At 34.0% G+C, this 72,089-nt stretch overlaps 1 pseudogene; it reads right to left on the bottom strand.

The window, feature by feature from the left end:
- Positions 1-15,870: 15,870 nt before the first annotated feature.
- LOC133676043 (protein TIC 214-like) lies at positions 15,871-36,845 on the bottom strand (annotated as a pseudogene).
- Positions 36,846-72,089: the final 35,244 nt, after the last annotated feature.

The raw sequence follows: 72,089 nt of genomic DNA, 5'->3' as shown, positions 1-72,089 counted from the left end.
TAAAAATGCTCAAAATTAGGACACTACAGGCGCTTATAAGGAACCAGGTAAAACCCAACCTCATATAATCTAGTGGAGGAATGTACAACCTTAGGGAATATTATGACCTCTAGGCTAAATTTGCATCTTTAGCTAGAAAAGTCGAGGCATTTGAATTTAAAAAGAGTGGTAAATTAAAATCTGTTCAAAACATTGTGTGTCAAATCTGTGAAATTAACACACATTCAATCAATGATTGTCCAACTTTGTCTTTTTTTAATGAATGTTTCCATGAACAGGCCAATGCTTTAAATAGTTTCCAAAGGCTAAATCATAACCCATACTTGCAAACGTACAACCCTAGTTGAAGAAATCATCCAAATTTTAGTTGGAAGAGTGGTAACAATAATGCACAAACTTCACAACCACCATTTCAAGCACACCATAATTTTCAAAATTCTCATGGATAAGCACCTCCTTATGCTAAATTCTCAAGGATCAATATACCTTTGTTGGATGCTATTAAACAGGTACCTTCATATGCTAATTTTTTTAAAGATCTGTGCATTGTGAAGAGAAAACTGAATGTGAAAAAAAAAGTCTTTTTAGCCGAACAAGTAAGTGTCATTCTTTAGAACAATAATGCTTTGAAATATAAAGACCTTGGTTGTCCTACAATTTCTTGCTTTATTGGAGAACATAAAATTGAAAGAGCTTTACTTGATCTTGGAGCTAGTGTGAATTTACTTCCATATTTAGTCTTTCAGAGTCTCAATCTAGATGAGTTAAAACCAACTTCTGTAACTCTTTTACGTGCCGATAGATCTGTAAAAGTGCCTAGAGGAAGAGTTGAAGATGTGTTAGTTCAAGTTGACAAATTCATTTATCTTGTGGATTTTGTTGTCTTGGATACACAACCTGTTAAAGCATGTAATTCAATTCCTGTTATTTTAGGACGTCCGTTTCTTGCAACTTCTAATGCATTGATTAATTGTAGGAATGGACTGATGAAGTTATCATTTGGAAACATGACATTGGAGATGAATGTTTTTAACATTTGCAAGCAACCTATAGATGATAATGATTTACAGGAAGTATACTTTATTGAGAAATTAGTTTATGATCAATTTCAAACTACTTCTAGTGAAATTGAGTTTAATGAATCTGAAGATTTGCAAATGTTTTATTTTCAGGAAGAATCAAAGGCAAGTAGTTGGAAACCAAAATTTGAGGAATTGCCACCACGATCAATTTAGTCTATACCTTCAAGTGTTCAACCACCAAAACCTGATTTGAAGTCATTACCATTCAATCTCAAATACTCATTTTTGGGAGAAAATAAAACTTTTCCGGTAATAATCTCTACCAAACTTAATGCACATCAAGAAGGTAAGTTATTACAAACTATGAAAATGCACAAAAATGCACTAGGATGGACCATAGCTGACATAAAAGGAATTAGTCCTTTGATTTGCACACACAAGATTTATTTGGAGGAAAATGCTAAACCCTCTAGAGAAATGCAACGAAGGCTTAATCCTAATATGAAAGAAGTACTGAGGAATGAAGTCATTAAGCTTCTAGATAATGGAATCATTTATCCTATTTATGCGAGCAAATGGGTAAGTCCTACCCAAGTTGTACCCAAGAAGTCTAGAGTCACAGTGATAACAAATGAGAAAATTAAGTTAATTCCAACTAGGACTATTACTGGTTGGCGCATGTGCATTGACTATAGGAAACTTAATTCAATGACTAGAAAAGATCATTTTCCTTTACCTTTCATGGATCAAATCCTAGAAAGAGTTGCGGGTCATGAATTTTATTATTTCCTAGATGGCTATTCAGGTTATAACCAAATTGAAATTGCATTTGAAGATCAAGAGAAAACTACTTTCACATGTCCATTTGTTACTTTCGCATATCGAAGGATGCCTTTTAGATTATGTAATGCACTTGCCACGTTTCAAAAATGCATGCTTAGCATATTTAGTGATATAGTTGAACGTTTTCTTGAGATTTTCATGGATGATTTTTCTGTTTTTTGGCGATTCATTTGATGATTGTTTAACTAACTTGGAAAAGGTTTTGAACATGTGTGAATCTTGTGTTGAATTGGGAAAAATGTCAATTTATGGTAAAAAATGTTATTGTACTTGGTCACATTGTTTCATCGAAAGGAATTAAGGTTGACAAATCTAAAATTGAGTTAATTGCCAACTTGTCATCACCAAAATCTGTTAAAGATGTTAGATCATTCTTAGAACATGCTGGTTTTTATAGAAGGTTCATCAAAGATTTTAGTGTCATATCTAAACCATTGTGTAACCTTCTAACAAAGGAAAAAGCCTTTGTTAAACTTAAATGCTTGCTTACTTTCTCCAGTCATTCAACCTCCTGATTGGTCATTAGCTTTTGAAATAATGTGTGATGCTAGTGATTATGTTGTAGGTGTTGACTTAGGACAAAGAAAAGATAAGAAACCCTATATGATTTACTACGCAAGAAAAATTTTAAATAGTGCTCAAATGAATTACACTACCACTGAAAAGGAATTACTTGCAGTAGTATTTGCATGTGAAAAGTTCAAATCTTATCTTGTTGGCTCACCTGTTGTTTTTAGTGATCATGCAGCTTTGAAATATCTTCTTTAAAAAAGGATTCTAGGTTAGATTGGTACAGTGGATTTTGTTACTTCAAGAATTTGATATCACAATCAAAAACAAGAAAGGCACCGAAAATGTTATCGTGGATCATTTGTCAAGATTGACAATAGATTCCACATCTAACATCACACAAATCAACGATTACTTTCCTGATGAATATTTACTTTCTATTGCTACAATGCCTTGGTTTGCTAATATTGTTAATTTTCTTGTTTCAGGACATTTGCCAACTCATTAGAGCACCCAAGACAAAAGAAAGTTCTTGAACGAAGTGAAGAACTTTTATTGGGATGAACCTTATTTATTCAAATATTGTCCTGATCAAATATTTCAAAGATGCATTCCTGACAATGAGGTAAGTAGTGTCATTAAATTTTGTCATTCTGAGGCATGTGGGGGTCATTTCTCATCAAGAAAGACAAATGCAAAAATCTTAAGTGGATTTTACTGGCCCACCATGTTCAAGGACACGCATGCATTCTGCAAGATTTGTGAAAATTATCAAAAGTTAGGATCTATTTCAAAACGTCACATGATACCTTTAAATCCTATTCTTGTTATTGAGATCTTTGACTATTGGGGTATAGCTTTCATGGGTGCATTTCCTCTATCATTTGGTTTCTTGTACATATTAGTCATAGTAGATTATGTTTTAAAATGGATAGAGGCAATTCCAAGTCGAAACAATAAACACAAAACAGTGATAAAGTTTTTGAAAGAAAATATCTTGAGTCGATTTGGAATTCCTCGAGCCATGATAAGTGATGGTGGAACACATTTCTGCAACAAGTCATTTGAGTCTTTAAAGAAGAAATATGAAATCACACACAAAGTTGCCACCCCTTATCACCCTCAGACAAGTGGACAAATGGAACTTGAAAATAGGGAGATCAAACGGATCTTGGAGAAAACAGTGAACCCTAATAGGAAAGACTGGTCTTTAAGACTTAATAATACACTTTGGATTTGTCGAACTGCTTATAAAACATCATTCGATATGTCAACTTATAGACTAGTCTATGGAAAACCTTGTCACTTGCCTGTAAAACTTGAACATAAAGCTTATTGGGCTATTAAAGCTTTCAATTCAAATCTTGATGATGCTAATCAACTGCGAAAATTACAAATAAATATGAGCTTGAGGAAATAAGAAATGATGCATATGAAAATTCAAGAATTTATAAAACAAGAATAAAAGAGTTTCATGACAAGAAAATATTGAGAAAAACATTCAATATTGGTCAAAAAGTCTTGCTTTATAATTCTCGACTTCATTTATGTCCTGGAAAACTAAGATCAAGATGGAGCGATCCTTTAATTGTGAAACATGTGTATCCATATGGGGCCTGTGATATCAAGAATCCAAAGATTGGTAATGTTTTCAAGGTAAATGGACATCGTTTGAAAGTTTACTTTGACATTTTTTCAGTTGAAAATGACTCTATTGAATTGGGTGATCCTGTATATAAAGATTGATTCTTTTTCTCACATTGTTTTTGTGTTTTTTTTGTATAACCTTTGTTTTGCTAGTTTCTCTCACCCCGGTCAAATGGCGGATAACGGTACTCCGTGACTCTTAAAGTCAATTCTTTCAGTTTCCCATGATAACTGATATTTGTGTATATATCTGTGCAATTCTTTATTCTTTCTCCCTTCTTTGCATCTCTTCTCATTTGAAAATGGACACCACTCTTGAAAAATTGAAAAAGTATTTTCCTACTCTGCCTCAGAATGCGATTACAAAAATTTACTGTGCTAGATGTGCAAGATTGTGATTGTTAATAAACCATGAAATTCCTGAAGATATTCGCTAGCTAATTGAAGCAAAGGTCTAATTATTAGGTGAGATCAATTCTTTCATTTCATACATGCCTGGAACAGGTAAAAGCACTTTTGCAAAGAAACATCGTGCAAAACAACTGAAAGTCTGTCACAGATGTGTCAGATGAACTTGTAATGCAAAATGTCATTCTTTAGGAATGGTATCTGTAAACCGTGAAGATAAAATACAGTTCATTAAGGATGGCCTGAGTAAGGAGTATTTGGATAATCTTCTATTGACTCTTGAGACGCACCCTAGTGGAGATGTGCATCGTGCAATTCATGGTTTATGGCCACAATTCCATAAAGAACATGCTTGATATAGTCTTAGGAATCTGACTAAAAAAGACTTTGTTTGCCAGTTTTTAAGAAAACTGGATGGGAAGCCCATCCTCAGTGTGTAGAAATGGCAGGTTCCTCAAGTCATCAAATAGGAAATATTTATGTTTTTGGTGGATCCAGTCCTAGAAAAGAAAACGAGTTTTTAAAATCAGCAAATTATCTTGGTCAGGTATTAGCTGAGAGAAAGATTCATTTAGTGTATGGAGGAGGCTGCCTTGGGTTGATGGGGAGTGTGTCAACAGCTGCATTCTTAGGAGGCAGTCAAGTTTTGGGTATCGTTCCAAAAGCTTTAGCCAAAGGGGACATCATTGAAAACACAGTTGGAGAGGAACTACAGGTCTCCACAATGTCTAATCGACTGAATACAATGTTTAAACATGTTAATGCCTTCATTGCCTTACCAGGTGGTCTGGGCACATTGGAAGAGATCTTTCATATTGCCTCTTGGGCCTAACTTCACATTCACCATAAACCTTTAGGTTTGTTAAATGTTAATGGTTTTTATGATAAATTGTTGTCTTTTCTTGATCAAGCTGTGGAACAGGAATTTCTAACATCCTCGGCATGACAAATCATAATCTATGCTGCTACTGCTGAACAATTGATTGACCAACTATAATCTTTCATCCCTGTAATTGATCCCTCCATGAGTCGCATAAATTGGTCAACTAAGGAAAGCCGTAAAAAGCTTAGATTGGATTTGAGCCTTCTTTTGTGAAACCTTGTGTCTTTTTGTTTTATTATTTTGTTTTGTTATTTCTTATACTTGTTTAAGTGTGTTTCAGGTTTATCAGTGTTCGTTGTTTCAGGTGATGGCTTGTATACTCTATCTTTCTACCTTAGGACATTAAGGACAATGTCTCGTTTTGGTTGGGGGGAATGGGTAGTTGATACCTAAAAAAAAAATTAACTAACTGCGTTTTCTATTTGCAAAACCGTTGTTACTAAGATGGCAGAGTCAAGGAGTTCTTTTGTTAAAGTAACTCTTGAGACACATCTTAGTAAACATTGTTAAAGGTCTATTAGAATACTTCTTGAAATATTCATGTTTACAAACACTCTCATTATTATCAATTGCTACTGCTCATATACTCATTTAACAAGTATTCTTAAACCTTCATTTTCACACACACACTTTAACATATGATTGTAGGTTGCATATTGGATTATTACATTATTTATGTTCTTTTGTTAAAGGTAACAACTAAAGGAAAGGGATAGTATATAATTTGCAAAAAAAATGATAATAAATGTAATTAAATAAATAAATAAAAACATAGATAAGTTTGGTTTCGTAGCCTCCCTAACCTAAGCAATTAAGCACGAAAGGGTGTTTTAACACCTAATACCCTAAAGTCAACTGACTTGGGAGCTATTGACCCAACTCTTGTTACATGGGTTGAGGAGAAACGTTTAAGGGAATCAAACATTGCACTATCTACGTATCAGTATCTGCAACCCAAGTTATTAAGCTCGAAGGGGTGTCTCAACACCTAATGCCCTAAGACCAACTGGTCTGGGAGTCGAAAGCTCATTACATGGGTTAAAGATGTATTGTGTTTTAAGCTATATGTATATAAAAAAAAAGAAAAAGAAAAATAAAATAAAAATAAAAAGAAAAAGAAAAAGAAAATGATAATAATCTCAACCCAAGGAAGTTAACCTTAAACATTAGAACAGAATATTGTTTTCTTCTAATAAAAACCCCATCAACTATGTTTATCAACTATGTTTTCATACATTGAACAAATAAAAAAGAAGGTTTATTAATATCTTGTTTCAATAGTATGAAGCAGATATATATAAATTTAATGAGAGTTTGTTTACTTGGATAGATTAATGAAAGTTGAATGATGAATGCCTTGCTTTGTGGAACTTGCAAATTGTTTTTCTATTTTAACGCTTTGATTACTAGGGACTAGTAATAAGCTGGTTGGGGGGTGTGATTAGTATTTAAAAGTGCATTTTTATTAAGGTTTTATATCATCATTTTGCACTTGAAGTATCAATAACTCCTTAACTAGAGTATGTTTTATAATAACAGGTCTGATAATATAAGATAACTTTAATTTATGGTAAATACTCATTTTAAATGCAGGCATATCTCACAATTCAAAGGCATTGATGTGATTAACTTTTGAAAGTGAAAGGACAAAGAAAAGGCTAAGCTTAGAAAGGAGATGCCGATTCAATTCAAATTTGAAAACTGTTTAGTCATTGGGTCATATCTAGAGCTATAGATCTTGGATTTCAATTTAGTTTATATGGATGGAAAGATAAGAAATGGGCCTACAATGTTCATGAATAGTGTAGGACCCAAATATGCTGTTTTCAAATTCAAAGTTTGGCCACAAAAGAGAAGTCAGAATCTGTCCTGCAATCCAGCCCAAACACTGCTCAGAATTTTATTCATATCTGGAGTTTTAGAAGGCACAATGATGTGAATTTTGGTGGGTGGAAGGAAAAGACAATTTCCAACAACGTTCATGCGGAAGACCTGCTCAAATTCTGATGGTAATAATGACATTTCATCCAAACAAGAGCTTAAGGGATATCCACCACGTCCACCAGTAGCACTACTCAGTATTTTAGACATATCTCGAGCTTTAATGCTCTGAAATGTGGTGCGTGGAAGGAAAAGACAATTGCCAACAACTTTTATGAAGAATAATTTTGATTGCATCAATGTCATTTCATCCAGCCAAAAGCCTTGAGTGCTGCTGTCCACCTAGTCCACTAAATCAATAGTTGGCCACTACATCAATAATCAATTATCAAATTAATAGTTCTGAAATTTAGCCTATAAAAGGAGGCATTTGCAATTCATTTAGGAATCTTGGTTTTTCAGATCAAGATCATGTTCTTGCTCTCTCTCTCTTTGTATTTTTGTAATGCTTAAGTTTTGCTTTTATTAATCTCTTGTTCATGCTTTTCATTTCCTTTACTATACTTAGTTAACTTATATCATGTTTATGTTCTTATATTCTTTATTGATATTTTTCTTTTTCATAATGTCTAGCTAAGTTAATTATGTCAAGGTGAAAAGGTTTCACTAATGGTGTTAGGATAAGTATAATATAAACTCAATATAGACTTTAATACTTATATCCTAAACAACTTACTATTAACATGTCTTATCATTTTTATCTTATTAATTCTTAATATCTTGCTTGTTAAATAGTTAATCTAGATTTGTGTTGTATAACACTTGGTACATCAAATACTTGATCCTTCATAGTCTTCGACCGATATCGTTGTTATAAGAGGAATTTGATTTATTGTTAACATAAATTAGCATCATGAATACCTGATAAAATTTATAAGTATGGTGTTATGTAAATAAGATGATTAATATGACCATGTTGATAATTTATAAAGAGTTTATACGTTACTTATCTCTAATACTATTAGTGGATCCTCTAACCTTAACATTTGTTTTTATCATTGTTTAATCTTCACATTTATCTTACATCTCAAAGTCCTCTTTAACTCACCATCACCATCACCATCACCATCATCATCATTGTTGTTGTTGTTCTTATTATTATTATTATTATTATTATTATTATTATTTATAATTTATAAGTTCACCTCCCTGTGGTTCAACCCCGGTCTTGCCGGGTTATTTATTACTTTGACACTCCTGCACTTGGGATAAGACATCAACTCTTTGATCGTGTCAACAGGTGTCGGTTATACCATACGATTTGGGCTATGAAAGTGCCAAGTATTTGTTGTACCAAGGGTTATACAACATAAATCTAGATTAACCATTTAACAAGCAAAATATTAAAAGTGAACAAGATAACAAATAGAAAACATGTTAGTATTAAACATTAAAGTGCATGTTGAGTTTATACTATACTTATTCTTACACCATTAGTGTAACCGTTTTACCTTGACATAATAAACTTAGCTAAACATAATGAAGAACAGAAACATAAATGAACAAGATAAGAACATTAATAAGATATAAGTTAACTAAGTAAAGGAAAGGAAATGAAAAGCATAACAAGAGATTAATATAAACAAAACTTAAGCATTACAAAAATATAAAGAGAGAGAGCAAGAACATGATCTTGATCTGAAAACCAAGATGCCTAAATGCATGGCAAATGCCTCCTTTTATAGGTCAAAATTTGGAACTATTAATTTGATGACTAATTGTTGAATGGGTGGCCACATCTTGACTTGGTGACAATCCTTATCTTCTTGTCTAAACAAAACGTCATTGATAGCGTCAGAATTTGAACAGACTTAAATCATGAAAGTTCTAAGAAATTGTCTTAGCTTTCCAAAAAAAAAAGAATCAGTGCATGTGGATTTCTAGAACTCGAGATATGGGTTGAACACTGAACAGTGTCTCGGCTGCAGGACAGATTCAGACTTCTCCGTTGTTGCTACAATTTGGACTTGAAAACAACCTTTTTAAATCTTGGACTCCACATGAAAGTTTTAGGCCTATGTCTTAGCTTTCGATCCATATATGGCAGACCTAAATCCAAGATCTACAACTTTAGATATGACCCAATGATCGAATAGTATTCCAATTTGGACTAAACTAGCATCTTTTTTCTAAGTTTGGCCCTCTCTTTGTCCTTTCAATTTCCGTACTTAAACTCATCAATCAATCATTTCATTTATGTGATAGGCCTGCATTTAAGATGAACATTTACCAAAAATTAAAAGTATCTTATGGTATCAGACTTGTTATTATAAAACATGCTTTAGTTAAGGAGTTATTGATACTTTAAGTGCAAAATGGTGATATAAAACCTTGATAAAAATATACTTTTAAGTACTAATCAAGAACCATGATGAGAACCTTGCATAATGAACACTCTTAGGGAGTTAAGATATAGAATGGAAATGAGACTCTTGCATAATGAAGAATTCCTATTATAATATGTTTGATAAGTTGGAATAAGACAATTATGAACGATGGAGAGAATAGTTGTTGGCAACATTAGATTCGGCCATGGACCACTAGGAGGGAGAATCCTTAGGAAAAATGTACATGTTGAATTAATCTTGCAATGTTTGACAACCTTATGATAAACTTGATGAATTATGGATAGTGTGTATTTCATACTCTTGCTCATGTTAGGATATCTTCAATAATATGGTTTACTACAAACTATCATCATGAAATAGGGACACCCCTTATCGACTTTACTTTGTAAAGTCGAGTATGATTTGGTTGTGGTCTATTTTTGAACTAGCTTGAAGTGGCAGAAGTGACTTAGTTTTCGCTAACGATTTCTGCGTCAGCGGTAACTTAATTTTCATTGACGATTTATGTGTAGCAATGACTTAGTTTTAGTTGATGATTTTCTGTGTCAAAAGTGACTTAGTTTACGCTAATGATTTTCTATGTCAGTTGTGACTTAGTTTTCAATGATGAATTTCATACCAGAAATTATCTAGTTCTTATTGACGATCCTAATGTGGGTTTGGCCTAACCCTATTACGAGACTTTAGAATTAAATCATAGAATTTTCATGGGTAACCTATATTTAGAATTGAGAAGGATGTTTGGATATGATGACTTTCATTATATGATTATATGATATAAGGAACGCTTGAATGTGAGCATGTGCATTCCTGGATTATGTGTGTGGTATTGGCCTATGAGATTTCTGAATGCAAATGTATTGATTTATGATCATTTGGTGTATTAGGAGGTGTGACCAGGATCGAACCTTCAACCGAACGAGGACATCTTACAAGAGAATTAGATAGGTAGTCTCTACCCCTTTTCTGTAATTATGTTAGATCTTCATAATGAATTGTATATAAATTGTTGCTACTCAATTATGATTATTGGAATTTGTTCATGAAATAGCTGACTGAATAATGTGATTAGCTTTGGCTAATAGTATCTATAATGGTTGACTAGGATTAAGTAAGGTGATTAACTTTAGCTGATGGTATCCGTGATGGATGATCGAGATTGAATAATATGATTGGCTTCGGTTAATGGTATCTGTCATGAATGACCGAAATTGAATAATATGATTGGCTTCGGCTAATGACATTCGTAATAGATGACCGGGATTGAATAACGAGATTAGCTTCGACTAATGGTATCTGTAATGGATGACCGAGATGAATAGAGTAATTAATCTTGACTAATGATGTTCTTTTGTGTTATTCTCATTGGATAACCATGGTTGAATGGAAGGAATCAACCTCGACTAATAGTATATTTATTGGATAATCAAGATCAAATGACAAAAAAATAAAATATACATTTGGGTGATGACACTCAAGTTTATGGAGAGATCGAGGAATCAACCTTTTCTCTAAAACTCAAGTGAAAGCAACACAGACATCAACAAGTTTATGGACCAAGGGAGATCGAGTGAATAGGACATGCAGATAAGATTAACATCACTCAGTGAAAGCAAAAATGATCGTTTTATATGAAGTTATTGAAAAGAAATTATTTACCTAAGTTAATAATGAATTTGAAAATCATGTTCTTCCGCTCATTATTATCATATTAAAGATTGTTCTTTATTCTTATATTACATTTGAATTGTAACAAGGACCTCATATAGCCACGATACGTAGGAATTATGTTCCGCATGTTTTGATATAAACCATGTAATCGCATGTCTAGGGTGATATGCATTTTATGTAACAATGTAATATTGCGAAATTATCAATCGACACTTTTGTAAGGAATTGTAATGATGACTTTTCTGGAAATAGGGATGTAAACTTATAAGCATAATGATATGAATGTATTGTTTATATACATTCTATGGCAAAGATGTTGGATTATGTGATCATATGAGTATTACACTATATTAATTAATGATGTCTGTGTATATGTTCTACAATCATCAACAACAAAAAAATATCACTCATTTTTTGTGTCGTTTACCTTTTCACCGTATCATGAATTGATGAAAATTCTTGAGACATTACAACTCATATTGCTCAATTCAACTTTCTAACTCTGTTTGGGCCCTTGAAGACATATCAACCCTTTCTTGGTGACACGATCAAAGAGTTGATGTCTTATCCCAAATGCAGGAGTGTCAAAGTAATAAACAACATCAACAACAATGATGGTGATGATGGTGATGGTGGTGATGAGGACTTTGAGATGTAAGATAAATGTGAAGATTAAACAATGATAAAAACAAATGTCAAGGTTAGAGGATCCACTAATAGTATTAGAGATAAGTAAAGTATAAACTCTTTATAAATTATCAACATGATCATATTAATCATCTTATTTACGTAACACCATACTTATAAATTTTATCAGGTATTCATGATGCTAACTTATGTTGACAACAAATCAAGTTCCTCTCATAATAACGATGTCGGCCGAAGACTATGAAGGATCAAGTATTTGATGTACCAAGTGTTATACAACACAAATCTAGATTAAATATTTAACAAGCAAGGTATTAAGAATTAATAAGATAAAAATGATAAGACATGTTAATAGCAAACTTTCTTGGATATAAACATTAAAGTCCATGTTGAGTTTATATTATACTTATCCTAACACCATTAATGAAACCTTTTCACCTTGACATAATTAACTTAGCTAGACATTATGAAGAAGAAAAACATAAATAAACAATATAAGAACATAAACAGGATATAAGTTAACTAAGTATACTAAAGGAAATGAAAAGCATGAACAAGAGATTAATGAAAGCAAAACTTAAGTATTATAAAAATATAAAGAGAGAGCAAGAACATGATCTTGAAATGAAGAACCAAGATTCCCAAATGAATGGCAAATGTCTCCTTTTATAGGCTAAAATTCAGAACTATTCATTTGGTAATTGATTATTGATGTAGTGGTCAACTATTGATTTAGTGGACTTGGTGGACAGCAGCACTCAAGCATTTTGGCTGGATAAATTGACATTGATGCAATCAGCATTTGGCAAAGTGTTCCGCATGAAAGTTGTTGGAAATCATCTTATATTTTCACCCATAAAATTACAGAGCATTTGGATCACTAGAGCTCGAGATATGGCTAAAATACTGAGTAGTGCTGCTGGTGGACGTGGTGGATAGCGCTCAAGCTCTTGTCTGGATGAAATGTCATTGTTACCATCAGAATATGAGTAGTTCTTCTTCATGAAAGTTGTTGGAAATTGGCTTTTCCTTCCACCCACCAAATTTCATATTGTTTTGACGTCTCGAACTTCAGATATGGGTAAAATTCTGATCAGTGTTTGGGATGGATTGTAGGACAGATTCTGACTTCTCTTTTGTGGCCAAACTTTGGATTTGAAAAAGGCAGATTTGGGTCTTCCACTATTCATGAACATTGTAGGCCTATTTCTTATCTTTCTATCCATATAAATTAAACTGAAATCCAAGATCTACAGCTCCAGAAATGACCCAATAACTGAACAGTGTTCCAATTTGAATTGAATCGGTATCTCCTTTCTAAGCTTCACCTTTTCTTTGTCCTTTCACTTTCAATAGTTAATCACATCAATCAATTCTTTGAATTGTGAGATATGCTTGCATTTAAAATAAGCATTTATCATAAATTAAAGCTATCTTATATTATCAGACTTGTTATTATAAAACATGCTCTAGTTAAGGAGTTTTTGATACTTCAAGTGCAAAATGATGATATAAAACCTTGATAAAAATGCACTTTTAAGTACTAATCACTTGGCAATCATTGAAATTGGCTTTCAATGTCTCAAATTCGGTATTGATTTGCATCCAAACTACTCCAAATTCTTCTCACTCCTTCTCAGCTTGGTTTCTGGCCACTTTTTCCTCTTTTAGCTACTTCTCTAAAAACACGACTTTCTTGTTTTTCTTCATTAACTGTTGCTCCACAAACTTCCTTAATTTTTCTTCAGTGAGGAGTTTTTCTTCGAGAGAGATCTTGAACACTTTACGGGTGCCCAATTCTCCCTAGACCTTTTCCAATTGTTCTCTTACTTCTTCCTCGTTAATCCTCTTTCTCTTATTTAGTTCAGTGACTTGTGAAGTCTCAGTTTCAAATTCAGGATTCATGGGGGAAATGATCAATAATAGATTTCTCCATTTCGGGTACTTTTCGGAAATAACTGCGATCCCTTAAACCATATGATTCCTTCTTTTATATATATATATATATATATATATATATATATATATATATATATATATATATATATATATATATATATATATCAATTCTAGTAGCTTTTAGTATTATTTGATGCTTTCAATGACTTCTAAAGCGGACTGGTCTTTAAATAACCAGGAGAATCATGATAGTTTGGTCATCCTCCACACATGTTGTACGCCCCCAAGCTATCTGGCAACCAAGGCAAGCATATACCTGACATATCCAATCATCCCAACCAAAGGCACTTAGTGTCTTTGCCCACAACTCATCAAACAATTTGTTGCTCTCATCCACTGAGCTTTCTATTTAACTTCTCCTTATGGAATTCTCTAGAGTTTTTGCCTTCCACTTTTCTTCACTCAGATCATTCCACTCTTATTCTTTAACTATTTCCGATGGGTTTTTACTAAACCACAAGAAATTGTTAAATACTGGCTTCTTGGTTTCTATATGCCTAATCAACCATATGATAACAATTGTTCATAGTATCTTATTAACCCTTTATCAATCTTCCTATATAATTTAGCGTCAAGATCGTTTTTGCTAGTATTGTCACAATGGGATTTATCTGACTATTTTCATACTCAATGAAAGTTGTGACCATCTCTAAACTGATTACTTTGGTCAAGTTCGGAAACAACATCAACCCGAAGATTCCCCATGCAAGTATCCTGCTCTTTTCTTCAGCAAATCTAGAGTTATTCTTTCACCCTTCAAACACTTATTCTATCATCTTCCATTTTAAACCACTGGTACTTCTCTTTAACATCTTGTACAAATCTGGAATTTTGGTCAACTTGGCTAAGTTAGTTATCATGTTGTCGTGTTTTTGGTAGAAGTAAACCTTGTATAGATCTTTGGAGAACTCATTGAGTAAACCATATTCCTTTGGAAGGGCACATATCTATGTCCCCAAAGGTGAAGCAACGGTACTCGGGGTTTCAAAAATGGATTAGAGCTTTAATGGCTGAATTCTGAATAGGCACCCTCGTGATTTCCACTAATCTCCCATATTTCTTTTAAAAAAACTCATCTTTGCTAATGCTTTTCATATGTGAGAGGAGCTTTTTCTAGTTGTTTCCTGAACTATGGGTGGCATTTTATTGTCATCTGCTCTCAAGCAATCCCCTTCTAACAGTTGTAGGGATTCAGATTCCAGCCTGTATTTAACAGAAATCGTTTCTTTAATGATGGCCATGCTATCAATTTGAAATCCTGCAATGCGAGATGCTCAAGGTTAAGTATGTCTTAATGCAACAATGTTTATTCAAAGGACATACATCATGTTGCTACCTAATATTTTGATCTAATTTTTGATAATTTTTTTAAAAAAACAAAAGTAGCAAAAAAAACAAAAAACAAAAAAGCCAAAAAATATATTTTTGACATCTTTACATCACTTGTAGCGTTTGTTTCCCATGTGTTTAGTTGTCAACACTCTTTTTAAGTTAACATTGAAGTTACTCTTTTTCAAAAAAATCAAAATACAAAAAAATAAGAAAACTCAAAATTTGCAAGGGACCAAATATGAAAAGAAAGAAGTTAAGGGATCAATTTGTTTTTTGGGTTGCTTGGTCATCAAGTTTACTTGGGGACCAAGCAATTAAAAATAACAAAAATTTTTTTACCTATAAATAGGTGGTGGTTACACACACTTAAAATGGGGAGAAATTGGAAAGCAAAAAAAAGAAAAAACCTAACTCTTTTTCAGCCTAGCTGCCTACCCCTCTCATTTGTTTTCTTTCTTCTCCCTCTCGAGTCAACCCTATAGACCTCTCATGCCCCTCCATCTTCTCGACTATTTCCAGAAAACAACCTTTTTTTCACCAAACTGAACCATTATGCCTCTGGACCCAACAACAACCTGCAATTTCCTCCCATCTTTCAACCTTCGACCTTCAGCCCCTCTATCTCCCTCATGTCCACCTAACAAACCTGAACTCCCCATTACAATCTGCCACTGCCTCCAGCAGCCCCTATAGACCTCTCACTTTCCTCTTTATCGCTAAGATCCACAGCCTTCTTCCTCTGACTCACTACTACCCTCACTTCAAGAATCCCTATAGAAAACCCCTAACCAAACCTAACAGCGCCTCTAGGACAGGCATTATCTCCTTTCCACCAGCTCCTCATTTCCAAACGATGTTAAAGGGCTAGCAACACTCAACGACAACCCTGCTTCTTTTTACTAACGGTGATAAACCCTACCTCCTTCACCACAAATGACAGCAACGAAGCTAGCCTCACAATGACATCCACAAACCTCACCAATTCCAACCCTTTTTTCTCCTTAAAACCATCATATATATGGATCACACTAACGAGCATCCAAAACTTCTATGGAGAGGCAGATTTTTAGGGAAGAAGAAGAAATATAATTTTTTTGTCTTGTGTTGATTTCCTTTTTTGCAAGTGGTAGTAACTCGCACCGCTGGCACATGAAGAAAGAGGAGGGAATGCGCTCCAGATCCACCCATTTTTTAGGGTTTTACCTACGGTGGCAGCACGTAAAGCAAACACACCGCCATTGTTCTTGCAACCCAGAATTTTCTAGTACTATTCTTGAGTCCAAGGAACTTTTTTCCAGATTATGTTTTACCTTTAAAAGGTCCATTTTGCAATTATTAGATGTTCATGTGTATATTTAAATTATGGTTAGATTTTTATTATGTTTAAAACATGTAAATTATAGGGGCGTGAGCAAAAATAGTAAAAAAAAAATTGTGTTTGTTTGTATTTTCTTATATATTTATTGAATGTTTAAAACCAAAAACATAAAAAAGAATAGTTTTAATCGCATGCTGCAAAATGTCTCAAAAATACAAAGAAAATCATATTGCATAGTATTTCCGTATGAAAATTCAAAATATGTATTCACATGTATTTTAGGATTTAATAACTAATTTATTAAATTCATGAGAATTTGACCAATATTTCAATAAACCATTATTTTTTTCAAATTCATGAGAATTAATGGTTAAAAATCCTCGTATCTAACGTTGGACCTACAAGTAAGGCTGATATTTGAAATATCGGAGTTGACCAGAAAATTCTCAAAGTTATTTCAAATATTTATCAATTTTAATTGGGAGTATTTTTCACTATAATACACAAATTACGAAGAATGTTTTCTAAATAATTTATTTAGGTACACGAGTCCATAATAAATTATTAAACATCAGATTTATTTATGAGTAAATCTCAATTCTAAATGTAATAGTCCTGCCCAACCTGTTGTATATTGTTCGCTTTGGTCTTTAGTGCCTTCACAATTTTGTTCCTAGTGACGTAGCCCTCTTCTGAGCCTGACGCCCCAAAACACGTACAATAGGTCAATGACCAGCACTACTCATAAAGCCCTAGCTCTAGACGCTCATTTTTTATTTGGGATATCACAATCCCTCACCTTAAGACGAGTTGTCCTCGGCTCTAATACCAAATGTAATAGCCCAACCCAATCTGCTGTATATTGTCCACTTTTGGCCTTACCGCCCTCAAGGGTTTTGTTCCTGGTGACGTGAGTCCACTTCTTAGCCTAACGCCCTAAAACGCATACAACATGTCAGCAACTAGCACTACTCGTAAAGCCTTGGCTCTGGACGCTCGCTTCCGATGTGGGATATCACACTAAACTACAGATAGACCACCAACCAGAAAACCATCAAAACCTGTAAACCACATCAAACCACAAATCAGCTTACCTCAAGTAGGATGTAAATTCCTTTCCTGGCCATAATCAGTCTCTTACCCTCAAATCTCTGACAAAACCAGGACACTCGGGTTTTCTAGCGACCCTGAACCAAACAACTAGGTGGTGACTCTAAACGACCCCCCGATGTCGTGCGTCCATGTGCAATAGAATGGCAACTCCACTGGGGAACGTATTGTTGTTTTACAGTATTGGACTAAGCTTTGTGTATTTGATGGGGTTTATCTATTTTGATATTTTTAAATCTTTGTATTTTGGCTTATTTTATTTTATTTATGCTTTAGCCCATGTGTATATTTTTTCATGCATCATTGGTTTATTTTTTATATATTGTTTTGGGATGATCACATGAAAACTCAGATTAGGTCGAGAAGTACCGACTTAGCCTATGACTTTCAGTCAAGGTTTAACTTCGTGAAACCATCCATCTCTTTGCTGAGTGCTTAGACTAGTAGTAATTGGTATTCAAACCATCCCACTACCTGCCGAGCCTCTATATTACCTTCAGGAGGGTGATCACTAGGACAACGAGAGACCCATTTTAGAGACCAACTAGTAAACTTACCCCATATCTCATGTAAAAGGATTATAACTAGCCTTTAGAATGTATGCTCCCAACATATTATTTTGTATTAAGGCAAACCCTTCTTGAAGCATCTTGAATTTAGGACTTATGGGTGACACAATGGTCATCACTTAAGAAATTTTCATGCTAGAGTTGGGGCAAGAATCAAAATTATTGTTCAGCATGCAATCTTTACGACCATGTGTCGCCCCTTGAAGGTCGAGTTCATCATATAAAAACATGCTCATACATTTGACATGCATGTATCCTTACATGCATATATCCTTAGAAGATTGAAATGTAGGACCTCCACCTATGGTCTACAACACCTAACTGAGAGAAAAGATGGAAAACAAAAAAAGGGCTCAGAGATAGGCTCATTATCGAAAGGAAATTGAGATCATTAAAGATGAAGTAGCTAGACTCACAAATCTACTTAAACAAGTGCTGGGTTTCAGTAATGGAAAGGGAACGTCTGCACAGCCTCCCGTGGAAGCACCATCAGCCCACGTCCCTCACACATCTCAGAACTTAGGGGTGTGCTTAGTAAATATGCAATATCTTTTCCATTTTGCCCATCCAACCAACTCAAGGTCAGGTCATTATGGATTTAATAGCAGAAGGACTTTTTGATGATAGGTCTATAAGTGTTATAGACCATGATAAATGGGTTGTTATAGCAAAAAGATGAAGAGCAATTGAAAGGAATCATCTGATTAACCTTGTTTTAGCAATTGAAGTTTGTTTGGTTCCAGTAAATCATGACACTGAAAGAGTTCAGAGTGTTGGACTTCATTAAGTACACCGAGCTAGAACACCCGAACACCCATCTTCGGTCCACTATAACAAGATGGATAAAGTGATCCATAATGATAAAATGCTAATTTATTTCTGACAAGATAGTCTCATAAGGTCTGTATTGAGCTAGTATATGAGACTGGATAGTACCAAGATAGAAACAAAAATGGTGATGTTTTTCACCAACACCATCCAATCCCCTTATTATGAGCATTTGATAGGAAGCTCAGCTTAACATTTCTATAAAGTAGTGAGGATTGTCAAAAGAAATGAACAAGCTATAAAAATAGAGGTTCTACCATGGATTCCAGAATAATAACGAGAGATGAATTCGAAGATGACTCTCAAGTGGGAAACCTTAGTTGTGTGGTCCAGCCAGGTCTCACTATAGCATCAGCTACTCAAATGTCTTTATTATAAATTGACATACCTCTGCCACTCGAGTTTGTCTACAAGCATTTGTTAGATTTTGGACCTATTGCCTTGACTCCATGAAATCTCATACAACCATCATTTCCTAGATGGTATGATCCAGACGAGAGATATGAATATCATGGTAAGGTCTTGGGCTATTTGATTAAAAATTGGGAAAAAAAAATCAAGTATCAAGTTTAGAAGATGGTGAGCAATAGGTAGATTGAGTTTGTGAAGGATGGTGTCATCTACCATATTATTACTGGATCATCACGAGCATAACAAAGGTCGATAAATCATGACAAGACACCAAAGATTGTTGGAGAAGCTGATTAGGGTGTCACATTGCCAACAATTTTGTTATGGAATTTTTCTATTCAACACTTTTGTTTTGGGATCACACCTCATCTTTTTAAAGAAATGTGTATTTTCCTTACCTCTTTGTTGTTATGAAATCAAGAGATGTTTAGCATTTTATTTTGACAAAATATTTTGATCGAACTCCAACATGTGAAATTAAGGCTAGTTAATGTTGAAAGATTAAAAGTGTTTTGATTGCATAAATGACTCTATGCTTGTTAAAATAACATGATAAACGATATGGGGTGACCAAACAAATTTTGAGCTCATGCACAAAATTGAACCATACATCATAGAGCTAAATTTTAGTAATATGCATAATAACATGTAGTGGATTCAATAGTTATAGACGTGTGAATCATGACTCTTTACAAATCTAAATCAATACATTAGATAAGAGCAAACTTTATCGGTTTGAGGTGACCTTGCTTGAAATGAGAAATGTCATCTTTGTTTATTCCCTTTACTATTCTTAAAATATATATCCCTTGCAAATCCTAATTTGAGCCTAATAGAATCTTTCTTTCAAAAAGAAACCCTGAAATGGATCATACCCCACACTAGGGGCAAATAAGGATTTTTGGTTGAAAATACGAAGACAATGCTAGAATCAATGGTGGAAGAGAATGCTAAGAATAGAAGACCGATTATTGAGAAAGGGCCAAAAGTGAATAAAAGGCCCTAAACTAGGGGCGTCCATGAAAACATTTAGGAAAGTTGTGTGAAAGCCAGAAACTAGAAATCACCAGCACTTAAAAGGAAGTCAAGATTGGAAAATTCCTGTCGAGTTTGGGAAGGGCACAACAAATGATAGAATTCAATGTCGAGGGCAAGAGTTCAAAAAAAAAAGATATTGAACCATGAATGTCTTTTGGTATCTGTGATAAACCCTCTCGCGTCTTCAAATGTTTAGATTGGTTATCCATAAAAGGTTGGATTTGCTTTATGGCCTCTGTTAAGAGAAGTTTGATCTTTTAGATGAACATGGCATGTCACTTTCTTCTACAAGGACAATAAGAGAAAGAGAGTTAATGAATAGTTAATGATGATCCTAGGTCTTTGAAACCCTTGAACACTTTTGAGCCTATGGATTTCCTTTTCTTTCATAGTCGAACCATAGCCTGCATTACATGTTTTGAAAAGTCATTTTTAATCAAGTAAGTGATTTGAACCAATAAATGGCGCTCTCAAAACTTGAAGAGCTTTTTCATAAGGGTCGTGGCCTCACGAAACAAGTTACCAGTTATTATACATGCTGATAAAATGGATACTTAAAAGAGACAAATTTTCAATGTAACCCCGAGTCTTTGCTCAAACCTCCTGTTGTTGAAATCCACATAAGGTTACCTCATCATGTACCATCAAATGACATACCCAAAATTAGAGATTAAAAATGACATCAAGAACCATAGAAAAACTTTTTTTAATTTTACAATGGGTCAATTTATGTTTTTAAAATGCAAGATAATCAAATGTTTGCATATGTGTAAGTGGCGTGTGTTGGACCTTTGACCAAACTTTGACCAAAGAAGCTTGATTTTGAAAAATACTTTAAACACTAACATCTCTTTGATTTCATTTCAACAATTAGACTTTAATAGACATGATTTTTGAGAAGTGCTAGTTGATTCTTTAACAAGATAAATCACAAACAAAAAAATCATGGACCGACTTTGCAAAATCCTTGATGAAAATGACATCAACACTTTTTGACACTCCATGAACAGTTAAGCAGTTGCGGGAAATGTAGTGGACCCTAGAAGGGAATGTAAACAATATTTAGATCAGCTCGGGGGTAAAGAAACATAATAAAATGATGATCCAATGAAATCCATCAAAATTATGTTAAGTATCTAGCAATAACAAACGCTAATTTTTTATAGAGAGAAGAACGAACACATTCAGATCAATTGAGGACAATGTTGCTTAAAGACAGGCTATGATTGAGTGAACTCCAACAGCATTTAAGAGTAACGAAGCACTTAAAGGGCATATCATGTCTGAAAATCTTGATTTAGCCTTTGAAGTATGGTTATGACACCTGAAAGATGTTGATCGTATGGGTGCATTTGCATAACTACACGCCATCAAGACTGACTGTAGGACAATCTGCTTTAAAGCCTATTGATTTAAGTTGCATCTCATCACATAAATGTGGGTGATATAAGGGAATATCAGTAATGATGACAATGTATTTCTTTTCATGATCTAATTAGACGGATTGAGAGGAATTTATGGAGAAGAACATTGAGCATACAACGATGATCTTTTGTGCATGTCTGGATGACATAATAGTTTCATGAAGATTTATATGCTTGAAGAGTATGGTTCAATTAAAGGCAACATCATGGTTGATTGACAATCTAAAATGAGGTTAACACTAGAAAACCTTTTGATATTTGTTGGCAGGATGCACACAACTAATCAGAGAACAGTTCTTGAGAGAATCAAATAGGTAGAATGATTATTTCAAACTTCTTTATGATGAATCAAACAACACCACACTTGGGGTATGGTTAGACTTGATAAATAATGAGAGCATTAATCATCGCGGACAGCCTAGGATGGGCACTTGATATGGTTCAGGTTCAGCCTTGGATTCCTTATAGTAAGCATTCAAATATGTGTTTGAGATTGGTTGTTGATACGATTCATATATGGTTCAACCTTGGGTTTTTCATGATGGGTTTTTACCTAGGGATGCATTTGGTCAGATTTAGGTTCTTTTAGATGATTGGTTTGACTCAATTCTTTTGGTGGGTAATTCAGATCAGCCCCACTGATGTGAACCTTTTAATCATGTAGTCAAGCAACCCCCAATGAAGATGATACTTCCCCAAGAAAGTCAAGAATTAGGTTTGAGAAGTGTGACACAATGGAAACTTGTTTCAAGGCACTAACACTATTGGAGTTAAAATGAATGACACCATAAGGTCAATTATACCTTAATTAGTCATATTTGATCTTTGTCTTAACAAAGACAATGTGTTGCATTCAGCAAAACACAAGTTTATTTTATAAATTCATCATTCTTCTACTTTTCAGCATACCAAAAAACTTATATAATATTTCAATAACCCTAATGGATTCCATATGAGGGTTGATTTGAGTCCACATACAAAATTAACCCAAATAAGTAATAATAAACCAAAGACTAAGAAGGAAATAATAAAATTAATAAAAATCTAAAATTAATATCCTAGATATGCTAGAATCAAATTTGTCGCCCATAAAATGTTCCAAATAGACTAGGAAATCTAATTTAAATATGGAATTGATTCTGAAGTCTTCTTCTCTTGTTATGCTTAGTTTCCTTGTTTTACATGGTGTTTTACATGGACAATTAATGAAGAAAATCTCCCTCTTTGATACATGCCAATTTAGTTTCATTTCTAGACTAGGAGAATCATTAATTAATCCTTTCTACTTTAGGAAATTAAATTTGGCAGCCCCCTTAGCATCCTTTATTAACTAGGAACTTCCTCCTTTGTTGATAAATATTCTACTAAATAATAGGTAAAATAATGAACGAAATTTCCATGAATTTTAAGAGAATATTTTGTTGATTTAAGTCCTTGAAGAATTAGGAAATCAATCCCAAACAAATCTGATCTGAATATAACATCTCAATTAACCCAAGCCAACTTTGAATCTCATGTAGCCCAAACTCATATTCATTAATAGGGACCAAACCATACCTAAAATACACTTAAAATAATTTTTTTTTACTGTCCAAAAACATCTTATGCATAACCTATCCTGATCTGACCAAATTACTCACCAAAAGAATTGGGCTAAACCTATCATCCAAAAGAACCTCGATCTAACTAAATGCAACCCTAGGTAAAGACCCATCATAAAAAATCCAAGGTTGAACCATATATTGAACCGTATCTCCAATCAATCTCAAACACATAACTAAATGCTTACTATAAGGAATAAGGAATCCAAGGTTGAACCTAAACCATATCACGTCTTTTTCCTACGCGTTCAGCTGTCAACATGATTTTTAAGTCGACGTTGAAGTTACTCTTTTTCAAAAAATTCAAAATACAAAAAAATAAGAAAAAAAAATTATAAGGGACCATATATGAAAAGAAAGAAGTTAAGGGACCAATTTATTTTTAGGTTGCTTGGTCATCAAATTTGCTTAAGGACCAAGCAATTAAAAATAACAAACTTTGTTTTACCTATAAATAGGTGGTGGTTACACACACTTAAAGGGGGGGGAGAAAAAAACACTAAAAACCCAACTCTTTTTTAGCCTAGCTGTCGCCCCTCCCATTTTATTTCTTCCTCACGAGTAAGCCCCACAAACCTCCCAGGCCCCTCCATCTTCTCAATTGTTTCCAGAAAACATCTTTCCTAGCCACAATCAGTCCCTTATCTTTGAATCTCTGACAAGGCCAGGACTCTTAGGTTTCCTAGAGACCCTGAACCAAACAACTAGGTGGCAACTCCAAACAACCCCCCCTGACGTCGCGTGTCCACGTGCGACACATCATATAGGCAAGTTCTAGTTCCTTTACATGACATGAGATAGGAATATGCATTATCTAGATCTCTCTTTGTCCTTGTGATCACCTTCGTGAAGGTAATATGAGGGTTTAATAGGAAGTGGGATGGCTCGTATATCAATCACCACTAGTCCAAGCACTTAACAAAGAGTTGGATGGTTTCACAAACTTAAATCCTGACGGAAAGTCATAAGGTAAGCCATTACTCCCCCACCTAACCTAAAGTTTTCACACGTGTCCCAAAGTAGTAAAAGATGCATGAAAATGTGTGTTTACATTTAATATATATGCATGAGCAGGCTAAAGCACTCTAAACATAAATAAAATGAGGTAAACAAAACATATATGGAAATTTAAACACATTACAAACACAATATGAAAATGTGTATTAGCATCCCTAGCACACCTTACTTGAGGTGGCTGCTTTGTGTGGTTTAATGTGATTTAGAGGTTTTGATGGTTTTCTTATTGGTGTTGTAAGACTCGAATTTCTCATGACTTCATGACATGGTGTTTATTCATAATGAATAAAAAATGAGTGATATGTATATTTTTTGTATATCATCACATCCATCGATGCATTGCCCAACCTTGTTTATAGATTAAACAAATAGGCATCATTAGTTGGTGTAGCACATCACTCATATAATCATATAACCCGACAACTTTATGGAAGAGAATACATAGTCTGTGATTGTGCATCAAAAGTATCATTAAGTCTCTTATTTTACATATGTATTTATTGTTTTTATTTGGGTTTTTTATAATAATTGATGTGCTTTTTAGTAATGAAGTTTCTTTTAATGTTTCGATAGGTTATTGGAGCTTAAATGAATTATTTCAGAAAATTCAACGTCGGAATTCGGAACAAAGAATTGAAGAGAAATTTAGTTGAAGATTGAAGCAAATCTTAGTTCAAATAAGTGCTCCAAATTTGCCCCAAAAATCAATTCTATTCCAATTCTAGAAAAGAATATCATATGATCTATTTCAAGCCCAAACTTGCCTTATGTTGTGTGCAAACTTCAACTATCAAACACTTAAGGTTTCAATGTCAATCTTAGCCCAAATAAAAGGTACATTTGTATCCTTATTTGATGCTTAAATTCAACCTCAAATCAGCCCCAAAATCAGCCCCAAATCACCCTCCAAATCAGCCCAATCACAATCCATGATCCTACATGTCCACACAACAAATAACATTTGATTTATTTGGGTAATTCATTGATCCAAGAGGGCAAGCACATGGATGAAAATCTGGAGGGGACATTGTGACATTATTTTGGGTCAAAAGAAGAAAGAGACAACTCATAAAGGAGGAAGAAAAACGTGCACCAAAGTGTTCTCCAAGCTGGCCTGGTTTGATTTTCCAGAACACCTTTCGGTGTTTTGCCCATAACTTTTGACTCAAATGTCCAAATGAGCTGTTCTTTAATGATCTGGAAAGCTAACAGAATGTCCTATAAATATGTCTCTAATAGCCATCTCCAAAGGAGGCTTCTAAGAGGGTCGAATTACTGTCCAAATTTAGAGTCAAATTTGTGTCTGAATTTTTACTAAAATTGTGTTGTGTTCTTCTTTATAGATTTCGGTTCTTTAGATTGTAAAACTTATTATTTCAGTTTGATTAATTTCTCTTGAGTTTTTTTGTTACCTAGCTTAATTTCCAGATCTAGCTGTCTGTGGATATGACCTCGATCTTACCGAGTTAATTGCTACATCGCACACTCGTGCACTTGCGAGTTAAAACAAGCCGAACATAAAAAGCGGTCAAGCAGTCAATACATTCATAGCATTATATCTTTGTGTATACAAGGTCCACATTCCTGTTTTCTTAAAGTCATCATTATAAATCCTTACAAAAGTGTCGATCAGCAATTCATTGCCATTACATAGTTGTAGAAAATGCATAACGCCTAATCATGTTATTACATAATTTATCTCAAAACACGTAGGATGGAGTTTCTAAGCAACATGGGTATGTAACGTCCATGTTACAAATCAAATGCAATACAAGTATAAAAGAAACAATCTCATAATACAATATTAAGGAACAAAAATATATATTTGAAATCACACTACTAACTTAAATAAGTAAATCCTAGTTATTATCCTCCTATTAATCCCATATTCAAGGTTTTACCTCATAACATCATATGATCCTACATTGTATTATTCCTAGGGCTACAAATGTACTCTTATTATCACATATTATTATTTAGAAGTCCTTAATACCTTGAATATTCTTCCTCGAGTAATTATGTTGTTCAAACCATATTAATCAAACATGTGGTTTTCATGATCTAAACAGACTTAACTAATAATATATTACTAGTCTTATTTAATGTATTGTTGACTTTATACAAGCACGGTTATTAATGATCTTGTCGATCGATGTTAATCTTATTCATTCATCCCGATCACCTAACTTGAATTTTTAGGGACCGCGACTAATTCCCTAGTCTCCCTCGGGTTATCAACCCAAGATGCTACAAACCAAATTTAATCACGTCATTCGATCCTAGTAATCCGATATGGATACCATCAACCAAAGCTAATCAATCTCGGTTATCCAATTTGGATACCAGTAGCTAGAGCTAATCACATCATTCTATCCTGGTTATCCAATTTGGATACCATTAGCCGGAGCTAATCACATCATTTCATTACAGTTATCCGATATGGATACCATTAGCTGGAGCTAATCACATTATTCTATCGCGGTTATCCGATATGGATATCATTAGCCAAAGCTAATCACATCATTCAATCAATTATTTCATGAGTAACTTTAATCAATCATAACCGAGTGGCAACATTATGTAAAATTTACAACAAAGAGTAACATAAAACAATAAAGGTGGAGACCACCTACCTGCTCCTCCCGTAGGGTATTCTTGTCCGCCTAAATATCTGATCCCGGTCATACCTCCTGATACATCAAGTGATCATTATTTAGTACATTTGCATTCAGATAATTTCAAAGACTATTTCCATATGTATTCCAGAACACACATGTGCACATTCAGGCATCTCTCATATTCATATAATCGTATATTGATAATATACAATAATACATTTATCCGTAATTTTAATGAAGGTTATCCATGAACAGTTTATAGATTGACTCTATAGGTCTTCAATGGAACTAGGTCAAACTGACGCTGAAAATCATTAACAAAAACTAAGTCATTTATGACGCTACTTTTTCCCTAGGCTATGCATAAGTTTTATGCCAAGTTTTTTCCTCCCTACAACATACTTCAACCTAGTTTGGATATAGACCACAACCAAATCATATCTAAGCTTACAAAGTAAAGGCGATAGTAATGTTCTTATTCCATGACGATAACTTGCATTCAACAATATTATTAAGGACAACCTATTAATCATCATTACTTTTTAAGATGGCTGAAATTTTTATTACTTCCCCTTTTTGGCATACTTTGATTTCCTCAAATGTTAACTTCAATTCCCATTCATCGTAGCATGGTAAGGTGTGTCCTAGGCATTCTAGCTTGCTATGTACTACCTAACATGAACAAAAGCAAGAATCATTAGTACTTAAACGTGCTTTTTTACCAAGGTTTTATATCATCATTTTGCACTTAAAGATGTTGGTTCAGTCCAAACTGGAACACTGTTCGGTCATTGGGTCATATCTGGAGTTGTAGATCTTGGATTTAGGTCTGCTTTATATAGATGGAAAGTTAGGACATACGCCTAAAACTTTCATGCGGAGTCCAAGATTTAAAAAGGCCATTTTCAAGTCCAAATTGCAGCAACAACGAAGAACTCCGAATCTGTTCAAATTATGATTTAAGTCTATTCAAATTATGACCTTATCAATGACGTTTTTGGCAGACAAGAAGGCATTTTCCATGTATTTAGGCATCTTGGTTTGCATATCAAGATCATGCTCTTCCTGTCTCTCTTTGTAATGCTTAAGTTTTGTTTATATTAATCTCTTGTTTATGCTTTTCATTTCCTTTCCTTGTTTGTTTATGTTTCTCTCTTTCATTATGTTTAGCTAAGTTTATCATGTCAAGGTGAAAAGGTTACACTAATGGTGTAAGAATAAGTATAATATAAACTCAACATGGACCTTAATGTTTGATACTAACATGTTTTATATTTGTTATCTTGTTCACTTTTAATACTTTGCTTGTTAAATGGTTAATCTGGATTTATGTTGTATAACCCTTGGTACAACAAATACTTGGCACTTTCATAGCCTAACCGTATGGTATAACCGACACCTGTGCTATGAAAATAACTTAATTTGTTGTTAACATTAGTACTTAAAAGTGCATTTTCATTAAGGCTTTATATCATCATATTGCACTTAAAGTATCATTAAATTCCCTAACTTAAGCATGTTTTTTATTAACAAGCCTGATAATATAAGATACCTTTATTTAATGGTAAATTCTCATTTTAAATACAGGTTTATCCCACAACTCAAAGGATTGATTGATGTGATTAACTATTCAAATTCAGAAGACAAAGAAAAGGCTAAGAGAAGAGATGCTGGTTCAATTCAAACTAGAACACCATTCAGTTATTGGATCATAACTGAAGTTGTAGACCTTGGATTTAGGCTTGATTTATCTTGATGGAAAGCTAAGACATAGGCCTAAAACATTCATAAGAGTCCAAAACTCAATTCTGCCATCTTGGAGTTCAAATCTTAGTATCGAAAGAGACATCTGAATCTGTCCTACAGCCCAGACACTGTTCAGTGTTTAGCCCATATCTCAAGTTCTAGAAGTCCAAATGAGCTCTGGTTTTTTTTTTGTGTTGATAATGTGAGACAATTGCCCACAACTTTCATTGGACTATGTGCTCAAATTCTGATGTTAGCAATGATGTTTTGGCCAGCCAACAATGTCAATAACCAGACAACAATATCAATAACCAGCCACCAAGTCAACGAATGGCCACCAACTAAATATTAGTCATCTAATCAAAGTTCTGAATTTCAGCCTATAAAAGGAGGTATTTGCCATGTATTTAGGCATCTTGGTTTTCAGATCAAGATCATATTCTTGCTTTCTTTCTTTGTATTTTTGTAATGTTTAAGTTTTGCTTTCATTAATCTCTTATTTATGCTTTTCATCATAACTATGTTCTTTTCTAGTTTAATTATGTTTCTCTTCTTCTTAATGTTTAGCTAAGTTTATTATGTCAAGGTGAAAAGGTTTCACTAATGGTGTTAGAATAGGTATAATATAAACTCAACATGGACTTCAATGTTTATATTCAAGAAAGTTTGCTATTAACATGTCTTATCTTTTTTTATCTTATTCACTCTTAATACCTTACTTGTTAAATGGTTAATCTAGATTTATGTTGTATAACAATTGGTACAATAAATACTTGATCCTTCATAGTCTTCGGCCGACATCGTTGTTATGAGAGGAACTTGATTTATTGTTAACATAAGTTAGTATCATGAATACCTGATAATATTTACAAGTATGGTGTTACTTAAATAAGATAATTAATATGATCATATTAATAATTCATAATGAGCTATTAATGATAAATCATCCGATTGGAACCTCCTTTGTGTGTGGTTTCCAGTTGAGTAATAAAAAGAGTTTATACTATGCTTATTTGAAATACCATTAGTGGATCCTCTAACCTTGACAATTGTTTTGTCCTTGTTTAATCTTTTCATCATTATCACATCTCAAAGTTCTTTTCAACATCAATATCATTATATTATTTATAATTTATATAGTTGACCTCCCTGTGTTTATCATGCAAAGTCTCCTTCAATGTTCTTCCTCTTGGTAAAAAATAGTAGTTCATTTCTTTCTAGTTTACACATGCAATTTATCATTTCTATCACAAGTATGTTCATATTAACATGCTATAATCACACATTCATACATTTGATTTATAATCATAATCTCACAAGTTCTTCAATCAATATGCAAAATCAAGACATTAACATAAGTAATAATTTTGTTTCAGCTCAAGCATGTTTCTAGGAGCCTAACAAGATCACAATTTACACATTTCATCACTTCATTTCATCTCCTTTCATTCTTTCAATTTAGTCAACCTTTAGTTTGGGTTTGTTCATCCAAATTCATCATTTTGTTTTGTTAAAGATTCTGAAATTGAGTTCTCTTCACCCTCATTTTTCTTCAATCGTCTCATTTAGACTCTCCGGATCTATAAGTGCAAGAACCTTAAGTCTTTCTTTTTTTAGGTTTCTTCCTCCCTTTACCCCGCAATCTTAAAGTAACAAATAGGGAAGTGATGTTATTCTTACCACACAATTTTAAGCAAGCTTTAGGGAAGGTTTCAGTGGTTTTCTTCCCGTTTTTCTCTTGGTTTTTCTCTCCTTCTTTTATTGTTCCAATCGGCCCTCTAAACTCTTTTTCTCTTTATGTTTTCAACTCTCCTTCATTCTCTGATATGCATCATGATTCTAACATGGGAGGGCTTGATTCTAATGTGCTTAGGCATTCAGATGATCCAATGACGAGAGCTTGAGCAAAACAACTACAAAGTGCTTTAAGAAGTCAAATTAGTACGATCGAAACTTCAATGAGTTTGAGGGCTTGTGAATTGCATGGAAATGATTCAAATATGTGTTTTTGTCTACAAATAAGGCTTGGGTCATGATCTGGGACTTTTGATGAGTTTGGGTTTGCTGTCAAGCCAGGCCATGGACCAATTCTGGCCTGAATTTGCTCCTATTTAATGCGTGGGGAAATAAAGCCTATTCTACATGGTTTTCAAGTTTAGAATGTCATGTTTCCAGATTATTCAACCATGCATGCATTGGAGTTTTAAATAAAAAGTTATTGTTGTTTTAGTTTTGTGTCTGTTTGTGTCTTCTATAAGTCAAAAACATGTGTTATTTATTATTTGCCTAGTTTTCTGAACAAAATCATTTATTTGGAGATCCATTATGTCATTTTGATATTTCCTAGACTTGGAGGGTTGTTCCAAATATATAATGATGTTTCAAACCATGTTTTGTGACTTTTGGTAACAATCTTAAACTTTTCAAGTTCTCATTCAGAGAGTTTTCTTCCTTGTTCTTCCATTTCCAGAATTGGTTGAAGAACAAATAAGACTTATCACTCTTAATCACAAAAAGTGTGGCATCCTATCCTGATTGGAATTCCTTTGTGGCGTCTTCAAAGAGTTTCATTCAGATTTTATCCCTCATTTCCATTATAAATTATGTAATTTTCAGCCTAAACACCATAAAAAAAAACCATATAAACCTACCTTCCTTCATCTTCACATCAGATTGTTAGTTTGTTTGGGTTAGGAAGCTAGGGGTGATGTGTCTGGCCCCATAACAGCCTTGTTAGGCTTGCTTTTCCTAATGTTATTAGAAAGTTAGCAATTTATTCTCCCAAACAAGTAAGGAAAGTAATTAAATCAGCAACAAAGGGGAAAAATAGCTTTATTATTTGTTCAAGTTATACATGGAAATCCAAACTAAACAAGGAACTAAAGGGGTGATAAATCAAGTCATAATTTTTCTAGCCTACAAAGGACTTATAGTGGTGGCAACTACTCCTGTGAATGCAAGGAAGGGTTATTCAGTTATAACAACCTATAAACTAGGGAAATTGGATTCTTTAGTTATAGCAACAATACCAGGCTTTATGTTATTTTTATTTCTTTATGTTTTAGGTTATATTTAGGTTTAATTGTAAGTAGACCTTATATAAGTCCATATAAAAGGCCCATTAGGGTTTATTTTAGTCTAGAGTCAATATAAATAAAGCCATAATCAGACATATAGGGACACAATCTTGAGATTAATAAGACTTCTTTGTTGCACGTTGTTGTGTGAGTTAGTGAGATATTCTTCCTTCATTGGTTCTCTAACGAACTGAAATGATTTATCAAATAACAACTGACTTCATGACATCATCCTTATACTTCTCGTTTACAAATTAATATTTGTTAGGTGAGGGTTTTTGTTTTCAAAAGTATTGATGCATAGATACAAGTTATTTTTGTGTCACACTCTTATCAAACTTGATTTACTTGGCATTCTAAAAAATTGATGTTTTATGCGTAGGTTACTTGACCACTTGTTCAAGAAATTCAAATCATTTGGTATCAGAGGTTGGCTTTGTTAATCAAGTAATATCATTATGAAATTATTGTTTCTTATTGATAATTTCTCATGGATTTGTCAATCTAAGCAAGAGACATTATATTTTTATATTATTGATTATTTTTCTATTTAAATTATCATTCCATCTTAATTGAAAGCATAAATACCTTTTTAGCAAGAAATCAAGTTCTGCTTTCGTATTACTTTTATATTGTTTTTCTTTCTACGCTCTTTCTTGTCTTGTCTTACATGCTTCTTTAACATCTTTTTCTTGGTTTCTAGAATTGATTCAATATCTATTTCATCCTCATACTCTTTTTCTTTATGATTTTGATTATTTAATTAAATTAATTTTGTTTCATTCGATGATATAGATATAAAAGGATCGTTATTTTTCTTTTTGTTGATTTTTTTTTATTTTCACTAACATTTTTAGTTCCATTAAAATTTTAAAAAGTAATTTGATTGATATCACCCATGATTTATCTTATATACATTGCAAAGTATTACAAATTTTAGAAAGAACCAAAATTCTAAATTTGATGTGGGATAATCTAGTATTTCTTCATTTATTCCAATCCAATCAAAAAGGTTTTTTTTTTTGTTTGGTTCTAGTATTGATCCAAGATTCAATATTGAATTTATTTCTAAGACCAAAATGGAGAATTCTCCAATCCAAATATTATCTATGCGAGCTTTTTTTCATATAGATAATATCATCTTTGCTAGATGCTTATTAATAGCGATACTTCCCGACATATCAAATAATTTTCTTTTATTTATTTTGTAATTATAAAAAATCTCTTGCTTATTATTTAATTGGAATGGTAATTCATAAATAGATGAGTCTTTTTTATCTTCATAATTAATGGATTTATATAATAAAATATTAAATCTATAGTATTTTTTAAAATTATCCTTTTGGTTTATTAAGGAATCTACTTCAAAAACAAATTTCATAATGAATTAATTGGTCTTTGTCATATAAATTCCATGTGTTTAAATCTTTATTTTAAATCATATGCTATTGATTCATTCTATTTCGCCATTTTTGCAATATTAAGCTAGGGCATCTGATCTGAGATAAATCGTATTTATATTGATAATTTATTACTTTTCCATTCATTCATTATAGAATTTCTAAAATTTGTATCTTTTAATTTGAACTGAAATCTTCCTTGGACTCCAAAAAATCTTTTATTTCACTCTTAAGAAAAAGAGATGCTCTTGATAGCTAGAAGGATATATATCTTTTTAATCAAAACGTTTATAAGAAAAATATGATTTATGGACAAATTGAGCATTGTTTCTTTTTAATATCTATAAAATATGTTTTGATGATTTTAATTTTAATATTTTAGCATTATTACTTAGTTTGTTAGGATTAATATTTCTTTTTGAGATTAGAAATCATTTTTTCTTTTCTTCCATAATTTTTTCTATTTGTTTTCTTATTGTCTTTGTTCTGGCATTAAGATATTTCATTGTTTTTCTATCAATGAATAGTTTATCCAATTCATAGATCGAATTGAAGTGGAAATTTTATGAATAGTCTGATTATTGATTGATGAATCTCTTTCATTATTAGTTTTGTATAATTCATATACTTCTCTAAATCCAAATAATAGAATTGGATTTCTTTTTTATTTTGAAATTTTATTTATTTATTATTTCTTTTAGAAATAGAATACCTTTGATGAACAAGTTGTTTGTTTCTTTTGGTAAATGTAGAAATAGTTTTCTTTTTTCTTTTAAAATTGTTAGAGTTAGAAAACCATGTTTTCAACTTTTTATTTTTTCTAATTTTAAAAAAAATGGGTTTAAAAAGTGAAAGTTTAAGGAAGTTCAATTTCCATTCCCCAACTAATAAAACACAAAAATCATTTTTTTGTCTTTTCTTTTTTATTGGATCTTTAGAAAGGAATTTAAACTTAGATCTGTGCGAAGGTTGTAATCGAAAAGGAAATACGATTTTTATTTTAATATTGTCTGTTAACCAGTTTTTCAAACATTATGTTTCTTATAATTGAACTCCATTATAGGTGCATTTAACATGCATTTCTTTATTCCAATCCTTTAAATCCTTGGACCATTTAAGAATTTGAAATAATAGCATACAAATGATATTTTTAGCTATTATTAATGAAGGCAATATAATATATTTTCAAAGAATTGATTGAAATACTAAAACACAACCTCTAATTGGTTGGGCAAAAATAATGTTATCCCAGGTTTTGGCTATTTCTATATAGACATTTTGTTCTCTTTTGTCTTCTTCTCGTTTGTTTTTTATCTCTTCTTTTATTGTCACTTTCTTTTGTTTTTTCTTCCGTATAAGTAGAATCTGAAATTGTGAATTCTTCATTTTTACACATTCAATTTTACAAACATGATTTTCATTAGCTCAGAAGTGTCAAAAGCAAAAAAAAAATGAAATTTGTTTATTCTATCCAAATTTTTTTTGCTTGAAACAGTTTCAAAATAGCTATTTTGCGCCTTGTGTTCATATGGAACCCTTTATTATATCTCGACGAATGTCCGATTGTTGTGAATAACATATCAAAGTCACTTCACCTGTTTGATCAAAATTAGTTGTATCTTTAGTTTTTGAATTATTGTAAGTATTAGAATTAGGATTCTCTTGATTATCAGTAAAAATTCCTACATGTTTGGCTTTTCATGAACGAATCTCGTGATCCTCTGCCACATTCTCTTCATTTTCACCCTTTTGTTGTTCCAAATTATCAAAGTCACTTCGTCGATTAATTTGTATGACCATTGTGGAATTTGTTTACTTATTTCTTTTTTTATTATTATTTCTATAGATTTTTTTACAATTTTTTTTATTTGTGGAATCAACTATAATTGCATCAAATAAAAATTTAAAATTCTTATTTGATCCTTTTCATCCATTTTTTGTGCAAATTCTTGATAATTTAATAAGAAGGGTAAGATAAATTTTATTTATCCAAAGCATCTCTATGTAATTTTTTATGGAAATTTCATTTATGATTAAAGATGGGAAAAAAATTGACTTTTCCACAATAGAGACCACTAAAAAGAGGATCACATATTTTAAGTAAGTATTCTTTTTTAGTTTCATCATTACACAATCTAGTCCTTTGTCGAGTATATTCAGAACACGAAACCCTTTATTTAGAACTTCTACTCCATTTATATTCAAAACATGAAACCCCTTATTTAAAACTTCTACTCCATTTATAAACTCATTACTTAGGTTTTTCTTTTTTTGTTTATTATTATAATTCCAAAAATTATACAATTCATCAGAAGAGAGTTTTTCTGTTGTGAACTAAGACATCTTTCTTTGTATCATTTCCAAAAAGTTGACAAACTAGGTGGATACGTAAAGGATATTCTTTCTTTTCCATCACTTCGACATGTAGAAAAAAAATATTGTGACATTTCCTTTCTTACAACATCCTTAAATTGATCATTTTTTATATATCAAAATGAACAATTCTATCGTTTATAGTCGAAAAGAATAGTTACATGAGGTTTTTCAAATCATACAAGATCTTTATATTTTTTTATCTAAAAAGATTTCTAACTTCAAATTTTCTTGATTCCCATCTAAATAAAAAGTTTCATAAAGAAGTCTCTTTTTATAGCATGTCCCTTTAAAGTGAAAATGGAATTCCTTCTTAGTTTTTTCTTTTCTATTCACTTTCATTTCATCGATTTGTCAGGATTCTCCTTTTCTTCTAAAAAAAAGGAAGAAGAAGGATCTTCTTCGGTGGATCCCTCTTGTTCCTGTTTAGTCCCCTTCATTTCAGGAGTTGTTTCTATTTCTACATCTGTTTCTTCCTTCTTTTCTTCTGTTTTTGAGGTTTCTTTCAGTTTCTTAGTAAAAAAAGGTGGCAGTATTCTACCTAAAGAATAGACAAATGTAATCAATAAGAGAATACTAAAGATTCGAGCCACAGAATTTCTCAATTCTAATACAAGGTACTTATTAGATCGAATGTACTTATTTGATCCAAGAGAATTATTTTGTTGTATCCAGACTAATATCAATCTAACCCATTTCATGAATAAAATATGACCAATTAACCAACCAACAAAACTACTTGTTACAAATAACATCTTGTTGTTGCATTAAAACATATAAATGTTGACTAATCTGACTAACAACTTGGTAAAATAAAATGGTTGAATAATTGAAAAATGAGATTATTCAAGAATACACATTGAATGCTAAGATTACGCATTGAATTTCTGGTAGTTGTTGTATGAGGCCTACCTAATGCTAGATGTAGAGGCACATAATAGATCAATATGAAAATCATGAGTTACCCCGTAAAAAAACTTGTTGCTGATACCTTCTTCTATAACCTAAGCTTGGAGCAGGAAGAGATAATAGGGTCTCATGGAGAATGTGGTCAGAAATCCATAATAGAGTCCAACCATAATGACTGAATTGATTATTTTCATGCATAAGGATACTAGATTACCTAGTATAAAAGATTTCAAAATCATCACAAACCTGCTATTTTATTTTCTATTGCAATTTCTGGATTATTATATGATGAATTTGAAACTTTCTATATATATAGAAATAAAATATAGAAATAGAAACAGATACACTAGAAACGACATCTCTTATCTCAATGACACAAAAGAAATGGGTTATTAAATGAATGGAATTGGGATATGGATGGATCATAATGAAATAGAGCCACTTTAAGGTTCCCTATGAAATGAGGCATGGAACGAAGACACTAGGAAGAAATTCTAGGAGTTACAAAGGAAACTTCAATCTCATATTGGTCCTAGGTTGAAAACTGGAATTGAACTCTATGAGATCTAGTATCCCATTGTTCCTTAATAGCTTAGTGGTAGAGCAGTCGGCTGTTAAGTAAGTAGTCATAAGTTCGAATCCTACTTGGGGAAATTTGATTCATTCTGAATTCCTTAATTCGAAATGAAAGGGTTCGATTTGATCGTTAAGAGTAGTCTTTCCCTTTGCTCTTTTCTCTATTGCATTCTATCTCATCATATCATATTTTGTTCTGCAATATTAGAGAATCATCGTTATACCGCGATGTAGGTAAGTCCCGGTATAATCATTTGTTCCATAGTTTGGGGCTATTTACAACTAGCCAATTAAGAATTTGCAGCATATCACAAAAAAAGGTTGTAATTTCATTATGTTACTGTCCTAAATATTTCAGTAGCATAAAAAAAAAGACAAGAAAAGAAAAATTTGTTCAAAGGGCATTTATTTGCTTCAACCGCAAAAAACTAAATAAAGGGAAATTGGATCGAATCAATTGGAATTAGCTCAAATTTAATACTCTGATTGCAGGGGGTTCTAATCGCACTATATATTAATTTTGGGGTCAATTGGATATAGTTTGCTTAGGTTTTCAATTTCAGGTCTGATTCATAACGTTTTTGCGTCAACATAAACGAGTTTGTTTGGCGTCAACTTTTGAAACTCATTTTGTTTATGTTGTTTTCATTTGCTGTAGTATATTTACAACATATCTAACATATTTGAGTGTTGTTTCATCATATTGCATAATTTGTTTATGTTTTTATTCAAGTCTTCAGTTTCTTTCATATTTCGAATTGATTCGCTTGCTACTCGTGAGACTATCATTGTCGTTTTGTTTTGCTTTACTTGTTTTCTATGTTTTTATTGCTTCTTGAGTCATATACACCTATTTGGATTACACTGCTGAGTTAGTTCTATTTGATGTTAGTTTCAGTTCCGCAAGAGCCGAAAGAAGGTGAGATTTAAGTTTCAGATTCAAGTCATGATGAAGAGGATGAATTTTATGATTGAGAATGTGTGCGACAGACTTGAAAGGGTGGAGAAATGTGATATCGAGGCTGGTAAAAGTACCTAAGACGTGAGAAATGTTGGGGCTGACCTGAAATCAAACAATGACAGCAGGGCCGAAAGGCTATGCTGATTATGAGGATTTTAAGGAGGATGTTGATGATATTGGTGATAGCGGTTTTGAGGATGAGACCATAGGCCATAGGAAAGGTTTTCGGTAGCTTAGAAACCGAAGGGATTTTGGGAATAGAACTAGGGGCTAATTCGGCTAAAGTAGAAATTTCCTAGGCCTTATAGATTGCAATGGTTAAATGAATGTGGTGAAGTGAAAGGTTATGAAGCAAATGTTAGTTGCGTTTGCTATTGCAAAATAGTCTTAATGCATGCTAGTCACTTACTTTTAGGGAGTCCATGGCAATTCGATCAGAAGGCAATTCATGATGGGTTTAGAAATTGGTTCACTATTATAAAAGATGATAAAACCATCACCTTTGTACCTCTTTCTCCAAAACAAATGATGATCAAATGAAATTAAAAAGGGAATTTGAGGATGGGAAAAGTGAAAATTCAAGTGAGGACAATGGTGAGAGAAGACCATCAGATTTGGCTAAATCTAAATCATTAATTAAACTAGTTGAGAGTGGAGGTAAAGTAAGCTTGTGTGATGATAATAGTGTGGAAAAATTTTAAAAAAACTAATTTATATCCAAAAAAAGCTAAAATCAGATTGCTTAAAGATAAAAGGGTAAAGTTTCGGTCATTAAAGACAGATTTGAAGGTTTCATACAAAATAAAAAAAAAGGAAGGTGGAGTGTGAATAGAAAATTATTAGAGAGAAGAAATAAAGGGTGAAAAAAAATGTGTGGGAAAAATGGGAAAATACCATAATTTTTATGCAAAACAAAGTAATTTTACACGTTTATTTTTCTGATATGCCTATGATTTTACTCTTGTATAAAAAGTCATACTTTAACACTAACGACCTTGATTTTTATGTTTCTAGAGTTTGCGTTTCTTTGTTACAAGAATTTAATGGTGTATTTTCTGATTAAACTCAAAATGGATTTTCACCTATAAGAGGAATAAAACATCAGATTAACCTAGTGCCAAATGTGACTGTTCCTAATAGAACAACCTATAGAAGTAATCATGAGGAACAAAGGAGCTTCAAAGGCAAGTGGAGGAGTTAATGTCAAAGGGTACATTCGAGAGAGCATAAATCCATTTATTATTCTTTTGCTTTTAGTACCTAATAATGATGGCACTTGAAGAATATGTGTTGATTGTAGAACAATCAATAAGATAACGACAAAGTATAGACATCATATCTTTCGAATAGATGATATGCTTGATGAATTGCAAGGATTTTGTTTGTTTTCCAAAATTGATCTTAAAAGTGGATATCATCATATTAGAATAAAAGGTAATGAATGGAAAACTATTTTTAAAGCTAAATATGGTTTTTATGAGTGGTTAGTCATATGTTTTGGACTTACCAATATGCTTAGTACTTTTATGAGACTAATGAACCATATATTGCATGTATTTATTAGTAGGTTTGTAGTTGTTTATTTTTATGATATATTGAATAAAGGATTATATAAGCATATATATTATTTAAGATAGGCAGTTTATGTGCGTAGAAAGGAAAGTTTGTATGCTAATTTTTTTTTAAAATGTGATTTTTGCATGGAAAATATGTAAAGAAATGGCCTACACTAAAGACGGTAAGTGAGGTAAGAAGTTTTCGTAGACTGGCTAATTTTTATATTAGATTTGTGAAAGTTTTTAGTACAATAGTTGCTTCATTAACTGAAATTATTAAGAAGACAATAAGTTTTAAATAGTAAATTGAACAAGAGAAAGCTTTTAATCTGTTAAAAAAAAAAGCTTATTTCGATCCCCATTACTTGATTTGCGTAACTTAAAAAAAAAGATTGACTTTGATGCTTCAATTATAAGTATTGAAGTTATTTTAATGTATGATAAAAAAAAACTCATAATCTATTTTAGTCAAAAGCTTAATGGAACAACTTTAAACTACCCAACCTATGATAAAGAGTTATGTGCATTAGTAAGGACTTTAGATGTTTGGAAACATTACTTTTGGCCTAAGGAGTTTGTGATTCATACCAATCACCAATCCTTGAAATACTTGAAAAGTCAAGGTAAATTGAATCATGGACATGCCAAATGAATGGAATTTATTGAGGCATTCACATATATCATCAAATAGAAGAAAGGTAAGGAAAATATAATTGTAGATGTATTATCGTGAAAATATGCTCTTCTTAATACTTTAAATACTAGACTTTTAGGACTTGAGTATGTGAAAGAATTATATCCTGATGATATTGATTTTGGTGAAATTTATTTCCAATTTGAACTTGCGACAACTAATAGATTTTTTTGACATGATAAATTTTTATTTAAAGATAAAAATGGGACACTTTGGGATTGCAAAAACTTTAGAAATTTACATGAATATTTTTATTAGTCTAATATTGTAAGAGATGTGTAAAAAAATTATAATAGGTGCATAACACATAAACAAGCTAAGTCTAAAGTGATGCCTTATAGGTTATAAACACCTCTACCTGTTCCTAAAGATTTTATTTTGGGTTTACCTGAGTCAAGGAATAAAAAAGACTCTATATTTGTTGTTGTAGATAAATTTTCTAAGATGACACATTTCATATCTTTTCAAAAACTGATGATGCAATGAATATAGTGGATTTATTCCTTACGGAGGTAGTTCAGTTACATGGTATTCCAATGAGCATTATGTTTGATCAAGATGTTAAGTTTTTTAGCTACTTTTGGAGACTTTTGTGGGGCAACTTAGGAACTAAACTTTTATTTTCTAATATTTGTCATCTATAAATAAATGGTCAAATTGTAGTAACTAAGACTTTAACTCAATTATTAAAAGTTATCATTCAAAAGAATCTTAAAAATTAGGAAGATTGTTTTTTATTTATTGAATTTGCATATGATCATAGTGTGCATTCTACTACTGATTATTCATCACTTGAGATTATTTATGGTTTTAATCATTTAACACCATTAGATTTGATTCCTTTTATTTTTTAACGAAAATTATGTGAACCTCGTGATCACATGGTCATGCAACCCACACGCAAAGCACTAATTCCCGGAAAACCAAGTAAATCAGATTTAATAGGAGTGTGACACAAAGATAACTTGTACACACACACCAGTACTATTAGAAATGAAAAACCCCCACCCAACGAATATTAATTCGCGAATGAGAAGTATAAGGATGACGTCATGAAGCTAGTTGTTCTTTGATAAGTCATTTTCAATTCTTTAGAGAACCATGGAAGGGAGATTATCTCATTAAGACACATACACACAAAGTGCGGCAAACAAGAAGTTTATTTAATCTGAATTCTTTAACTTACATGTCTGGTTATGCCTTTATTTATACCAACTCTAGACTTAAATAAACCCTAATGAACCTCCCCTTATGTGGACTTATATGAGGCCCACATATAGTTGACCCAAATAAGTAATAATAACCCAAAGACTAAGAAGAAAATAATAAAATAATAAAAATCTGAAAATTATTATCCTAAATATGCTAGAATCAGATTTGTCACAATTAAAAAATCCCAAATAGATTAGGAAATCTGATTTGAATGTAGAATTAATTCTGTAGACTTCTTTCCTTTTTATAGATATAATGAATAAGGAATCCTTGTAAAAAAAGGATTCTGAAACATTTATGAATCCTTGCCACTTGGAAACTACGTTACAGCTCATTTGTGATCTTTGTAGAACTAGGAGATTCCCAAAACAAGATGTCATATCCTTTTAGTAAAAGAATCCTAGCCAAATAGGAAGTCCACAAGTCAGAAGAAAGTAAATAACGAAATTCGCACAGCCTCTGTTGACCTATATTGTGATGCCTTTCCGAACTCCAACTGACCTGAAATTTATCCCAAGGTTGGTAAACACGTCAGGAGACTCCACCTAAAATTTCAGTCCAATCCAATGGTTGGATTGAAAATTATGACTATTGTCGTAAAACTGGATAATTGCACATTTTACATCAAAATCTGAATTTGACCTTGTCTGGATCGTATCAGAAAAGCTTGATGGTAATTAAAAAAAAAAGGTGGTGAATGACTTACATGCAAAGATACAATAACAAATAGAGAGAACAAAAAGAGCAATAAGCATTCAAGGCTAATAAAAGACTCAAATTGGTAAGGTTTTGTAATGACGTAAAATTTTCATATAACTTTTGTATTTCGAATCATCATATCGAAGTATAATAGGGTAAAAAAAAATTTGTGCAATTTGTCTAACAATACATTCTATTGTTGATCCTTTGGTTTACCAGATTTGTAGCAGAGTTTCAATTCTTTTCTTATCCACCTAGGTAACACAATATCAAATAACTCTATTACATACATGTAGTAGCCTTCAGCCACCTACCAATTCAATAATTTCTCCATTTGATTTTTCCACATTACTTTCACAATTCATTCTAGGTAACACAATATCAAATAACTCTATTACATACATGTAGTAGCCTTCAGCCACCTACCAATTCAATAATTTCTCCATTTGATTTTTCCACATTACTTTCACAATTCATCTTATATTCGTTCCATTTACATAAGACATACATGAAATGGGTACACACACACACACATAACAAAAGAAATTCAATAACCAAATACTAGAAATACAATCATATCATTTAATACATTTCAATGTGAAGTTATTAACATAATTTTAAGTATTCATAGTACGTAAAATAAGTCCTTAACAAAATTATAAATAGTGAAACGACACAGTCAATATTGGTCCACTTTGTCATGTAGACCTGTAACTTATATAGCTTTATAAGAGTTATTAGTTGCCAAGAGACTTATGCTTATGAATTTTCATGAGGAAAAAAGAATTATTATGTTTATTAGCACTTTTAGCACCCTTGCTCAAAAGATTCAATCATTAATACTTAAAAGTGTATTTTTATCAAGGTTTTATATCATTATTTTGCACTTGAAGTATCAATAACTCTTTAATTATCAAGAGTTATTATTTTGCATGTTTTATAATAACAAGTTTAATACCATAAGATACCTTTAATTTATGGTAAATGTTCATCTTAAATGCAGGCCTATCATATAAATGAAAGAATTGATTGATGAGTTTAAGTAAGTAAATTGAAAGGACAAATAGAGGGCTAAATTTAGAAAAGAGATGCTGATTCAGTCCAAATTGAAACACTGTTCGGTTATCTGGTTATATCTGGAGCTATAGATCTTTGATTTAGGTTTGTCTTATATGGATAGAAAGCTAAGACATAGGCCTAAAACTTTCATAGGAGTACAAAATTGAAAAAGGCCGTTTTCAAGTCCAAATTGTAGCAACAACGGAGAAGTCTGAATCTGTCGTTCAGCCCAGACACTATTCAGTGTTTAACCCATATCTCGAGTTCTAGAAGTCCAAATGACCTCAATTTTTCTTTCCTAAAAAGCTGAGACAATTTCCTAGAACTTTCATGATTTAAGTCTGTTTAAATTATGACGTTATCAATAACGTTTTTGGCAGACAAGAAGATAAGGATTGTTACCAAGTCAAGATATGGTCACTCACTCAATAATTAGTCAACAAATCAATAGTTCTGAATTTTGGCCTATAAAAGAAGGCATTTGCCATGTAATTAGGCATCTTGGTTTGCAGATCAATATCATGCTTTTGCTCTCTCTCTTTGTAATGCTTAAGTTTTGTTTATATTAATCTCTTGTTTATGCTTTTCATTTCCTTTCCTTGTTTATTTATGTTTATCTCTTTCATTATGTTTAGCTAAGTTTATCATGTCAAGGTGAAAAAGTTAAACTAATGGTGTAAGAATAAGTATAATATAAACTCAACATAGACCTTAAATGTTTTGATACTAACATGTTTTATATTTGTTATCTTGTTCACTTTTAATACTTTGCTTGTTAAATGGTTAATTTAGATTTATGTTGTATAACCCTTGGTACAACAAATACTTGGCACTTTCATAGTCCAACCGTATGGTATAACCGACACCTGTGCTATGAAAGGAACTTGATTTCTTGTTAACATAAGTTATAATCATGAATGCCTGACAACATTTACAAGTATTAGCATTATTCGAATAAGATAACTAATGTAATAATGTTAACAATTTATAATCCGATTAGAACCTTATTTGTGTGTGGTTTCCAGTTGAGTAATAAAAAGAGTTTATATTATACTTATTTGAAATACCATTAGTGGATCCTCTAACCTTGACAATTATTTTATCCTTGTTTAATCCTTACATCAATATCACATCTCAAAGCTCTCTTTAACTTATTATTATTGTTGTTTTTGTTTTTGTTGTTATTTATAATTTATATAGTTAACCTCCCTGTGGTTCGATCCCAATCTTGCCGTGTTATTTATTACTTCGACACTCCTGTACTTGGGAGAAAACATCAATCTTTTGGTCATGTCAAGTTTTTAGCACCGTTGCTAGGGAGGTAAATTCTTGTACAAATTATAGTATTTATCTAACTTATTTTCTCTTTTCACTTTTCATTTTATCTAACTTTTGTTTCTTTTCTTATCTTTTGTTTCATTTTCTTTTCCTTTCTTCCTTTTATTCTCTTCCCACACATGGATGAGAGTTTGGTCACTTACATTAAGTGGTAGACTTTATAGGGTATCCTCATCATTTTCAGAAAATATGGCCGAAGAAGATAACCAGTCGCTTCATAATGAGAATAACCGAGTGAGAACACTTAGAAACCACATGAATCCTACAAGAACAAGTGCACCATCATGCATAGTTTTTCCCCCTGATGCATCTCATTTTAATTTTAAGCCAGACATTATTCAACTTTTACCATCTTTTCATAGCTTAGATGTAGAAAATCCATACTTGCATTTAAGGGAATTTGAGGAGGTCCGTAACACCTATAATGACTCAAATTGTAGCATGAACACCATTAGCTTAAAGCTTTTTCCTTTTTCATTAAAAGATAAAGCTAAAACATGGCTATAAAATTTGAGACTTGGATCCATTCGTGCTTGAGATAAAATGCAACAACAATTTTTAAAGTTTTTTCCATCTCACAGAACAAACTCTTTCAAAAGATAAATAATAACTTTCACTCAAAAACCAGGAGAAATATTTTACCAATGTTGGGATAGGTATCGAGACTTTCTTAATACTTGCCCTCATCATGGTTTTGAAACATAGAGATTGGTTTCATATTTTTATGAAGGGTTAACTCCTAGAGATAGGCAAATGGTTGGATTGATGTGCAATGAAACTTTTGAGGATAAAGACCCCAATGAAGCAATGGAGTACCTAGACTTGCTAGCTGAAAATGCTCAAAATTGGGATAGTAGAGGCACTTATGAGGCACCAAGTAAAACCCAACCTCATACATCTAGTGGAGGTATGTACAACCTTAGGGAAAATCATGACCTCCAAGCTAAGTTTGCATCTTTAGCTAGAAAAGTTGAAGCACTAGAATTGAAAAAGAATGGTCAATTAAAATCTGTTCAAGACATTGTGTGTCAAATCTGTGAAACCAATGAACATTCAACCAATGACTATCCAACTTTGCCTTCTTTTAAGGAATGTCTCCATGAACAATCCCATACTTTAAACAATTTCCAAAGGCCCAATCATAACCCATACTCACAAACATACAACCCTGGTTGGAGAAATCACCTAAATTTCAATTGGAAGAGTGATAACAATAATGTACAAACTTCACAGCCACCGTCAAACACACCATAATTTTCAAAATTCTCATGGATATGCACCTTCTTATGCTCCACCTCCTAGAAGAAATCTTGAGAAAACATTGCATGTATTCATTGAATAGCAAGAGATAATGAACACTCAACTTGCTCAAAGCATGACAGATTTTAAAGATACTCTTGCAAATTGACATGTGCTCTCAGTTTCCAAGAGAAAGGTAAATTTCCATCTCAACCATAACAAAATCCTAAGGGGCAATACAATGTGAATGCAAGTAGTTTTGGAAGCCAACACATGGATTAAGCCAAATCAGTCATCACTATTCGTAGTGGTAAGGTTATTGAAAAACCCATTCTTGAACCTTGTGAGAAAGATGATGAGTCAATATCTGAGGGTAAGGAAGGGGTTGAATCTGAACATTGCAAAGAAAAGACTGATTTCCCGCCAACCTTTCTATTTCCTCATGCCATGACCAAACAAAGAAAAGTCAATCACAACTCTGAAATCTTTGAAACTTTGAAACAGGTAAGGATCAATATACCTTTGATGGATGCTATTAAACAAGTTCCTTCTTATGCTAAATTTTTGAAAGATCTGTGCATTGTGAAGAGAAAACTGAATGTGAAAAAGAAAGCCTTTTTAGCCGAACAAGTAAGTGCCATTCTTCAGAACAATAATGCATTGAAATACTTAAGTTTTGTTTAAATTAATTTTCATTTCCTTTTCTTTACTTAGTTAACTTCTTTCTCATTTATGTTCTTATCTTGTTTATTTATGTTTCTTTCTTTCATTATGTTTAGCTAAGTTAATTATGACAAGGTGAAAAAGGTACACTAATGGTGTAAGAATAAGTATAATATAAACTTAACATGGACCTTAATGTTGGATACTAACATGCTTTATATTTGTTATCTTGTTCACTTTTAATACTTTGCTTGTTAAATGGTTAATCTAGGTTTATGTTGTATAACACTTGATACAACAAATACTTGGCACTTTCATAGCCCATACTGTATGGTATAACCGACACCTGAGCTATGAAAAGAACTTGATTTGTTGTTAACATAAGTTATAATCATGAATGTCTGACAACATTTATAAGTATTAGCATTATTCGAATAAGATAACTAATGTAATCATGTTAACAATTTATAATCTTATTGGAACCTCCTTTGTGTGTGGTTTCCAATTGAATAATAAGAGTTTATACTATACTTGTTTGAAATACCATTCGTGGATTCTCCAACCTTGACATTTGTTGTTATCATTGTTTAATCCTTACATTTATCTTCCATCTCAAAGTTCTCATCAACTTCTTCTTCCTCTTCATCTTTATTATTATCATTATTAATATATTATTGGTATTATTATTATTATTACTACTATTACTATTACTATTATTACCGCTACTACTAGTATTATTATTATTAGTATTAGTAGTAGTATTGTTATTGTTATTATTGTTACTATTGTTGTTGTATTATTGTATTATTGTTTATAATTTATACAATTAACCTCCCTGTGGTTCGACCCCGGTCTTGCCGGGTTATTTATTACTTCGACACTCCTGCACTTGGGAAAAGATATCAATCTTTTGGTCATGTCAGTAGCCCCATCTTTTATTTGATTAGGTCTCTATACTGATGAAACTGAAGTCGAATTGGTCTAAAAACATGTGCTGCCCCTTCTCTTTATTTGTCTTTCCCCTTCGTTGCCATATGGACCATATCCTCCAACTCCATGTAATGTTGTAATTCCACCATATTCGTAATCTCCCTATTAAGCCCATTAAGAAATCTAGCCATCATGGCCTCGCTATCCTTACTCATGTTTCCCTAAATCATCGTGATCTTTATTTTCTTGTAATACTCATCTACTACTAACTTAGAACCCTAATTCAGACATTGCAATTTCAAATACAAATTCCTATAATAATGGTTAGGCACAAATCGTCTCCTCATCAACACTCTCATCTCCTCCCATGACAATTTTTTGCCTTTCTCCATTCCTCCTCCTACCAATCACATTCCGATCCCACAAAATCAATACGTCATCTGTAAATTCAATGACTACCAATTCACCTTGCTCGCCTCTAAATAGCTACAACATTTGAAAATCGAATCCTCCCTTTTCCTCCACTCCAAATAAGCCTTGGGAATCGTTTTTACCTTGAAAGTTAGGAATTTTAAGTTTAATGGAATTCAAGTCCCTGTCCATAATTCCATAATTCCATAATTCCCAATGCCATAAAAATTGACATTCCTTTTTTTGGTAAGTTGACGTATGTATTAAAAGAAGAAGATACAAACATTATAAGGGGCATACCCCAGATTTACAATGATAACAGAAACATAAAACAACAGATGGCTACAAGCTAGCCACCGACCATAACACTGAAACCTCACTGGATTCGTTAGGGAAACTAATACAACCAGCTAACTAACAAATTAAGAATCTATGGTATTCACCCTCCAAGCTCGTTGGATCCTTTTGTTTTCATTTGTTGGTGCGACATTCCTCATCAAATCAAGCTTATCACGAATGATACATTCGATTTGATTAAAGACCAAATTCGAAGTTCTAGACATTCCAGCAAAGATCCTTGCATTCCGTTCTTGCCATACATGATACACTGTAGCTGCAAAACTCAGTTTACGAGAAAAATTGACGAAACTCTTGCCATGCCAAGAGACAGTGGCCCATCGAATCCATTCATCCCAGCCTTTTGTCATTCTTGGAATGTCGCATCTGTCACAAACATCCCACCAGATCGCTTTAGTATAGGAGCATTCAAAGAACAAGTGGTTGTGATCCTCATTGTTGCGGAGACAGAGCGAGCATCTATTGGGACCATATATACCAAACCGATGAAGTTTATCTTGAGTTGTGAGTTTCTGTTGGACAGCCATCCATAGAAGAAATGAATGTCTTGGAACAACATTCTTGAACCACACAATGTCATGCCATTCAACCATCTGACGATGACGTCTTAGTTGTTCCCAAGCTACTTTGATCGAGAATCTGTGATTTGGGGAATCCAACCAAACTATCTCATCCTTTTGCCCCATTTTAGGATTAGAATTGGAAGGAATAGCTTCTATAATGGGGTGCCAGCCAATAGCTTGGGTGGTAGGAGTTTTCCATTCTGAGTTATGAATTAGCACATTCACCTTCGCGTTCTTGGCCATACCTGAATCATAGATGAATCTTTCCCCGTAAGAATCCGCGAGTGGGCTGTGAGGATGCCAATTGTCAAACCATAGAGAGGTTGTCATTCCATCTCCTATGATGTACTTCATCTTCGGCCATGCTAAGGATCTGAGCTTTAGAATCTTTCCCCAAGCCCAAGAGCAATTCTGTGGTGTCTTGATTGTCCAGAAATTCCTACCTCGCAACAGATTGGATCTGATCCAAGTAGACCATATTGAGCCATCTGAGTCATTGCACAGGTTCCAAATGTGTTTCAACAAAGCAATCTTGTTCCATTCTGTTATCCGTTTTATTCCTAGCCCCCCCTCCTTTTTTGGAAGACATACCTGATCCCAAGCCACTTTAGCCCCAGTAGTTCTCATATCTGAACCTGACCAAAGAAAGGATTTCATAATTTGCTCCACATTTTTAATTACTTGCCCAGGTAAGAGAAAGAGAGATGCCCAATAGACTTGTATGGAAAATAAGACTGAATTAATCAGTTGTACCCGTCTTGCATACGAGAGTGTTCGACAAGTCCAATGTCGAACTTTAGAGGTGATTCGATCCACGAGGCCCTTACAATAAACAGCCTTTAGTCTGGATGAGAGAAGAGGTACTCCCAAATATTTCATAGGGAGCTCCCCCTCTCTAAACCCAAGAATATGAATAATTTGCTCCTTCTCAGCATTTAACACACCGCTCAAGAAGATGTCACTTTTGTTTGGATTTGGATACAGACCTGATAGGTCTTGAAACTTTGTGAGCACCGTTCTGATCATACGAATTGACTTTACATCCCCGTTGCTAAAAATCATCAAGTCGTCAGCAAAACAAAGATGAGAAATTTTGTCCTTCTTGCATCTCCAGTGGAACTTGAATTCTTGGTTGGCACTCATCTTGCAGAATAGCCCCGAAAGGATTTCCATACATAGGACAAACAAATATGGCGACAATGGATCCCCTTGTCTCAGCCCTCTTCCCCCTTGAAAGTAACCTGCAAGCTCACCATTGACGTTGATAGAGAATTGACATGATGTAACACAAACCATGATCCAATCAATGACTGTTCTAGGGAATCCCATTTTTATTAACATGGCGTCAACGAAATCCCACCGCACCGAGTCATAAGCCTTCATCAGATCAACTTTCATAGCACAACGAGCAGGTCCCGTAGATTTATGATAGCCTTTCATTAGTTCCTGAGACAAAAGAATGTTATCACTGATTCGCCGTCCTGAGATAAAAGCAGTCTGATATGGACCAACTAAGGATGGCAAAACAACTTTGATTCTCCCAGCTAGAATCTTAGCGATGCATTTGTACACTGTATTGCAGCAAGATATAGGACGAAAATCAGTCAACCTTGTAGGATTAGCAACTTTAGGAATAAGAGAAATGGATGTAGCATTCATTTCTTTAAGCATTCTACGAGTCTGAAAGAAGGATCTAACAGCGTTGATTACATCTTCCCCAACTATGTGCCACATTCTTTTGAAGAAACCTGCGTTAAAGCCACCCGGACCAGGGGCTTTGTTGTTCTTCAAACTAAACATAGCATGCTTAATCTCCTCCCTTGTTACATCTTGTGCGAGTAGATGTTGTTGCGTTGAAGACAGTTTCAAGTTAATTGCCGAGTCCATCACTTCCTCGTTCAGAACCCTAGGCATCTGATCCACTCCTAACACACGATGGAAGTATGCAATTACTTCTGATTTGACTGCCTCGTGTCCTTCGATAACCTCTCCATCCTCCCTTGTAAGTGATAGAAGCTTATTTCTATTCTGTCTTCCATTTACTGATTTGTGAAAGTAGCTAGTATTCTGATCCCCCAAGCTAAGCCATTGTATCCTTGCCTTCTGTTTGAAAAAACTCTCTTCAGCCCTGACGGTAGAAGCGTATAGACGAACAGCATCCCTTTCTCGCATGCGCAAAATTGGATTCTCATGCGCTGTATGCAGAGCCTGTTGAGCCTTATCCATTTTGTTTTTTGCATCTTTAACTCTATCTGAAATGTTAGAGAAGTGAGCCATATTGAAAAGTTTCAATTCCTGCTTTAGCTTTCTTAATTTGCAACACAGCTGATACATTGGACAACCCCCCGAATTCTGATCCCATACCTTCTTCACCAAGGGCATGAACTCGTCATGATCCATCCACATATCGAAGAATCTGAATGGTTTCTTTATGTTCTGATCATTGCTATTACCTTTACCACCATAGGAGAATGGTCTGACATACCTGAAGGCAAAAATCTCGCTTCCGATAATGGAAAGTTCAGATTCCACTTCTCATTAACAAGTACTCTATCTAGTTTCCGCATGATCAGATTCTCAGGACATTGGTTCGACCAAGTATAATGCATTCCTGAATACCGAAGATCATCTACTTTCGCTTCTCGAATACATGTATCCAATCTGTCCATGGTACCAGCCCACGTAGTAGACCCTCCTAACCTGTCCGACTGGTTGCGGATAGCATTAAAGTCACCCATAAGAATCCACGGGGTTGATTCCCATCCATCACTACGACTCACTATATCAGCCCATAATGCCTCACGTAAGGAAGCATTGTTGTCTCCATAAATAATTGAAGTATTGAAACTGATTTTGGTAGCTAATATAGTGACAGAAACATGAATAGCCTGGTCTGACATTCCAACAACATCCACCTTCACCGTATCAGCATTCCAACAAACCCAAATACGACCACGACAAGAGAAATCATAATTATACAAGAAGGACCAAGAACGCAGAAGAAGTTTAGAAACATTATCTTTATTCTTGTCTTTAACTCGAGTTTCAACCAAACCAAAAAAAGCTATCCTCTCTTGATGGATGAGTCTACGCAATTCTGAATGCTTTATAGGATCATTCAAACCTCTAATATTCCAACATCCAATAATCATAGGAAAATAGAGAGGAGTACAAACAACAACACAAAGATTACCTTGACGTGCCTCCTGGAGAGGAGCCAGATTTCTGATTCTTCTTTGAAGAGGCTTTTGAACCCCTTTTCTTTTTCTCTAGAGAGTCTCTAGCCTTAATAGCTAACTGATTAACAGTTTCCCTTTCGGTGGAATTCAGGGTTTGAGGGGTTGTCATGATATCGGTTGGTTCCCCATCTGTATCACCTCCCATTGCGTCCATATCTTGATCTAAAGCAGTACTTGCAGCCCCTTGCTCCTGTTTCATGTCTTCTCGTAAACTCTTCAAGACAAGAGGAGAGGAAGGATTTTCATCTTCATGACAACCAGCATTGCACACATCTGATGTCGCATGATCATTCATATTACAATCAGGCATATGTATACCAGATGTTGAACAACCATTCTCATCACAATTACCCACTTTAGATGCCAAGGGAGCATTCTCCCCACTCACAGAACCCTTGTTTCGTTTACCTACCTGCCACTGAAACTGATTCGGCTTGTTATCCGCAGATTTAGAGTTCATAGCTCCTAGATTCCTCTTACCTTCTGTCACCACTTTAAGATTATCAATGTTATTAGTAGCACATAGCGCTGTGGTGTGTCCAAAGACATTGTAATTACTGCACTTCGACGGTATCCATTCGTATTCAGCTGAAATTGTTATGAATAACCCATTTGGACAGCGAAGATCATATTCCTTAACCAACGTCTTCGAAGCATCTATCTCAACGCAAACTCTTGCGTAACTAAGCCTTTTACGCAACAATGTCGTATGATCCGCATGAAGGGGGACTCCAATAGCACTCGCTACACAGCTCAGCCCCTTAATAGTCCAATACTCGAGAGGGACATTATACAGCTTAACCCATACCGGAACTCTTGCCAAATCATCTTTCAAAAATTGCATGTTCGGTTGCCAACGTTTAAGCACCAAAGGCCTGTTTGCCATGTGCCATGGGGCTCTTTCCAGCACATTAATGGCATGATCAACCGAATCAAAGGTGAAGATGAAGAAGCCATTATCCGAAGACAAAACTTCTGATAGACCGTAGGAGCTCCATATTCTTTTGGCAATAGAATTAACCACGGGATACGGTAATTTCTGCCCCACAAAATGACCAACTAGGGTGGATTTCCAAAATTCACAGCCATCTTCAAACACATCAAGAGGAGGAGCTACTGTCACACGACCATCAGTCATAGTAGGGGGAGCAAAGTGCAGATTACGGACTGAACTAATGCCAAGGGTCTTGCTACCCTCATTGTCATCAACATCAGAACCCTTCAAAGCATTTAAAAAATTCAATTTGGGTCTAGGTTTTAGTTGTTCTTGTTGATGAGACCCTACCTTCACCTCATCAACTTTAGAACCCAACACATGGTTCATTTTTGGAACAACATTAGAAGCTTGGGCAGTAGAGTGTTTCTCTATACTAGCATCAGAATCAGCTTGAAACTGAGAAATCCTCATCCCATGGCTATTCAACATATCTTGCAGTTCTAATCTTAATGTATGTCCAGACTTAACTTGATTATGTTGTTCAATGTGAGAGCTAACCATTGGAACATTTTCCACAGAAGAACATAGAGACATTATGGTAGCATACAAATATTAGAGAGAGCAAAATTCTAATAAGATAAACTGAGTCCAAGAAGCAACCTAAGCTCAGAAATAACAGAATTACGAGGCCAATATCTCCCAGCACACTGATTGTAACAAAAATCCGTTCGGTCAAGACGTAGAGTAGGTTCCGAAGAACAACATACTCAAATATGGTAACGATCCAACGGTGAACAAAGGAGATCAAGCTACGACAAACCACTCTGGAACTAGCAAGAAAATTGAAACTTTTCCAAAGAACTGTGATTTAATCTTCACATATGGCAAAGGCCTTCATGTCTATGACAGCCATAACAGAAATCATGAAGAAAATCCATGCAATATGCTGCAATTTCACCACTTCTCTATAGTTCCAGAACTGAAAATGCAGAATAGTAGAAATATTGCGAGATCAATATCTCTTACCTCGTTGATTGGATAACAAATCCGTTCGGTCAATGTTGAGAGAAGGTTGGAAGGAACAACATAGTCAAAAATGAGAATAATCCAACGGTGGACGGAGTAGATGTAGCTCCGACAGCACCACTCTCTCTCTCTTTCTCTCTTTTCTCTCTCTCTAAAAAAATTGACATTCCTCCTAGCCCTATTCAGTCCAAATTTGATTCCTTGCCAGCAGATGCAAAATCATGGTCATCTTCATCCGCAACTGCGTTTTCATCAATAAACTCGTCAAAATTAGATATGGTTTTCCAAACGGCCCTACGAACCGTATTACCTCGGCGACCAGCCCCACTATTCTGTTGCTTTATTGAATTCACCTCATCTCTCATATCCTTGTACGTCCTACAAACCGTATTAGCTTGAGTCGCTGGCCTATGGCTTACAAGTGGAAAGCAACAACAATGTTTTGTGTTGCTGATTCGTTGTTTTCATATATTTTTTCAATCTACAACATTTGGTTAGTAGCACAAAATATATCCTCACACCTCTTGTGTTTGACACAAAAATAATGGTTTTTCACTCTAATAAGCTTACTACGACTTTTATCTCACAACTTGCTTTCTTTTGGTTCTTTAGAAACTAAAATCACAAATCAAAGTCAGTGTATCCTTCGCAGTGCAATCCAATTATAACTCTCAGACTCATGAATCAATAAATATACTAAAAACAAAGCAAAACGAATTACAATTATGATTTTCACAAGTAGCAGTGCAAATTCGTTCGAATTGCAGACGACACGAAATAAAACAGAAATGAAAAATAGAAAAAAAAAACTATTAATTGACTCCTAAATAACCTATTTATAATAGAAACAAAAAGAATTGGATGAAAACAAACAGTAAGGATTACGTTTTGAAACTTGACACAAATCTGACCTGCTATGCAATTTTTACGTAACAGAATTGAAACTTCTGCCAAACTATATCAGAATGACCTCAAATTAAATATTTAGTATTCTGATACAAAAAAAAATAACAAATCTAGGTTTATAGGCCATTCTCTTATGTATGATCAGTTTGCGGCATAATTGAACCTCGAATTAAAACCTCAAGCAAATAATTTCAAATATGTCCAAATTTAATATATGTTACGATCGCACCCCCTATAGACAAAATTTAAGGTTTCAATTGATTTTCAGGTGGTTTGCTTATGGTTCACTAAAAGTTGTTTTTCTATGGCCGAATTGAATCTTGAATTAAAACCTCAAGCAAACAATATCAAAATACGGGAAAATTTAATATTTTGTGCTATCTCACCCCTAGTAGATAGAATATGTAGTTTCAATTGATTCTGAGGTTGTTCGCTTATGGTTCACTAAGAGATATGTTCATGTGGCAGAATTGAATCATCCTTTAAATTTCATGTAACTCTCTCTCTTTACACACACACACACGCATGCGCTGAAGAATGCAAGAATCACTCATGCACGTTAAAACTAAAAAATTTAGAAGTAATATTTATCTATGGCTGCTAAAATTTAGGTTACATGCGTTTAAATAGTTCTGAAAAATTAACCCTAATAAATCTACCATTATGGGCTAAATTGACCCATATACAAAACTAAAACAAAACCCCTAAACTAAAAAGCTCATAACTTGATCCAAATAAGCCTTGGATCCTAGCTGAAAATAAAGTATTAATTAAGCTAAAAAAAAAGACTTGGGTTGTAGCTAACAAAAATAAAGATAAAGCCCATAAGTCCTAAGTCTTTATCTGTCCAATAATCCTAGAAACCAAGATGTCATTATATATATATATATATATATATATATATATATATATATATATATATATATATATATATATATATATATATATATTTGGATTGCGCTGCCAAGTTGGTTTTATTTAGTGTTGGTTTCAGTTTCGCAAGAAGGTGAGACGAGAGGTGTGAGCGTGTGAGGGCATTAAGAGTGGTTTGAGCAAAACACGAGCGACGTGAGGATAATTTTTTTTTACCACTAACCAATTTTTACAGGTACTATCATGTCAGATCAAAACAACACACCACCCCATCCCGAGGGAGAACTTACATTCCAAATGCAAGCCATGACACATATGATGGAGAGGATGAATTTTATGATGGGAAACGTGTGTGACAGACTTGATAGGGTGGAGAAACGTGGTAACGAGGCTGGTACAAGCACCTAAAATGTGAGGAAGCTTGGGGCTGAACCGAAAGCAAACAATGGCAGTAGGGCCGAAAGGCTAAGGTGGGCTGATTATGAGGATTTTGAGGAGGCTGTTGATGATATTGGTGATGATGGTTTTGAGGATAAGGTCATAGGTCATCGGGAAGGTTTTCGGCAGCCTAGAAACCGAAAGGATTATGGGAATAGAACTAGGGGCCAATTCGGCCAAAGGGAAAATTTCTGTAGTGTTGGGGGACATGCTGATTTAGATGATGATTTGGATGCTATCAAACTGAAAATACCTTCTTTTCAAGGTAAAAACGATCCCGAGGCATATTTGGAGTGGGAGAAAAAGGTGGATTGGATTTTTTATTGCCATAACTATTCGGAGGCCAAGAAAGTGAAATTGGTAGTCATCAAATTCACGGATTATGCACTGATTTGGTGGGATCAGAATGTTATTAGTAGAAGGAGGAAGAGAGGCCGGTAGAGTCATGGGAGGAGATGAAAGTGTTGATGAGAAGGCGATTTGTGCTAACCACTATTATAGAGATTTGTATCTGAATTTGCAGGGTTTGAATCAGGGTTCTAGATCCGTGGATGAGTATTTCAAGGAGATTGGGATCGCCATGATTCAGGCCAATATGATTGAGGATCAGGAAGCTATTATGGCTAGATTTCTAAATGGGCTGAATAGGGACATTGCGAATGTTGTAGAATTACAACATTGTGTGGAATTGGAGGACATGGTCCATATGGAAACGAAGGTGGAGAGACAAATAAAGAGAAGGGGTAGTACACGTTTCAGACCAATTCGGCTTCATCTTCCTCAATATGGAGGCCGAATTTGAAGAGAGGGGGTTGTCCAACCAAAGCCTTATGCAAAGGCCGAACCACCTAAGGCCAAAAAGGATACTCATACGGATGAGAAAAGTAAATCTGAATCTCAACCTACTCGTGATAGAGATACTAAATGCTTTAAGTGTTTAGGGAAGGGGCACATTGCATCTCAGTGTCCAAACCGAAGAGTTATGCTTACAAGAAAAAATGGGGAGGTTGAATCTGAAAGTGACAAATCTGAAGGTGAAGAGATGCCACCTTTGGTGGATTGTAGTGATGAGGAGATTGCATATCCTGTTGAGGGAGAGGCCTTGGTTATAAGGTGTGCGCTGAACATCCAAATCAAAGAAGATGATGTAGATCAGCAACGGGAAAATATATTTCACACTCGATGTCACATTCAAAACAAGGTATGTAGCATGATAATTGATGGAGGTAGTTGTACTAATGTTGCTAGTGATACCCTTGTAAAGAAATTGAATCTGAGTTGTATTAAGCATCCTAGGCCTTATAGATTGCAATGGTTGAATGAATGTGCTGAAGTTAGGGTTACTAAGCGGGTTTTAATTGCGTTTGCTATTGGGAAGTATTCTGATGAGATTTTGTGTGATGTAGTCCCAATGCATGCTAGTCACTTACTTTTGGGGTGTCCATGACAGTTTGATCGGAAAGCGATTCATGATGGTTTTAGAAATAGGTTCACTATTGTAAAGGATGGTAAAACCATCACTCTTGTACCTCTTTCTCCAAAACAAGTGTATGATGATCAAATGAAATTAAAAAAAGAATGTGAGGATGGGAAGAGTGAAAATTATGTGAGGACAATGGTGAGAGAAAACCATAAGATTCGGCTAAACCTAAATCATTAATTAAACCAGTTTAAAATGCAGGTAAAAACTGAGGAGTGAAAAAAGTAAGCTCGTGTGATGATAGTAGTGTGGAAAAATTAAAGAAACAATCTAATTTTTATGCAAAAGGATCTCAAATCAGATCTCTATTTTTCACTAATAAACCAATGATCTTAGTTGTGTACAAGGAGGCTTATTTTAACACTAACGATCTTGATTCTGCTATTCCTAGTGTGGCTGTTTCTTTGATGCAGGAGTTTGATGATATATTCCCTGAAGACATCCCTAATGGATTACCACCATTAAAAGGGATTGAACATCAAATTGACCTTGTGCCCAGAGCTTCGATTCCTAACCATTCAGCCTATAGAAGCAACCCCGAGGAGACAAAGGAGCTTCAAAGGCAAGTAGATAAGTTGATGATGAAGGGGTACATTCGTGAGAGTATGAGTCCTTGTGTTGTGCCAGTGCTACTTGTGCCTAAAAAGGATGGAACATGGAGGATGTGTGTTGATTGTCGTGCCATCAATAACATAACAATAAAGTATCGACATCTTATTCCTAGGCTTGATGACATGCTAGATGACTTACATGGATCATATATTTTCTCTAAGATTCCTAAAAAGTGGGTACCATCAGATTAGGATGAAAGAGGGTGATGAGTGAAAAACTGCATTTAAGACTAAGCATGGTTTGTATGAATGGTTAGTCATGTCGTTTGAACTTACAAATGTGCCTAACATGTTTATGCATTTAATGAATCATGTATTGTGTACATTTATAGGTAAGTTTGTTGTTGTGTATTTTGATGACATTTTGATCTATAGCAACTTAAATGAGCATCTTGATCATTTACGTAATGTACTTAGTGTGTTGCGTAGTGAGCAATTATATGCTAATCTTAAGAAGTGTACCTTTTGTATGGAAAAAATTGTGTTTCTTGGCTATGTCGTAACTGCGCAGGGTATCGAAATGGACAAGAAGAAAGTTAAGGCCATCCGAGATTGGCCTACACCAAAATCGGTAAGTGAGGTAAGGAGTTTTCATGGACTTGCTAGTTTTTATAAAAGGTTTGTGAAGGATTTTAGTACTATTGCTGCACCTTTAATTGAAATTGTGAAAAAGTCTGTTGGATTCAAATGGAATGATGAACATGATAAGGCTTTTAATTTATTGAAAGATAAACTTTGTTTGGCGCCTGTTTTAGCTTTGCCAGACTTTACAAGAGCTTTTAAAGTTGAATGTGATGCGTCATGTATTGGTATAGGAGCTGTGTTAATGCAGAATAAGAGGCCCTTTGCGTATTTCAGCGAAAAACTTAATGGGGCAGCTTCGAATTACCCTACATATGACAAGGAGCTATATGCCTTGGTAAGAACTATAGAGACGAGGCAGCATTACCTGTGGCCCAAGAAGTTTGTGACACATTCTGATCATGAATCATTGAAGCACTTGAAATGGCAAGGTAAGTTAAGTAGGAGACATGCCAAATGGGTGGAATTTATTAAAACCTTTCCGTATGTGATCAAGTATAAGCAAGGAAAAGAAAACATTGTGGCTGATGCACTTTCACGTAGGTATGTTCTTTTATCTACTTTGGATGCTAGATTTCTAGGATTTAAACACATAAAAGAATTGTACAAGGATGATAGTGATTTTGCTAATGTTTACAATGCTTGCGAAACTTCAGCTTTTGGGAAGTATTATAGACTTGATGGATATTTGTTTGAAGAGAGTCGATTGTGTGTTCCATTAAGTTCTATGCGTGAATTGCTTGTATGTGAAGTACATGGGGCGGGTTGATGGGGCATTTTGGTGTTGTCAAGACTTTGGATGTGTTGCATGAGCATTTTTATTGGCCTAAAATGAAAAAAGATGTGCAACGTATATGTGATAAATGCATAACTTGTAGGAAAGCAAAATCTAGGACTCAACCACATGGCTTGTATACCCCTTTGCCTGTACCTAAAGAACCATGGGTGTTTCTATGGATTTCGTCTTAGGTTTACCTAGGTCAAAATGGGGTAGGGATTCAATCTTTGTAGTTGTTGATAGGTTTTCAAAGATGGCACACTTATTCCATGTCATAAAATCAATGATGCCACTAACATTGCTGATTTGTTCTTTAGGGAGATAGTACGACTTCACGGGGTTCCTAAGAGCATTGTTTTTTATAGAGATGTTAAGTTCCTTAGCTATTTTTGAAAGGTGTTATGGGAAAAATTGGGTACTAAATTGTTGTTTCCAACTACTTGTCACCCCTAAACAGATGGACAAACCGAAGTAGATAATAGGACCTTAACACAACTTCTGCGTGTTGTCATTTAAAAGAACTTAAAGAATTGGGAAGATTGTTTTCCATTTATAGAGTTTGCATATAATCGTAGTGTGCACTTTACTACTGAATTTTCACCATTTGAAATTGTATATGGATTTAACCCTTTAACTCCAATGGATTTGATTCCTTTGCCTGTTGATGAAAATGTTAGTTTGGATGGTAATCGTAAAGCACAGGTGGTGAAGACACTCCATGAGAGTGTGCAGCAACAGATTGAAAAGAGGAATCGTGTATATGCAACCAAAGCCAATAAGGGGCGCAAACATGTTGTCTTTCAACCCGGTGATTGGGTTTGGGTGCATATGTGCAAGGAGAGATTTCCAGCCCATAGGAAATCAAAGCTACCACCACGAGGAGATGGGTCATTTCAGATCCTTGAGAGGATCAATGACAATGCTTATAAAGTTGATTTGCCAGGTGAGTATGGTGTTAGTGTTACCTTTAATGTTTATGATCTTACTCTATTTGATGTAGGCGATGATTCGAGGTCGAATCCTTTTGAAGAGAGAAGGGATGATGCGGATCAGCTTAACACCAAGTGTAATCATGCCAAAGACCCATTGGAGGTGCCGATTGAGCCAATCACAAGAGCTAGGGCAAAGAAGCTTAAAGAAGCATTGAATGGGCTTGTTCAGAACTCATGGAGCAAGATGGACCTAAAGGGGCTTAGGACATTTAGGGAGCATGAAGGACAGCCTTTAATTCATCTAGTTCAGGTCCAAGAAGAGCCCAATTCGTGTGGAACAAGGGGTTGATATGTCCGACCCAATACCAGCCTTGTTAGGCTTGTTTTTTTTCCTAATGCTACAAGGATAAAAAGTCAGTAATTTATTCTCCTAATTAAGTAAGGAAGTTGGCCATATCTTATTCCTAAAGAGGGGAGGACTATTTAATGCTTTTCCTAATAGAGGAAGGAAAGTAATTAAATCAGCAACAAAGAACGAAATTTGTTTTCTTATTTGTCCAAGGTAAACAAGAAAATCCAAGCTAATCAAGGACATCAAAGGAAAGGGGGCAGCAACATAAATTTTCCAAATCAGATTTTTCCTAGTTTATGTAGGACTTCTTAAGGGTGACAAATCTGATTCTAGCATATGTAGGATGGTAATTTTCGGATTTTTATTATTTTTATTATTTTCTTATTAGTTTTTGGGTTATTATTACTTATTTGGGTTAATTGTAAGTGGGCTTCATATAAGTCCACCTAAGGGGGGGTCTATTAAGGTTTCTTTAAGTCTAGAGTCAGTATAAATAAAGGCATAACCAAACATGTAAGGGGACGTAATTTTTAGATCAATAAACTTCTTTGCTGTACTTGTTGTGTGTTGGTGGGATAATCTCCCTTCCTTGGTTCTCTAAAGAACTAAAAATGACTTATCGAAGAACAACTAGTTTCGTGGCGTCATCCTTATACTTCTCCTTCGCGAATCAATATTCATTGGGTGGGGGTCTCTATTTCCAATAGTGCTGGTGCCTAGGTACAAGTTATTTTTGTGTCAAACTCCTATCAAACCTGATTTACTTGGCTTTCCGGGAATTGGTGTCTTTGCGTGTAGGTTGCGTGACCACGTAATCACGAGGTTCGCATCATAGCTATGATGAATAAGGAAGACTTGTAAGAAAAGAATTCTGAAACATGAATAAATCATTGCCACATTTAGAAACTGTGTTGCAACCCATTAAAAATCATTATAGAACTATGAGATTTCCAAAACAAGATTCGACATCCTTTTAGAAAAAGAATCATTGTCAAATAGGAAGTCTGTAAGTTAAAAGGAAGTAAATAACAAAATTTAAACAGTCCACAAGGATAGATCTTTTTTTTTGGTAAGTTGACGTATGTATTAAAAGAAGAAGATACAAACATTATAAGGGGCATACCCCAGATTTACAATGATAACAGAAACATAAAACAACAGATGGCTACAGGCTAGCCACCGACCATAAAACTGAAACCTCACTAGATTCGTTAGGGAAACCAATACATTTCTTTAGGAATAAGGGAAATGGATGTAGCATTCATTTCTTTAAGCGTTCTACGAGTCTGAAAGAAGGATCTAATAGCGTTGATTACATCTTCCCCAACTATGTGCCACATTCTTTTGAAGAAACCTGCGTTAAAGCCATCCGGACCAGGGGCTTTGTTGTTCTTCAAACTAAACATAGCATGCTTAATCTCCTCCCTTGTTACATCTTGTGTGAGTACAAGCTGTTGCGTTGAAGACAATTTCAAGTTAATTGCCGATTCCATCACTTCCTCGTTCAGAACCCTAGGCATCTGATCCACTCCTAACACACGATGAAAGTATGCAATTACTTCTGATTTGACTGCCTCGTGTCCTTCGACAACCTCTCCATCCTCCCTTGTAAGTGACAGAAGCTTATTTCTATTCTGTCTTCCATTTACTGATTTGTTAAAGTAGCTAGTATTCTGATCCTCCAAGCTAAGCCATTGTATCCTTGCCTTCTGTTTGAAAAAACTCTCTTCAGCCCTGACAGTAGAAGCGTATTTACGAACAGCATCCCTTTCTCGAATGCACAAAATTGGATTCATTAGGGTTAATTTTTAAGAACTATTTAAACACATGTAACCTAAATTTTGGCATGATGAATATTACTTCTGAATTTTTCAGTTTTAACACGTGAGTAATTCTTGCATTTTTCAGTTTTTTTTTTGGTAAGTTGACGTATGTATTAAAAGAAGAAGATACAAACATTATAAGAGGCATACCCTAGATTTACAATGATAACAGAAACATAAAACAACAGATGGCTACAGGCTAGCCACCGACCATAAAACTGAAACCTCACTAGATTCGATAGGGAAACCAATACAACCAGCTAACTATAAGAATCTATGGTATTCACCCTCCAAGCTCGTTGGATCCTTTTGTTTTCATTTGTTGGGACGACATTCCTCATCAAATGAAGTTTATCACGAATGATACATTCGATTTGATTAAAGACCAAATTCAAAGTTCTGGACATTCCAGCAAAGATCTTTGCATTCCGTTCTTGCCATACATGATACACTATAGCTGCAAAACTCAGTTTACGAGAAAAATTAACAAAACTCTTGCATGCCAAGAGACAGTGGCCCATCGAATCCATTCATCCCAGCCTTTTGTCATTCTTGGAATGTCGCATCTGTCACAAACATCCCACCAGATCGCTTTAGTATAGGAGCATTCAAAGAACAAGTGGTTGTGATCCTCATTGTTGCAGAGACAGGGTGAGCATCTATGGGGACCATGTATACCAAACCGATGAAGTTTATCTTGAGTTGTGAGTTTCTGTTGGACAGCCATCCATAGAAGAAATGAATGTCTTGGAATAGCATTCTTGAACCACACAATGTCATGCCATTCAACCATCTGACGATGACGTCTTAGTTGTTCCCAAGCTACTTTGATCGAGAATCTGTGATTTGATGAATCCAACCAAACTATCTCATCCTTTTGCCCTATTTTTCAGTTTTTAAACGAACTAAATCTGACTTATTGAAGATTAACTGGCTTCGTGATGTCATTTTACTTCATTCCAATAGTGTAGGTGCCTTGAGGCAGATTTCCATTATGTCACACTCCTATCAGACATATTTCGGCTTTCCAAGATCAGAACTCAATCTTGATTGTGGATTGTGTGACCATGTGATCACGAGGTTCGCATCAAATTATATGCTAATGTGATTATAAATTGAATTGGATATAGTGGAAACTATGTATTAATGTAATTGTGAGTTTAAATCGGATATGATGAGACAATGGACGTAGATTTCTTGGGCATGGTAAATGTTTGGAATAGGATGAGATTCTACATGGGAAATTTCATGAAATAGTTAAATTAGGTAGGTAATTTCCACCTTCATCTAATTCTATTAAATTCTCGAAGTACTCTTGTATAGTATTGCAATCCGAATTCAATTGCTTAAGTCTTCATGAATTGTAAAGAATGTTGAATTTAGCTTTGACTGATGGTATTCATATTGGATGATCAGATTAGGTTCGATTAATGGCATCGATATTGGATAGCCAGGAATAAAAACTGAAGATTACCTTTGGCTAATGATATCCATATTGGATAGTTGGGACTAAAGGATGAGGTTAACTCTGTGATACGATCCAAGCAAGGTCAGATTTAGATTTTGACGTAAAATTTTCTACTGTCTAGTTTTATGCTATTACGCTTAACTCTAAATCCAACCGTTGGATCGAGCGAAACTGATATGTCGTGACTGATTTGAAAATCGGTAACAACGAATCTGACGAAAACGGATGAAGGATGGGTCTGGTTGGTTGTCTTTCTTTTGGTGTTTAGGCTGGATTATAGTGATTTTTAAGGTAAATAAGATGAAGGATAAACTAGAATGATACTTTGATAAGTCGATCTGGACACCACAAAGATCAATCTAGGATATCGACGCCACACTCTTTGTGATTAAAGAGTGATAAGTCAGGTAGGGTTCTTCACAAAATCAATTTGGAAGAACAATTCCTAATTCTCTAAATTAAGTTTCAAATCTTGGCCAAAAGTCCTTTATTATATATTTTGATACTATATTTATAATTGAAACATCCCTCCAAAGTTAGGAAAAATTCAACATGGCATAAGTCAAGCCCAAAATACAAACTTTGACAAACTAACCTAGACAAATTAACTAGTACACGTTTTTTGACCATTCTAATATAAACAGACCAAATTTAAAACAACTATAACTTCTTACACAAAAGTCAAATGCAATCATGGTTGGACAATCTAGAAAGAGCACGTTTTGAACTTGAAATCCACCTAGATTAGTCTTGTTTTCACATGCAATGGATGACTTCAAATTCAAGTTCAAATTCATTTGTTGTTCTGACCATAAACAATATCAATTCCTTCACTTATTTTGCATATCAATCCAAATTCAAGTAGCCCAGCATCAAAAGAACCATTAAGGGTTTTTCCCATCTCCAAGTTCCAATTGTAGGCAAATAAACATCCTTGAATCAATTTCAAATTGATTGCTAATTTTTAACTCTGACGCAGCTTCAATCATTACAATTTGACTTGTAAAGGTCTTTTGTAGTTGTTTCGCTCTCGCTCTTGTCATTGGATAATCTGAATCCTCTTGCATATTAGATTTAGCTTTACAAGATGGATTATAATTCCCATGATGCACATCAGGAACTTAACCAAAACATTCCATAGGTATTTGCCTATGTTAGGGTAAACTTTAAGGTGAATCAGAGTTCAAGAATGACTTACGATATAGGTTAGAACAAGCTATAAAATTTTTGTTATTTAGTTTCTTTTGACTTGTAGATTTCCTATTGGCAAGGTTCCTTTTCCTACAAGGATGTAACAGCTTGTTCTAGGAATCTCCTAGTTCTACAAGGATTTTTAATGGGCTGCAATATAATTTTCAAGTATGACAAGAATTCATTAATGTTTCAGAATCCCTTATTCATCCTAGCTACATAAGGATGACGCCATGAAGCCAGTTGTTCTTCAATAAGTTGTTCTCGGTTCTTTAGAGAACCAAGGAAGGGAGATTATCCCACCAACAAATAACAAGTACGACAAAAAAAGTTTATTGATCTGAAAATTTTGTAACCTTACATGTCTGGTTATGCCCTTATTTATAGTGACTCCACACTAAAAATAAACCCTAATTGATATGATCTAGGCAAGGTCAAATTCGGATGTTGACATAAAAAGTGCAACTATCCAATTTTACAGCAACAGTCATAATTCTCAATCCGACCGTTGGATCGGGTTGCAATTTTATGTGTTAACATTTCAGGTCAATCGGAGTTTAGGAAGGCATCTCAATATAGGTCAACAGAGGCTATATGAATTTTGTTATTTACTTCCTTTTGACTTGTGGACTTCCTATTTGGTTAGGATTCTTTTCCTAAAAGGATGTGGCAGGTTATTTGGGAATTTCCTAATTCTCCAAAGATCTTTAATGGGCTGCAACATAGTTTTTATGTGTGGCAAGGATTCATAAATGTTTTAGAATCCTTTTCTTACAAGGATTCCTTATTCATCCTAGCTACAAAAAAGAACAAAGACTTCAGAATAAATTCTACCTCAGATCAGATTTCCTAGTCTATTTGGGACTTCTTAATGGTGACAAATCTGATTCTAGCTTATTTAGGATATTAATTTTGGATTTATCATTGTTATTATTATTTTCTTCTTAGTTTATGGTTTATTTATATTATTTGGGTTTAATTGTAAGTGGTCATCATATAAGTCCACATAAAGGGTCTATTAGTGTTTATTTTAGTTTGGAGTCACTATAAATAAGGGCATAAGCAGACATGTAAGGCTAGACAATTCAGATTAATAAAACTTCTTGTTTTGCCGCACTTTATGTGTTCGTGTGTGTTGGTGAGATAATCTCCCTTCCATGATTCTCTAAAGAACTGAAAAACAACTTATCGAAAAACAACTGTCTTCGTGGCGTCATCCTTATACTTCTCGTTCGCGAATCAATATTCATTGGGTACGGGTCTCCGTTTCCAATAGTGATGGTGCCTCGGTACAAGTTATTTGTATCAGACTCCTATCAAACCTGATTTACTTGGCTTTCCAGGAATTGGTGTCTTTGCGTGTGGGTTGTGTGACCATGTGATCACGAGGTTCGCATCACTAATGGACCACTTATGTGGACTTATATGATGTTCACTTACCATTAAACCAAAATAATATAAATAAACCCTAAACTAAGAAGAAAATAATAATAATAAAAATAATAAATCTGAATTTAATATGTTAAATATGATAGGATCATATTTGTTGTCCTTTAGAAGTCCATTATAAGCTAGGAGAATCGAATCTAAAGGTAGAATTAATTCTAAAATCTTCTTTCCTTATTATAGGTAGGATGAATAAGGAATCCTTGTAAGAAAAGAATTCTGAAACATTTATGAATCCTTGCCACACTTGTAAAATATGTTGCAGCCCATTAAAAATCCTTGTAGAGCTAGGAGATTTCCAAAACAAGTTGTCACTCCCTTATAGGAAAAGAATCCAAGCCAAATAGGAAGTCCACAAGTCAAAAGAAAGTAAAAAAAAAATTCATGTAGCCTATGTTGACCAGTATTGTGATGCCTTCTCGAACTCCGATTGGCCTAAATTGTTAACCTAAGGTAAGATAACCTGTCTGGAGACTCCACGTAAAATTGCATCCCGATTTAACGGTTGGATTGAGAATTCTAACTATTGTCATGAAACTGGATAGTTATGTATTTTACGTTAGATTCTGAATTTAATTGTTTTTTCATTGCTTCGATCGTTTCAATTTTGTTGTGCCTTATGAGGTTACCTTTGTTGGGGTTACAAATTGTTCCTTTATATCATTTGCATAAGGGCATTTATATGATCATGAATTCCCGTCATTTCTTCTTAAATCTCGTCATGAACTCATTGCAAGCCTATTGCACTTGTTCCAAACTAATTCCCCTCAGAATTTCATCTCTTTCTCTACCCATAGTATATCAATTTCTCATAATTCACACACAAATCTGAACAACAATGACTTTTAACTTAGATAAAAAATTCAATGAAGAATACGAACAAACACCACAATTATCAAAAGAAAACTTGTTTCAATCCAAATCCAAGTCAAAGAAAACATTTTGTTGCAATCCACATACAAAGTCTCAAATTAGTTCTGAAACCTTAGCTCTAATACCAAGATGATGTGCCTTAGCTTTCTAACCCGAAAAACTAGTAATCTAATATGAAGATGAAGGAAGGTATGTTTGGTTATATGTTTTTTTTTATGATGTTTAAGCTGAAAATTACATTATTTGTAATGGAAATGAGGGATAAAGTCTGAATGAAACTCGTTGATAAGTCAGAGACATCACAAAGAAAATCCTATCAAGATAAAGATGCCATGCCTTTTTTTATATAAAAAGTGATGAGTCTGAATTATTCTTCAACCAATTCTGGAAATGGAAGAAAACTCTTTAAATGAGAAGTTGAAAAGTTTATATTTGATGTGAACCTCGTGATCACGTGGTACGCAACCCACATGTAAAGACATTAATTCCTGGAAAACCAAGTAAATCAGGTTTGATAGGAGTGTGACACAAAAATAACTTGTTTCTAGGCACCAGCACTATTGGAAACAGAAAACCTCCACCCAATGAATATTGATTCGTGAACAAGAAGTATAAGGATGACACCACGAAGCCAGTTGTTCTTGGAGAAGTCGTTTTTAGCTCTTTAGAGAACTAAGGAAGAGAGATTATTCCACCAACACACAACAAGTGTGGTAAAAGAAATTTATTGATCTGAAAATTATGTAACCTTATATGTCTGGTTATGCCCTTATTTATAGTGACTCCCAACTAAAAATAAACCTTAATGCACCCCTTATATAGACTTATATGATGCTCACTTACAATTAAACCCAAATAATATAAATAAACCCTAAACTAAGAAGAAAATAATAATAACAATAATAAATTTGAATTTAATAGCCTAAATATGATAGGATCATATTTGTCACCCTTAAGAAATCCTAAATAGATTAGGAAATTTGATCTGAAGGTAGAATTAATTCTGAAGTCTTATTTCCTTGTTGTAGCTAGGATGAATAACGAATCCTTGTAAGAAAAGGATTCTGAAACATTTATGAATTCTTGCTACAGTTGAAAATTATGTTTCAGCCTATTAAAGATCCTTGTAGAGCTTAGAGATTCCCAAAACAAGCTGTCATATCCTTGTAGGAAAAAATCCTAGCCAAATAGGAAGTCTACAAATCAAAAGAAAGTAACTAACAAAATTCATACACCCTCCGGTGACTCGTATTGCGATGCCTTCCTGAACTCCGATTCACCTGAAATTTTCATGCAAAGTAGGACAACATGTCAAGAGACTCCGCGTAAAAGTTTAGCCCGGTTCAATGATCGGATGGGGAATTATAACTATTGCCGTAAAACTAGATAATTGTGCATTTTACGTCAAAATTCGAATCTGATTGTTTTTTTTTTTGCCAGGATAGTATCATTTCCTCTCTCTTCAAGACGATTCATCCTCGAATCACCAACTGGTTTAATGGACAATTCCTTAGCCTTTGGAGTTCTTTTTTTACACACAATTGCCTGCAACAATATTGTATAAATGTAATAGCCGATAATAATTTCAAATAAACACGTCTTGCCATCCATTTGCATGTATATTTTTTTAATGATAACCACTGCTACCATCTTTTATTTTTTTATCCATTTAGCGTTGAACCGAAGCTCTCCATTCTTCACGTTCTTTATTTGTTTCTTTATAAACCTTTGCAGGTCGTTTAGCCTCATGCTCTTTATCTAACATCATAAAACCATTATGATCAGAAATGTTTGAAACTCGTAACCTCTATTTCTCTTCTTTCTCAATTCTGTCTCACATGTTTCCCATCACAAAATTCATTCTTTCCATCATCTTCATCATGACTTGCATTTGGAACTTAAGTTCTTCCTCGGGAGAGGGTGGTGTATTGTTTTGATCTGACATGATAGCACCTGTAAAAATTAGTTAGTGGTTAAAAAAAATCCTCACGTCTCTCGTGTTTCACTCAAGCACTCTTAATATCCTCACACCTCTCGTCTCACCTTCTTGTGGAACTTAAACCAACATCAAATAGGACCAACTTACCAGCGCAATCCAAATATGTATATATGACTAAAGAAGCAACAAAAACCTGAAAACAAGCAAAACAAAACTATGATGATAGTCTCGTGAGTAACAAGCGAATCTATTCGAAATATGAACGAAACTTAAGACTCGAATAAAAACAGAAATGAAATATGAAAAATGATGAAACAACACCCAAATATGTTAGATATGTTGAAAATATTCTACAAGAAATGAAAACAGCAGAAAGAAAGCGAATTTCAAAAGTTGACGCAAAACAAACTTGTTTATAATGAGTTAAGTCCGAATTTGGAACCTAAAGTAAATGATATCTAATTGAGCTAAACTTTCTTATATAGTGCCATTGCAACCCAAATAGATAAAATATAAAATTTTATCAATTTACAATAAGGTTTGATGTACTAATGCAAAAAACATTATGAATTAGACATGATTAGACCCAAAATTAAAAACCAAAGCAAACAAAATCCAATTGACCCCAAACATAATATGTGATGTGATTAGGACCCTAGTAATCATAGTTTCAAATTTAAGCTAATTCTGAATTGATTTGATTCAATTTTACCTTGTTTAGTTTTCTGCGACAGAAACTAATAAACGTCTTTTTGAACGATTTGTTTTTTCTTTGCTTTTCTCTTCTTTTTTTTGAAGCTACTGATATATTTTTAACATATGCTGCCAACGACTATTGATTCGTGAACGAGAAGTATAAGGATGACGTCATGAAGTCAGTTGTTATTCGATAAGTTATTTTTTAATTCTTTAGAGAATCAAGCAAGAGAGAGTATCTTACCAACACATAACAAGTGCAGCAAACTTGATGTGTTAACGGCATTAGTCAATGACCATCAAACTTTAGAAAAAGAGGAGCAAAAACGCCGCAATAATGATAGACGAAAGATAAGGTGATGAGGATCACCCAACACCAAGCGTAATCATGCCAACGACCCATTGGAGGTCTCAATTGGGCCACTTACAAGAGCTAGAGCGAAGAAGCTTAAAGAACCATTGAATGGGCTTGTTCAAAACATATGGAGCAAGGTGGACTGACATCTAAGGAGCATGAAGGACAGCCTATAATTCATCTAATTTAGGTCTAAGAAGAGCCTAATTCGTGTGGAACAAGTGGCTCATGTGTCCGACCCCATACAGCCTTGTTGGGCTTGTATTTTTTCCTAATGCTACAAAGATAGAAAGTCAGCAATTTATTCTCTTAATTAAGTAAGGAAGTTGGCCAGATCTTATTCCTAAAAAGGGGAGGATTATTTAATACTTTTCCTAACCTAGGAAGGAAAGTCATTAAATCAGGAACAAATGAGGAAATTTATTTTCTTCTTTGTTCAAGTTAAACAATGAAAATTAAGGATCTAAAAGGGGGTGGCAGCATAAAGTTTTCAAATCCTTTCGGGGCTATTCTGCGAGATGAGTGCCAACCAAGAATTCAAGTTCCACTAGAGATGCAAGGACAAAATTTCTCATCTTTATTTTGCTGACGACTTGATGATTTTTAGCAAAGGGGATGTAAACTCAATTCGTATGATCAGAACTGTGCTCACGAAGTTTCAAGATCTATCAGGTCTGTATCCAAATCCAAACAAAAGTGGCATCTTCTTGAGCGGTGTGTTAAATGCTGAGAGGGAACAAATTATTCATATTCTTGGGTTTAGAGAGGGGGAGCTCCCTATGAAATATTTGAAAGTACCTCTTCTCTCGTACAGACTAAAGGTTATTTATTGTAAGGGCCTCGTGGATCGAATCACCTCTAAAGTTCGACATTGGACTTGTAGAACACTCTCGTATGCAGGACGGGTATAACTGATTAATTCAGTCTTATTTTCCATATAAGTCTATTAGGCATCTCTCTTCCTCTTACCTGGGCAAGTAATTAAAAATATGGAGCAAATTATGAAATCCTTTCTTTGGTCAGGTTCAGATATGAGAACTACTGGGGCTAAAGTGGCTTGGGATCAGATATGTCTTCTAAAAAAGGAGGGGGGTCTAGGAATAAAAAGGATAACATAATGGAACAAGATTGCTTTGTCGAAACACATTTGGAACCTGTGCAATGACTTAGATGGCTCAATCTGGTCTACTTGGATCAAATCCAATCTGTTGCGAGGTAGGAATTTCTGGACAATC

This window comes from Populus nigra, chromosome 16, assembly GCF_951802175.1.
Source record: "Populus nigra chromosome 16, ddPopNigr1.1, whole genome shotgun sequence".
Lineage (NCBI taxonomy): Eukaryota > Viridiplantae > Streptophyta > Magnoliopsida > Malpighiales > Salicaceae > Populus > Populus nigra.
Note: the sequence above shows the minus strand (reverse complement) of the source record. Positions and strands in the feature narration are given on the sequence as shown.